Consider the following 72,089-nt stretch of genomic DNA (forward strand, 5'->3'; position numbering starts at 1 on the left):
ATAGTTTCAATACCTTGGGACTACCATCCCGTATAAGATATAGATTGAAATCATGGGATTATTATCCTGTACTTGATATGAGTTAAAGACCCTGGGACTACCATCCCGCATTAGATATAAGGTCAATAGACAGAAAACCGTGGGATTATCATCCCGTACTAGATATGGAAACTATAGATAGAAGGTAGTTATGGAATTGAAACATAGTCAAACCGAACCCAAAGCGATACTATAAATAAACTTATATTAATACGTATTGTGAGTCGTGTAACCATGCTGATACAACAAAGAGACCTCCTTGACGTTTGTCAGATGTCGGACGATATCCAGAATTTGTCACCCCAAGCGTGCTCGCCTAACTGTAGCTAGCAGTTAAGGTGTGGGATTGTCAGTCCCGAATAGATCTATTCACAAATTCCACGCTCTCCCTCCAGGAGACTCTGGTTACACTTCCGGGGAGGATTTACTGATACTCAAAGGGTAATGATGAAACTCACAAGCTAGTACTAAATTATTCACAGGGTTCTCATACGATATCAAACATACTAGATGTTATGAAACATAATACAGTGAATATAGATACATGCAATGAAATTATATGACAATACATTGTAAATGAAACAGAGCTAAACTGAATCAGACATAGTTTATCTATTAACATTACTAGAAATCCGAATACATAAAAAGAGTACAAAGATCCCCAAATTATTCCCATAATAATTTGATTAGTTTGGTCATTTTCTTTACTAAAATCCATGTAGTTATAATCGATAGAACATCCTTTATGCTCAACATAATACATAAAGGGTAAACATATCTAAAGTTAGCCAGATATTTATAGAAATACATCAGTTCTAGATTTTGAAATCATTTATTTTTTGCTCGTATCTCCCCCCCCCCTCCTGAAAACATTGAAAAACCATTGAAAAAGGGTAGGGGTATGAACTCACCGGACGAGAAATGTGACGATTTCGGATGCTAAACGTTGGTTCGGGGCTTGCAAATGTACGAGATTCCTAGGTATAATGAAAAGATACACATTTGTATCTAATTAGGACTTTGTTTATTTATTTGTTAGGGACAAACACTTCTAGTTGCGGAAACACCTCATTTCAAGTGTTTGGAGGGACCCGGGTGACATCTACGGACGTGTCATGGCACTAGGGACTTGGAATACGAGTTTTGTCCCCAAGAGTAAACTCATACCAGAGTTTTCGGCCCATAACACCCATTCCCCATGAGTTTACAGTCGTAAACTCATGGTGGGGTGTTTTTGGTTGTTAAATGGCTTCATATGACTAGGGAAAATTTGCTAGGATTAAATCTAAGGCATCGGAATGGATTAAACTCACATATGGACCATATAATGGAGTTTACGGCCTAAGAAGATGTTCCTGGGAGGTTTATGGCCGTAAAAATCCATCGGGAAGTGTTGCCATGATTTAAGGTCCTTTACTTGACTGAGGTTGTTTCTAGACTCATTTCTAAGGCTCATGGTGTGTTTAAGTAGCATCTTAACACACAAAAGTGAGTTTAAGGTCTAAGGAGGTGAGTTCACGTCCAAGAATGTTCTTGGGCCATAAACTCAAGCTTGCCCCCTTGAAACAAGTTGTGATGCATTTCTTGAAGGATTTTAGGGTTCTATACACTCATGGAAGCTTATTGGGGGTGTTTAGGGACAAACTAACACCAAAAATTAAGTTTACTCCCTAAGAATAGGTGTTTACGGTTCAAGCATGTGCTTGGGCCGTAAACTCATGTTCATGCCCTAAATCATGAGTTTAAGGTATTATAATTCCATGTATACAAGTCCTTTAGGCATATCTAGGCTCCAAATGAAGTTTGAAAGGGTTTTAAGCCCAAAACCCCACATTTTATGTGTTTACGGCCTAAGGAGGTCCTAGGGCCGTGAAGACATGTTCATGGTTCCAAACCCCCATAATTTTCATGAATTTGAATGCCAAAAAGGTTAAACTAAAAGCTAGGATAGATACCTTAGAGATTTGGAGCTTGATTTGGATGATTTGGCTTGATTTCGATTTCTAGAGAGAGAAAGTTAGAGAGAGAGTAGAGAGAGAGTGGAAAAGCTTCAAATGAGGCTCTCTCTCAACTTTATATATGGTCCAAGTTTAGGACACGGAGGAATTCTACCCGATACTGATGCTATACAATGCTTTTGGCCGCACCCGATAAAGTTGTCGTAATTACGATTTAGACGAAACTAAATATTTTCTAAGTGAAAATAGAACATATTGTAATGAATTAAAATATATCTCAACACTTATGAGATTTAAATGGAAGTCGCAATTGATTAAATTAATCCAAAGTTAACGGAAAATTTTGGGACGACACGGTTTTACTAACGGAACCGGTTTAAAGAGACGAAATAAATTACGGGGTGTTACATTATCTCCCCGTTAGAGAGAATTTTGTCCCGAAATTCAAACATTAGATGCGAATCGCGGATTTGAAAGGAGAACACGGATACTTCCGTTCTTTTCAATCATCACACTACCTAGTGAATTTGGATTCTCTCATGGCATTTCAGGGAACCATTCACTTATCAGAATATGGCTTGTTCATACGTTTAACCTCTTGATCTATGAATTTGATCGATGCTATAATGATGCTCAAATCTTCCTTGATTCTTGTCTCATCAAGGGGATTACCAAGGTTTCATCGGGTAGGTGCTTCTTAAAGACAGAGACGTGAAGTACCAGATAGATGCTACTAAGTTCTGAAGGCGTTCGGAGTTTGAAGGTTACGAAATCGATTCTACGAGGATCTCGAAGGATCTGATGTATTATGAGGGAAGTATTTTGCACTTCCCAAAGCGTATCATGCTTTTCAGGGATAAATCCATCAACAGGACGCACGCTCCAACAGGAAAGCACATCTTCATGCAGCCGAGTAGCTAAGGGTCTGATGGCTTTAGAAAAAATCTATGGGTAGGTCTGCGATATTAGTCGATGGGACCCAAGAATCGACAGGTTTCTATGGGTATTTCCGGTGCCGACTAATTCCTTATCACCTTAGGTGTTGGAAAAGTACACGGTTGCGACTGCTTTTCTTGGCTACATGATCAAAGGAAAATGATTTGACCGAAAAGGTACCACTACTAATTGGTAGTGATCATATCTGTTCTTGGTCACCGTATTGAACACGTCATTCTCACTGAGGTTTGATCATGAGGTAGTTCCAGAGATTAGACCGAAGCAAGACTAGACTAGACATTCGGAAGGAATTCTCGGGAATCCTTCGGAAAGACATTTAGGGACAAGAGCTGTAGACTTCCCATTTCCCGATGATCATAGGAACGAGGAATGCATGGAAATTCTTATCGGGAAAACTTTTTGAGCTTTGGTGCACGAAATGATGCGATGGTTTGATGCCGAAGATCACGAGATTCGAGTCGGGGAAGGATTTAGACGGGCGACCCTTTTGAAACCGAGAATGACAACATGAATGAGACTTGGTCATTTCATGTCAAACATAGCATCAAAGCATTTTGTGAAAAAGTTTTCAATTAAATCGAATGGAACAGAATAATCCTTCGTATTGAGAATACAATCCATAGGTACAAAGTTAGTGTTCTCTATCTTGCTGGTTAGCCGTTTCGACGGTACACATTTTCGATTACCAACAAAAGATTAAGTTTAGACAGGTGTTCAAATAGATAGATAACAGGTTACCCTTCTGGTACTAGAATCGAAAAGAGTTGCAGGTATAAGGGTTGTCAAAGAGGAGTATACCTGCGGCGACAGTAGGATCAACAGTTGTCTCTTCTCGTCCTATTTCTAGGACTCTTCCGGTGTTGTCGGTTGTTGCTGCTTTAGGGCAATTTCTTTTGAAGTGGCCTACTTTGCCACAATTGTAGCAGGCTGGATTGATTCCTGCTCCAGATGATTGGTTTGTTGATTTGGCTGGTTTTCTGCAGGTTCGAGCAAGATGGCCCTTCTTGCCACAGTTGTCACAGATCCTTTCGCAACATGGACCAGGGATACGGTGATGGTAGTTGCACTTACCACACCAACGGAGGGTATCGGTGTATCCACTGGTAGGAGTTTGGGCCGTGGATCCGACAGCTGAAACAGCAACAGGGGTAGTAGCAGCATGGACTGCTACCGTTTGTTGTTTCTTAGAGGAACCTTGTGCACTCTGGGCCTTCCGCTTATTCCCGAATTTCTTTTTACTTCCACCTCCACTTGTGACTTGCTCAGGAGTGGTGTCCTCCTCATCAGAGTTGTCTTCATGATCGATTAGGATTTGTGCAAGACATTTGGCGCTGTCGTAGGTGTCTGGCTTCGCAGCCAAGACATTCCCTTTTATTGGCTGGGTCAATCCCCAGATGAATCTCTCGATCTTTTTACTCTCCGGGGTAACCATTCCCGAACAGAGTAATGCCAGGTCATCGAATCTTGAAGTATAAGCAGCTATGTCGGAACCCTTCATCTTAAGGTTCCAGAGTTCGTGTTCTAGCTTCTGAATTTCGCCCCGAGGGCAATACTCTGCAAGCAGAAGCTCCTTCATTGCTTCCCAACCCATGGAATTTGCTACAGGTAGAGTTAAGGATTTGACTCGGCCGTTCCACCAAGTCAGGGCTTTGTCAAGGAAGGTGCAGGCGGCGAACTTTACTTTGTCAGACTCCGAATAGGCACATATTTCGAAGATTGATTCGATTTTCTCGAACCATCGAGTTAGGGAAATGACACCTCCAGTGCCATCGAACGATGTGGGTTTCGCGTTCATGAAGTCTTTATAGGAACCCCCTTTTCGGTGTCCCTGGCTGTCTTCTGGGTTTTGGGGTCGGGGACCACCTCCTGAGCCACCGGGGTTCATTTGCGACATGGTTGCCACCATTGCGGCAGTTAGAACTTTCTGGAGTGATGCGAGATCAAATTGAGGAGGAGGTGGTGGAGGAGGAGGATTGTCGTTGTTCTTCGAGTTAGGTCTCTTCCTTGGAGGCATCTTGATCTAAAAAGATCAGGAAAGAAAGGATCATAAGTCCTCTTAATTGAATTAGGAGATATGGAATAGGGGATATCTCATCAAGACAGATATAGCATTATATCAAGCGATAAAGCAGGAAAGAGTTATCAAGGCAGAACATTTTATCGCTAGAGGAATGATCAAGTAACAACACGTATACGAGGAATTTCTATAAGGGATTGAATCGAGAAATACTCCCATAGTATTTCCTGTGTCGTTGCAACGACGACTTATTGTTTGTGTATTGGGTAAGTTTTAGGCATGTCGCACACCACAGTCACTCCCAAGCACATGTTGGCCATGTCTCGAATGAATATCGTTGGCCAGGCTATATTGATCCTAGACACGACTACATAACTGCCTAGGTTTAACCGCAACGCACAACATCCATTTACTTATGTTTTGTTTTACTTGTAGTTACGGATCACGACGATTCGGTATACTTGTATACTTTTGAAAATACTTGTAGTTTGAAGATACTTTTAATTCAGAGCACTTTGGACCTTTAGTTTTTATAGTTTTATACCATGTAAGGTTTGGTATACTTCATTCACTATAAACAAGGGCTCTGATACCAATCTGTCACACCCCGAAAACCGAAGGCGGAAACATTTCCGGGGCGGACTCCACGTTGAATATCAAATCCAATGCACATAGTAAGTAAAGTAAACAACCATTACATTACATATAGAAATTTACATTTGTTTCAAAAGTAAAGTTATACAAGTGATATACATATGCATCATATTAACAAAAGTAAAGACGAGGTCTTCAGTACGCTCCATCTTCTCCAAAAGGATTGTTGGGTACCTGTCTATCGCTGACCTGAGAATACAAGCGATTTGAAAATCAGCATAAAGCTGGTGAGTTCATAAGGTGTTTGTTTTCTGAAAATGTACCAGTTTCCTTTAGTTTACCAAAGAGGTTGTTATCCAAGAAAATCCCATATTTTCTTATGTAAAGTTAGTTTAGTTATATCTTGTTACCAATTCGTTTATGGATTAAATTTTACCCCAGGAAAATCCCATATTTTCATAAATGTAAGACCGTTTGTGTATTAGGGAGTATAGTTTAATACGTAAAACTATATATTGAGGATCATGGGATTACCATCCCAAAGTAGATATCAATGAGCTTGAAATGTGCGATCTAAAGATGGAAAGTAGTTTGAAAACCATGGGACTCACATCCCGTACTAAATATAGAACAGTTTGATATACATGAAAATATACTTTGAAAACCATGGGACTACCGTCCCGTACTAGATATGATATGGTTTGATATTTATGGAAACATGGATTGAAAACCATGGGACTACCGTCCCGTACTAGATACAATATAGTTTAGTATTCATGGAAATATAGATTAGAAACCATGGGACTACCACCCCGTACTAGATATAGATTCAAAACCATGAGATTATCATCTCGTATTAGATATAGTTTCAATACCTTGGGACTACCATCCCGTATAAGATATAGATTGAAATCATGGGATTACTATCCCGTACTTGATATGAGTTAAAGACCCTCGGACTACCATCCCGCATTAGATATAATATCAATAGACTGAAAACCATGGGATTATCATCCTGTACTAGATATGGAAACTATAGATAGAAGGTAGCTATGGAATTGAAACATAGTCAAACCAAACCCAAAGCGATACTGTAAATAAACTTATATTAATACATATTGTGAGTCGGGTAACCATGTTGATACAACAAAGAGACCTCCTTGACATTTGTCAGACGTCGGACGATATCCAGAGTTTGTCACCCCAGGTGTGCCCGCCTAACTGTAGCTAGGTTAAGGTGTGGGATTGTCAATCCGGAATAGATCTATTCACAAATTCCACGCTCTCCCTCCAGGAGACTCTGGTTACCTGTCTGGGGAGGATTTACTGATAACCCAAAGGGTAATGACGAAACTCACAAGCTAGTACTAAATTATTCACAGGGTTCTCATACGATATCAAACATACTAGATGTTATGAAACATAATACAGTGAATATAGATACATGCAATGAAATTATATGACAATACATTGTAAATGAAACAGAGATAAACTGAATCAAACATAGTTTATCAATTAACATTAGTAGAAATCCGAATACATAAAATGAGTAAAAAGATCCCCAAATTATTCCCATAATAATTTGATTACTTTGGTTGTTTTCTTTACTGAAATCCATGTACTTATAATCGATAAAACATCCTTTATGCTCAACATAATACATAAAGGGTAAACATATCTAAAGTTTGCCAGATATTTATAGAAATACATCAGTTCTAGATTTTGAAATCATTTATTGTTTGCTTGTATTCCCCCCCCCCCTGAAAACATTGAAAAAACATTGAAAAAGGGTAGGGGTATGAACTCACCGGACGAGAAATGTGACGATTTCGGATGCTAAACGTTGGTTCGGGGCTTGCAAACGTACGAGATTCCTATGTATAATGAAAAGATACACATTTGTATCTAATTAGGACTTAGTTTATTTATTTGTTAGGGACAAACACTTCTAGTTGTGGAAAAACCTCATTTCAAGTGTTTGGAGGGACCCGGGTGACATCTACGGACGTGTAATGGCACTAGGGACTGGAATTTGAGTTTTGTCCCCAAGAGTAAACTCATACAAGAGTTTTCAGCCCATAACATCCATTCCCCCATGAGTTTATGGCCGTAAACTCATGGTGGGGTGTTTTTGGTTGTTAAATGGCTTCATATGACTAGGGAAAATTTTCTAGGATTAAATCTAAGGCATCGGAATGGATTTAACTCACATATGGACCATATAATGGATTTTACGGCCTACGAAGATGTTCTTGGGAGGTTTATGGCCGTAAAAATCCACGGGGTAGTGTTGGCATGATTTAATGTCCTTTACTTGATTGAGGTTGTTTCTAGACTCATTTCTAAGGCTCATGGTGTGTTTAAGTAGCATCTCAACACAAAAAGTGAGTTTAAGGTCTAAGGAGGTGAGTTCACGGTCCAAGAATGTTCTTGGGCTGTAAACTCAAGCTTGCCCCCTTGAAACAAGCTTTGATGCATTTCTTGAAGGATTTTAGGGTTCTATACACTCATGGAAGCTTGTTGGGGGTGTTTAGGGACAAACTAACACCAAAAATTAAGTTTACTCCCTAAGAATAGGTGTTTACGGTCCAAGCATGTGCTTGGGCCGTAAACTCATGTTCATGCCCTAAATCATGATTTTAAGGTATTATAATTCCATGTATGCAAGTCCTTCAGGCATATCTAGGCTCCAAATGAAGTTTGAAAGGGTTTTAAGGCCAAAAACCCCACATTTTATGTGTTTACGGCCTAAGGAGGTCCTAGGGCCGTGAACACATGTTCATGGTTCCAAACCCCCATAATTTTCATGAATTTGAAGGCCAAAAAGGTTAACCTAAAAGCTAGGATAGATACCATAGAGATTTGGAGCTTGATTTGGATGATTTGGCTTGATTTCAATTTCTAGAGAGAGAAAGTTAGAGAGAGAGTAGAGAGAGAGAGAGTGAAAAAGCTTCAAATGAGGCTGTCTTTCAACTTTATATATGCTCCATGTTTAGGACACGGAGGAATTCTACCCGATACTGACGCTATACGATGCTTTTGGCCGCACCCGATAAAGTTGCCGTAATTACGATTTTAGACGAAACTAAATATTTTCTAAATGAAAATAGAAAATATTGTAATGAATTAGAATATATCTCAACACTTATGAGATTTAAATGGAAGTCGCAATTGATTAAATTAATCCAAAGTTAACGGAAAAATTTGGGATGACACGGTTTTACTAATGGAACCGGTTTAAAGCGACGAAATAAATTACAGGGTGTTACATACACAAACTGAAAAAATAAACATGGATGGGTATTTTTGAAAATACTTACTTGACTTCAGCTGATTGCATGCATTCCCCTTCTATTATAAAAACCTAATTGAAAAAAAAATAGTTTCTTTTTACCAACTCATGTGTTTGATTTTAGACACACCCAAGAGCATGCTCAAATCCATACTAAGTATATATATATATATATATATATATATATATATATATATATATATATATATATGTATGTATGTATATATATATATATATATATAGAGAGAGAGAGAGAGAGAGAAAATCAAACCATCATTCATCCATTTAAAAAACAAATCAAGTATGACAATGTAGAAAATAGTTATCAGAGTACAAATCAAAATCATAGAATACAGAACACTGGTGGTTATTGAGTGATCATGTAAATCCCCCCCCCCCCCTTCGAACCAGACGTATCTGAAACCAAAAAAATAAGCTTTAAGCACAAATATTAGTGAGTTCCCCAAAATACCTCATAACATACATACAACGGGCCCCGCCTAGAATTAATCTGGCCCCTCCCGATACAAAATCTCTCAATAATATGTGGTGGGACCCGCCCAACACATTCATAAGGTGTCCCATGGCATCGAGCCCCGTCCGATATAAATACAACACATCCAAGAGTCACACGGAAAACTAGCATCATTTAAACATAAACCAATTGGCTGACATTGGTGCCTTCAACCTACAAAAACTATGAGGAGAGTCACCTAACCGAAATCTAACACACGCAGTTGCTATAAAGATCCTCACACTGAACACATCCAAAACTAGACCTCATTAATAATTTGGGTAATATCTGATAATAAAGGTCTTTTTCTCTCATACTAAGGGTAAAATACCATTTTACCCTTCCATGGCTAAACCCACTTAATCATGGCGCAACATCTAAAATATAGTATTTCTACTTTTGGGAGTATGCCATGCGTACTCCTCAACTAGACCCTCTATACTCCTGACTACGCCCCACGTACTAAGTTTACATAGAAGAGAAAATGGGGCAAAACCCATTGAGCCATGTGTACTCATAGGTTACGCGTCACGTAATCTGCTATTTTCCAAAACCACCTTGTAAGCTCTTAATGCCTAAAGGCTAAATGTACAACTCATGGATTTTAATCTTGGGAAGATCTTAATTGATAAATTCGACAACCTTAAGCTCTTGAATTGCTTAATAGAGTCCAAAACCAAACACTAGGTCCATAACTTCACAAAATGACCAACAATTCATGAATGGGAGGAATGTAACCCTTAGGATCTAATATTGTGACATAAGAACCTCATAAACACCATGAAATGATAATCCTTAGCTCTGGAGTAGCTGTTACTCAAAAGAACAAAAACTATGGGACCAAAATCATGCAAATCTATAAGTTAACCTAGATCTACATGAAAGAATCATAAATGTGACAGCTTTATACCTCCAAAAGTTGGCAAATGAAAAGGAAAACCATGTTCCTATGCCTATTCCAATCTTGTCTAACTTTGCTAACTCCCCCTTCTCAACCCGTATCTTGTTCGTTCTAAAAACACGTCTTCTTATTCCATCTTTTCTAGAATCTCCTTTCACGGAAGAAATAGAAGCTCAAGAAGGAATAAGATAAAAAGAAGAGTTCCTGCCTACGGCTTACATGCCCATTCAGAGCTGTACCTGGAGTCGATCTAACTTCATAAGAAAAGGGAACTTTCCTAAAAATCCTAATAGAAATTAACCGCATTGGAAATGACGAATCACACTCTGAAAGGAGGCACCCTCCCTTATTACGTTACGGTCGAACCTCGACTTTCTTCCTTCCTCTCCCGTTGGTCGAGCGTCTTCAAATGGGTCACATCTTTTCACAATATGAACTTTGAAGGACATGAAGTAGTGATGCAACTTCTGAGTAACAAAGACTAATGTGAGGCAGTGCCCTTCCACAACTTAGTACCTTGTCCCCAGACCTGTGATCACTCGGCTCAAGTAGTATACTGGGAATTCCTGCCTATCGCAATGCCCCACAAGAAGTAGAATTGAGATAAAGCTTCAAGGGATTGGTGATCCAGTTTAGGCAGCTTTCAGTCTCGAGATCGGATACAATGAAGGGTCTCTGCTTAATGTTACATTCCTTTAACGCGGGGATATATTTTGAGCGTCTACTTTGCCGGAGTTTCCTTGCTGTTAGAGCATCGCTCTTATTTAATCCCTCTTTGGTCTTATTAGAGACCTCTAAATGAAAAGATCGAAGTAAGTTCTGTCTTTCTTCTTCATATAGGGTTTGCCTCTCCATCTTTTTAGCCTGTTCCATATAGACTCTGATAGTGACTCAAACTATTTCATCCCCCTCAAAATTTTCTAAAGATTTTAAAAGGACTTTATAGAGCTGAGAATAGACCCATTTTTTAGGAAGCAAATTACCACCCTCCTCGGTCAAGGGGATAGCAGTACCTATTGAAAAAGTTATCTCATCCCCATAAGATCGCAACGTGGTAAATAAAATCCCAAATTTTGTGTAACCTTTGAGGGATGTGTAAGAAAACTGGTGTAAGAGATCCATTATATATAGAGCATGTAGATCCACATCATTAATAGAAGGTTTAGGCTCGCGGAAGCTATGACTAGCTATAATTAACCATCTATGTCGATCCTGCACCCATGTCCTTTCTATACTAGCAAAGAAGCGATTCAAGAACTTGTCAATATATGCGTTGTATGTACAGTATGCCCTCATGCGCATGTTGTTACCAGTGGAAAATATTCTTTCTATTCTGTTAGTAGTCCGTATGTTGTTACCTGTGGAAAACATGGTTTGTATGTTGTTACTTGTTAAATGTTCGGTTATGAGCATTCTACACTCCTAAGTGTACATGCAACCCTAAATACCTTGGATCTATGTTTTCTCTATTATACATGCAAATATGAACATCCAAGGTATTATCCTAATCTAGCATACAAAACTATCAATATAACAAGATAGAATACATACCTCTTTGATGTAGAATGTCTTCATGAAGCTTGAGTGCCTAGTGCCCCAAGTGTGACACCTCAAATGGTTCACACAACACCAAATACACTTGGAATAACTTGAAAGGATTCTACACTTCATAAAATCGGCTAGCCCTCTCTAGAATAATCTAGTGGCCGATTTTCCTCAAGAATAATATCTATATATAGTGTTACAATTAGGGTAAACTCTAATTGTCATGACTTTCCATTTCCTTGGATCCATGGGTTCAAATACACCATGGAGCATCCAAGGAGCATCATATGGGTTTTGGCCCAACTAGATAATCCATGGAGCATTAGCCCACTATACAAGTATGGATGATTTACACAATCAACCCATATATTTAATTAGTCTTCTTTTGATCACTTAATTAATCCTAGATTAATTCTTGATCAATACTAATTAAATAATCTTATTATTCTTATTATTAATATACTAGAACTTATAATATATTAATAACCATAAGTGTCTTACTTCTCTCATTATAGTCTATCCAAGTGCATGATGCCATGCAACCCAAATGGACCATGCCGGGTCGGGTCAAGTCTTACCAATTATAGTTATGGACTTAGATATTAATCCAACAGACTCCCACTTGGATAAGTCTAAAACTATTATTGCGTATGCCTTCAGGAACCAACTGGCAATTGTAGCTCTCAAAAGCTTTTGTCGAACTCTGACCTTGTAGATGAACTCTGATCTTGTCAATGACTTGTCCATTAGATAAGGGATCATATATTCCTCCATTCTAGATATCATATGAACTGAGACATGGATTATAATCATTCTCTCTGTCCATTTGTTGTTTCCCGATTTCCGATTTATGACGACTGACTAATTGAACAAATCAAATCAGTCCTGGCCCGGCCGAGCACTTCCATTTGTCATCATCAAATCATCGAGGGGCCCACAGATATCGCTTTTATCCCGAAGGTAAAAGGAATGGATAAACTTCGACTCATATGGCTTGTTCTACTACTTGTTGAATCGTACACAAAGACACGTTTTATAACATCGAGTTCCCAATGTGTTTCGTGTAATCAATGTACTATCAACTCATAGTGACAACTCATATCTCTAGGTTTGAAGAATATAAGATATTATCGTCTCATGATCACTCGTGATAAAACCCATGAAGTGATTCCAATGAGCGCGGGTTGAATCCAATACTCAGAACTTATGAGCACTCATGAGTGTTGTAGCCATTTGTCCAACAACTTAGACCTCTACAAGCCAACCCATGATAGTCTTAATTCATATCTACTTCTAACATATGACCGACTGTGGATGGTTTGAATAACTTAGTCATTCCGGAAGAATAACCTAGTTTATTCGGGAAGTCAAAACATGCAAAGTGAAACACAATAATAATTGAATCCAATATGGTCTCAGAACTTATGAATATAAATAAAACACCTTTTATTTATCACCATATGATTACACATTATTCATTGTATACTGCTTCAGCTATCAACTTTTATTCTTGAATTTAAAACAATAGTTGTCCCATGCTCCAAGCATGTACACTATGTTTTTCTAAACACTAGTCATGCCATACACCAAGTATGCATACTATGTTTTTCTATGATCTTTACTTTGTGAACTAGATCAATTGAGCATAACTTCAATGATTCTCTTTTCACACTCCCAAATCCTTACTGCAAATGCAAGAATTCCAAATTCATGCCATTTACTGAAATCTATTAGATTCTAAACTTATATGCATTGATCCTCTTGTAATGATTATGCACAAAGTCAGAAAGACTTGGCAACAATCATTACAGAGTATTCCAAAGGAGATCAACTCCTTAGAAACATCCTTCTTGCATTAAGTTTCCTAATCTTAAACAGATTGGAAAAATTCTAACTTTGAAACATTTCCAAATTCCATTTTGACTATCACTTCTGAACAAGAGTTGCCTCCTTACAGATTATGTCAATATGGTCCTTCCAGAATTATCACTATACTTCCAACTGTCCTTGAGCAACCAATCTTTGGTAAACCTTAGATTGTCCTCGACAATTGTTTAATCCTTTTAGTCATATCCAGTTCTAAACCTTTCCCCTTCTTAATGCCCTAGACATTTGGAAAATTTTAGAAAGGATGAATATAGCACAATGAATCGGGTCCTATATCCGAAGCATATGGGACACGATTCATGATGTCTCACATAAAGACTAAACCAGTCTTTTGCTATAACATTTCCATTTCTATTTGCCAAGTTCTCATAATTCAGATTATGAAAAGGGATGCCGTAATCATAATCGAATTTTAGAACGCAAATAATGGAACCATATACAGAATTTCCTTATGTTGAGCCATTCCAACATGAAATTCATATATATCCTTGACTAAATGATTAAAACCTCACCATCTAAGCTTATAGATTTGAGATGAAGTATAATTTCCTCTCCCTTAATTATAGCAAAACAACTTTTTCCCAATTGAAACCTTTTGTTTTCTATAATTAACATTGCTAGCTTGCAATACTTATCGTAATTATCATGCTCCCACTAACATGATGATTATTAGCATAACACTTATGCTCCCACAAACTTTGACATGTACTCAGAAAGCTCGACTTCTAGAAATCAATACTTTATTGACTTTCTGACCAAAGTTCAGATTTCTGATACTAGATTGTTTTGATAAGACTTTATCAAAAACATACACCTTACCTTAGATAGCTCATGGGTGTGTCAAAACAATTTTAAGAACTATGAAAAGGGATGTCGTAATCATAGTCTTGATCGTTTTGACCTTTGCCATTTCTCACAAGTCCAAGTTAGTGTGCCGGTAAACCACACACGCTCCACTAACGACTTTGAGAATGCAAATATCCCAATTGCTATCTAGCTAAAATCTACTTAGTGGAAGTGTTTCCTCACCATCATTTTCATGAATCAGAGAGAAACCTTATGACACTTAGATTTATTGGTGTATGAGTTCCTATCCATGTGAATTGTCAAAACCATAGTCACAAGACAAGGATAATGACAAATCCAAACTCATATGGACTGAACTCAATCTTAATTTCTTGCCACCTGGTAGCTCAAGGGCCTACCATTGCTTCCAAGTTGTTGTGCAACACATTGAGAACTCTAAGAACTCATATGCGAAGCCAACTTTAACTAGAATGGGCACAGAATATGTCAACACGATAGGTTATAAACCTCAAGTCGTGTGCTAGTGAGGAACTTCAGGTTTCATTCTTGATTAGTTCTTGAGACTTTCAAGACCTTTAAGACTCCTACTGTCCTCTTGACCTATAAGACTCCCTTGTCAAACATCCAAGAGATAGTGTGGATTCTAATCAAGACAAACACTTCACACAATTGGCCGAAGTAGGTCTTTGTTTTATCCAAAACATCACAACTTACCAATTTCAAATGTACAAGAGTAGAAAACTTTTACTCTTACATTTGACAAGTGTTTTAAACCTTCTTTGAGACATGTCACTCAAGTTACAATCTTGGAGTATGACTCTAAGACTTGTATTGGAACGAAGTATGACTCATCTTCTTGATTTAACCATTTCAACAATTCAAGATCCCTTCTTCTTAGTCATAAGAATGCACTAAGACTTCCTTAGAGAACTAATTTTGATATGGTTTCTTAATCATTAAGATGATCACAAAACTGATACTAAAGTACTCTCCCATCTTTTCAGATTTGAGAAACTTTTATCCTTCTGCCTAATTTGATTCTTCTTATCCGCTCTGCCATGCATTGGAACCTTTTCCAATGTCTCAGAGTTACACTTAAGCTTGTAAGTATAATCATATTTACTAATCTTTAGTAAACTATGACGAATAGCCTTACATCTTTTGTGGTGGACTTAATCAGTGCACATGACTATGTACTCGATCCCTTAGTCCATTACTTGACTCACACATCCATGTGAATAAGTAATTAGTCTTAATTTTTCCAATACTTGAAAGTTCTCATTCATCATGCTATACAACTTGCATGATTCCAAGTCCCGGTCCAATTGAAACTTGGGTGATGAGAATCCTTCCTTATTTGGTAAATTTAGACATTACCACAAATGAAAGAATCAATTACATATTTCCACTCTTGCTATTAATGGAATCATATAAACAACAATTTTTCCTCAAATGCCATTGTAAGGATATTTTAAAATAACAAAAATCAAAATTTTCTTTTATTTTAAAACATGCGGAAAAACTTATCCTTACAATCCATATGAAAACTTGTTGTTATCTATTCCTAAGCAATACCTCATAACTCCTAAGAAGTAGCTCAAGAATCCGATCTTCAAACTATGCGATAGAAATCCATCTATGCGATCAGATTCAGCATATTCTTTCTTTAAGTTCCTTTACTTTTCTTTGATTCTTAAAACATTACCATGTGACCCAGTCACATCATGTATCAGGAATCTGAAAATAGAAACTTAACAGAGTTAGATTAGTGGACTTTACCTGAAGTAGAGTCAATCTTATTGACTTTAACATCCTTAGGCAAATTAGGCAGCTTCGCAACTAATGACCCTTCCTTTGGCAATAAAAACATATGGACCCTTTGATAATGGTACATGGGACTATCACAAACTTAGCTTTTCTCTTTACCATTTGTTCAACTGAGTTGACTATGGCCGATCCCTTTCCATTGGGAAGAGAATGTTTTTTTTTTCCTGTATTTCCAGTGTCACCATTGTCAATGTCCATAAAGTTTCAGAAAGTTGATCTTAGCAAATAGATAAGATCATTAAGGGTCTTGTCATAGTCTGTTTCATAGGTGTTCCAAATGAACTCACTATGTGACTTAGAAAGTAATTGAGCCACTAACTTTCTCAAGACTTTGACACCCAACTCTCCCGGCTTGTCAATATGTGACTACATCTCCAAGATGTGATCACACCTAGATCTTGCCTTGCCATTAGGGCTTGAGTGACCTTAAACTTTTTAAGAACTTGTGGGGTAGGGAGAATAATTGGAGGAGGAGAAAGAAGTATGATATCCATGGGACATCATCTTCATTAGGAATGCTTGTTTCAAGAGATTTGGGAAGATCATAAATGTCTAAACCATACATGTTATGGGAGATATTCAAGATAGTTGATCTTTGAGTCCTTAATATGACACCCAATATGAAAATATTAAGGCTAGGACCCAACAAACTATTTTATAACTTAGAAGAGGTATGCCGTAATCCAAGCTATAAAACAATTTGAAGGTAGGTGAATGACGATTCACCAATTTCCACCAAGATAAACGAAATGTATTCTTAGGTTTTAATTGGTTTTTGAAACTCCTAGATCTTTTGAGATTCATTGAACTGTTTAATGGCATGTTTCAATCTCGAGTGTGTCCTTCAGGTTTTGTGACTGGGATGCCGAGGATCACAAAACAAGGTGTGAAGTAACCATGCAAATTACTTGGTACCCTTAAGTGTTTACCCCTCAATCGATGTGCCGGTTAACCACACACGCTCCATCGATACTTTGATAAACTTTAAGTTACCCTTTGCCTACCTTGTTAAATACGAGTTAGTGTGCTGGTTAACCACACACGCTCCACTAACCGACTTAAACAAAGTGCAAAGTGTAATTTCATGGATTAGCACCTTATTCACATTTTCCTAAGTAACTAAGATTGGGTATTATTACGAGTTTAGTTACTTAGTATTTATCATTAATACTTTTAATGAAGGGAGAATTATAGTCCTGTCAAACCCGTTCGGCTAACGATCCTCCACCAGTCAAGCAAGCGGTGGGTGAGAGTGGACACCCATTAAGTTGCCATTTTATAGGCAACAACCTTATACCCACCTTATAGACCGGCTTCGTGAATGAGGCGTACTAGCGGTAAGACCGACTTTACTCTTATACATATATATATATATTATTAACTTATAATATTATAAAGTATAAGGGTTGAATTTGAACTTTTAAAATTCTAAGGGCTAACTTGGAATTAAAGTATTCATAAGAGAAAACTTTACAAATTCCAAAACTTGAGGGCAAGTTTTGAAACTATTCAAAACTAATTAATTCCATAACTTATGTGTTTAAAGTAGTTTTAATCCAAAAACTCTTCAAGTTCCATAACTTGAGGACAAATTATGGAAGACTTTAAACTAATAAAGAATTAACTTTTTCTTTATTTTATAACTTATGAAATTAATTAAGGTTACATTTTTTTTATATTTATTTAATGAAGAGACTCTTCATTTTTTTGTAACCTTTGCCAACTTTATGAGTTTTATGAGTCTTTAATGTGACTCTTCATGTAACTTGAGGATAAGTTACACAAACACATTTTGTACTCAACTCTTAGATTAAAATGGATTGAAAACAACTATTTCAATTAACTTTTTCTATTAATCTAAGAAACTCATAAGAACAAGATAATTCAAATCAAACCTTTTCATGTAATTAGTCTAACCTTTAAACTAATACAAAACATGAATCTATTGACAATTATCTTTGAAAAATGGATTAGCATGAACATTACCACATCAAAAAACAAGTTTATAAGTTCAAAACAACTTAGGGTAATGTTCCTAGTCCATTTCTAGCCAAAAACCTCGAAGATATGCTGTTTGGGGTCCAACTCGTCGTGTGCATGAACACAACTTGGCGAGTTGGATGCATTTTGCCTTGGACTCGTCGAGTCCCTTCATGGACTCGGCGAGTCAGCTGGGCTGACAGCATCAAAACTCGATTTTTCAGCTTCTATTGCAGGTATAACAAGAAAACAAGCCTAGGCTCTGATACCACTGTTCGGTTATGAGCATTCTAACACTCCTAAGTGTACATGCAACCCTAAATACCTTGGATCTATGTTTTCTCTATTATACATGCAAATATGAACATCCAAGGTATTATCCTAATCTAGCATACAAAACTATCAATATAACAAGATAGAATACATACCTCTTTGATGTAGAATGTCTTCATGAAGCTTGAGTGCCTAGTGCCCCAAGTGTGACACCTCAAATGGTTCACACAACACCAAATACACTTGGAATAACTTGAAAGGATTCTACACTTCATAAAATCGGCTAGCCCTCTCTAGAATAATCTAGTGGCCGATTTTCCTCAAGAATAATATCTATATATAGTGTTACAATTAGGGTAAACTCTAATTGTCATGACTTTCCATTTCCTTGGATCCATGGGTTCAAATACACCATGGAGCATCCAAGGAGCATCATATGGGTTTTGGCCCAACTAGATAATCCATGGAGCATTAGCCCACTATACAAGTATGGATGATTTACACAATCAACCCATATATTTAATTAGTCGTCTTTTGATCACTTAATTAATCCTAGATTAATTCTTGATCAATACTAATTAAATAATCTTATTATTCTTATTATTAATATACTAGAACTTATAATATATTAATAACCATAAGTGTCTTACTTCTCTCATTATAGTCTATCCAAGTGCATGATGCCATGCAACCCAAATGGACCATGCCGGGTCGGGTCAAGTCTTACCAATTATAGTTATGGACTTAGACATTAATCCAACATTAAATACATTGGCTTTTTTTTTCTTTAATAGTACGTGCTATATAAGGGGAACTCGGACTTTCTCTTCATCATAGAAAGGAAATCCTCATATTTATTTATATGCAAACTACAACCCTCTTTAGTATTTTCATACTCTCTGCATACAAGACGATTATAGGCATTGTAAGAGTTCAAAATAATCTGGATCTTATCATCCCATATTTTCCTCTTAGAAGAAGAAAGGCATACGTCTTCTGGGATATTTTCTTCCAAATAATACAGTAATGAATCTCTTGGGATTACATGATCCATAAGAGAATCTGAGATTTCTCTATCTATATTATCATATATATGTTTCATGACATTCAAATAAATGAACTCATTTATGATTCTTAGAGGACACCCAACACTAATAACAGTATTATTATAAATACCAACAATTTTTTTGCTATGATACGTGAAACTTATAAAGTTATCGTGAACAATATAGATAGGCGCTTTATAATAAAGCATTTGTTCTACCACTTTCATAGCAATATGTACATCCTTCTGATGGATGAATTTAACGAAGGATGAGATCTCTGTCTTCCTGCAATCTCGTGTATCAGTAGCTACTCTCAGAGTTACTTGACATCTTTTCTTATGCAATTTATCATAAACCCAGATATGGATTGGTTCCATCTTCATATAGTCCTGGATTGTTAGAATTTTCTCTATCTCATACAGTACTAAGCGAGCACTAGCTGAGGCAACCCAGCCTATACTACGGATTAAACGGATAAAACATTCCATGTTATGAAACCTATCTTTCCAGAACTCAAAGTACAGTTTCACAATCTGAAAGCACTCCTTTGGTGTTAGGAATCTAGAGAGACTCTCCTTTATATCGTGAGCTGTGCTCATAACCGTCTTCCCATATTTCATAGGCATAAAGATTGATTTCACAATCTTTCTATTTTTGGATTTACAATTTCGAAGCCCAACGATCCATAATGGTGAACTTCTTCTTCTTCCACAATGCACCAAGAACACGCTAATGGTCCAAAACAAGCTCTCAAGGGTTAGGGTTTTAAAATAACATAATTGGCGAGTGGAGGCTGAAGGTAAAGATGGTCTCATGGACTTAAAGTTCTTTTAAATAATGCCCAAACCCTAAAATTTACGGTTTAGGATCAACTTGAGTATGCCCTACGTACTTCTCATGTATACCGAACATACTCAAAAGAGCCCGCCACCTTCTAATGAGTTGGGCTCAGTGTACCCATGGGGTATGCCTCGTGTAAATACCGAAAATGAAAATTTTTATATTTTTAATACAAAAATGAAAATACTTGTGAACACGTGTGTTACATTAATAAATGATATTATTTTAAAAGCTTAACGCAACATGTTGATATTATGTTTCATGAGAAGACTTTTATTCTTCTTTGGCTAGACATGTAAAACTGTATCCTACTTCTTCACTCTCACTTTCTCTTTAGCAAAGTATAGTTTAAATTTACTTGCACCCTCTGTTTAATTTCGTATTTGGTCATGAACTTACAGCTTAAGAACATAAGGGTTTTGGACTGGTATCCCCATCAATTTGAACCATTGTTGGTGGATTTCTAAAGGTGAAGTTCTACTTTCATTCTACATCAACATTCAAGCTTCCCTTTGAGGATTCAAAGGCTACAAAGGTTATATTTGTTATTCTTCCTTCTTTGGTTGATTTTTTTTCTTTCCAAATTTTGCATATACATCCTTGGTGGGTTTAAACTAGTTTTATCTTACTCAAATTTTAATGTCTTCTGTTTCCTAAAATCTTGAGTTTTTGGAAATAATGTTTGAATAAAAACCCAACAATTGGTATCAAAGCCATCCTTTCTAGTTTGATAAGAATTTTTTATTATTTTAGGATAACCTTGATTTTTGCAAAATATGGATAACTTGTTTTTGTAAGAAAATAAGTTCATACATATTTTTTTGTGGAAACTTTATAATTGTTATTTTTTGTCACAAGTTTTCTTGCATAATTTGTCATTAAAGTTTTCTTAGAAAAAAAAAAGTTTTTTTGTATGTTAGATGTATTTTAGAGTTCAAAAACAAGCCATGGACCTTATTTAGGTTGTTATTTTATGTGGACTCTTAAAAACGGTTTGTAATATTCTTTTATTCACAAAGTATGTAATGATAAGTTGTTAGTTTTCCATTTTTGTTATTTTATGTAATAGATTAGTATTAGACCACATTTATATTTTATAAAATCTAATAAGATTAAACAGATGACCATTTTTTGAAGATCAATAGGAAGCCCACATTTTTTGAGATTTTATAAAAGTTTTGTAACTTTTATAAAATCTTGTAAAAGTTGCTACAAAGTTGGTTATCATTACAAGTGGGATCTTGAAGACAAAATGAAGAACAATTTGAAGATTTTGATCCATTTAGTTCCTTGGGAAAGGACTTCACTCTTTTATGTTGGCTCATAAAAATGTCGTTAGATATTGGCTTGTTTAGCAATATTTTCCATACATGTGTTGTTTATTATAATGTTGATTATTATGTGTGGTTGACAAATTAGTTTTTTCACAAATAACTTTTAAACAAAATAAACATCATGTGGAGTTTGGTTTTTAAAATTTATAATTGAACATAAGATGTAACAAGCTAATGTTTAGAAATAAAAACCGATTTTATAAAAATATTAATAATGACAAATTTTGTAACACTAAGATATAAGTCTTAAAATGGTGATTTTTGTAACTTATACAAAATCCAAATATCTAAGTAATAAAATGACGTGTTATTAAAGATATAAAGGTTCTAAATCTCTCAAACTCAAACTTAATTAATACCAGATATTAAATTTGTAACAACCCGAAATTGTTCGTCCCCAAAACCCGTTCTACCCGAAAAGTCGCCGTTATCAAATTCGTTCCGTTTTCTCTTTGGGATAATTATTTGAACTTATATGTTTATTTTAATTTAATGAGTTGTCTAAATCACTCAGGAACCCACGTAATTAGCCCAAAGTAATTATTTTCATAAGTTTTAGAAATGTCTCCGCCAGGTGACGGAAACTTAATCGGGTGCGACCAAAAGCCGCATTTAACGTCGGTATCGGGTAGAATTCCACCGCGTACAAGTTTTAAGACCTTTATAAACGTGTTTTAGCATCCATTTGAATCTTTTTCCTTCTCTCTCTACTCTCTCTCTCTCTAACCTCTCTCCTAAATCCAAGTTTAAGGGTCCAAAACTCAAATTTAAGGCTTCAAATCTCTAAGGTACTTTCCTTAGCTTGTATTGTAACCTTCTTAGCCTTCAAATTCGAGTTAAAAACATGATTTGTGATCACATTCATGAGTTTACGGCCATGGAGCATTCATGGGCCGTAAACTCACAATAAGTGGGTTTTTGAGCCCTTAAACCCCTCCTTGATAACCTTGGGACTTAGATATGGCTAAATGACTTCAAGATATGGACTCTAAACATTTAAAACATGAATTTTGTGAAGTTTGAAGGAGTTTATGGCCAAGGATCATTCTTGGGCCGTAAACTCATATAACTAGGGTTTTCATGCCCTTAAACCCTTCCAAACCACTCATATGTCTTAGTTATGAATTATAGAACATAGATCTTTGCATTTGGACACATGAAACACAATTTTTGGGGGACTTACATGAGTTTACGGCCAAGGCTTGTGCTTGGGCCGTAAACTCCATAAAACATGGTGCAAATCCATTTCTAGGGTGTTTGAAAGCCATCTAACACCACCAAAAGCCTTGGAATAAATCAAAGAACCAACCAAAAATAGTTTTAGGGCTTTACAAACATCAAAATCCCACATTTGAGAGTTTACGGCCATAGAACATGTCTCATGGCCGTAAACTCATAAAAGGATGTCAAATGGTGCCCTAAACTCATTTCTAGGCTTGTGGGAATTTTTAGAATCACATGTGATTAATTTTAACACCTTAAAAACACTAAATCAAGGGGATTTGAGAGTTTACGGCCAAAGATCCAATGCCTAGGCCGTAAACTCCCTTAAGTATCTCAAATGATGTTTTTAATTCAATCCAAGCCTTAAGTAAAATTAATCCAAGCATTTCCAAGTGTCCATATCCATTTATGACCCAAATTTGCACCATAAACCACCCTACCATGAGTTTACGGCCGTAAACTCATGGGGAATGGGTGTTTTGGACCAAAATACCTTGTATAAGTTTATTCATGCGGAGTAAACTCAAGTCCCAAGTCCCTCGCATCATTACATGTCCTTAAACGCCACCCGGGTCCCTCCAAACACTCGTATCGGGGTGTTATCGCGACTAGAAACAATTTTCCCTATCCAACAATCAATCTAAGTCCTAATTAGATACAAATGTGTATCTTTACATCATAATTAGGAACCTCGTGTGTTTACAAGTCCCAGATCAACTCTTAGCATCCAAGTCGTCACATATCTCGTTCGGTGAGTTCATACCCCTACGCCCTTTTTCACTGTTTTCAATGTTTTCAGGGGGGAATACAAGCAAACTATAAATGTTTTCGAATCATAACATTGATATGTTTCAAATTATATCTCACAATCTTATAAACTCTTTTACTCCTTATGTATTATGCTGAGCATAAAGAAAGACTTATCAATTACAACTAAATGGATTTTAGTTAAGGAAATAACAAAACTAATCAAATTATTATGGGAATAATTTGGGGTTCTTTACTATTTCGTTTTATCATGTACTAATATCTATATAAAGTTATTAGATAAACTATGTCTGATTCAGTTTATCTCCGTATCATTTGAATGTATTGTCAGATAATTTCAATGTATGTATCAATATTTACTGTACTATGTTTCATAATCTTCTGTATGTCGATATCGTATGAGAACCCTGTGAATAGTTTAGTACTGGTTTGTGAGATAGTCACTACCCTTTATGGATGATCAGTAAATCCTCCCCGGAAGTGTAACCAGAGTCTCCTGGAGGGAGAGCGCGGAATTTGTGAATAGATCTATTCGGGACTGACAATCCCACACCTTAACTGCTAGCAACAGTTAGGCGGGCACGCCTGGGGTGACAAATTTCTGGATATCGTTTCGACGTCTGACAAACGTCAAGGAGGTCTCGTTGTCATATTAGTATGGTTACCCGACACACAACATGTATTAATATTGTTTATTCACAGTTTGGGTTTTAGATTCTATATCTCTTTCTTGATAGTGATCCCATGGTATTATCAAACTATTTTATATCTTATCCTGGATAGTGATCCCATGGTTTTATACTTACAACTTGTACGGGATGTCTTTCCACATGGTCTTTAACTATATCGTATGCGGGATAGTGATCCCATTGTTTTGTATCTATAACTTGTACGGGATGTTTTCCCCCATGGTCATTAACTATATCTATTACGGGATAGTAATCTCATGAATTCAATCTATATTAAGTACGGGATGATAATCCCATGGTCTAAATCTATATCTTATCCAGGATAGTGATCCCATGGTTTTCAATATATATTTCCATATATATCAAATTATCTCGTGTCTAGTCCGGGATGGTAGTCCCATGATCTTAAATCTGTACTTTCATATGTGTTAAACTATCTTATATCTCTTTCGGGATAGTGATCCCAAGATTTTCATCATATAGTTTTGTGTATTAAACTATACCTTGTGAAATACAACTGATCTTACAATTAGGAAAATATGGGATTTTCCTGGGGTAAAACACAACACGTAATCGAATTGGTAGCAAATGATAACTAAACCAACTTCACATAAGAAAATATGGGATTTTCTTGGATAATAAACCTTTTCGGAAACTAAAAAAACCGATACATTTTCATAAAACAAAACCGCTTATGAACTCACCAGCTTTATGCTGATTTTCAAACCGCTTGTATTCTCAGGTCCAAGTTAGACAGGTACCCGGTGATCTCTTTTGGTGAAGACGGAGTGTGTGGAAGACTCGTCTCAACTTTTGTTAATATGATGCATATGTACAACTTGTATAACTTTACTTTTGAAACAAATGTAAACTTTCTTATATATGTAATGTAATGGTTGTTTACTGTGATTACTATGTACATTGGATTTGATACACAACGTGGTAGTCCACACCGGAAATGTTTCCGCCTTTGATTTTTGGGGTGTGACAAAATTTAAAAATGGGACTAAATCAAATCATATCAAAACTAGCTTTTTATGTGGAACCTTTTAAAGGTGACTTTTTGAAAATTGGCACCATTGGTTATTATATCCATGTAATAACCATGGTATCATATTTTTTAAACTGGCTAGAATTATAAAACATCAAAGGACCCTTATAAACCACAAATCTATGCAATATGTTTTGAAAAACACTACACATCTTTTGATATGCTAATCGGATAAAGGACACCTAACAACTTGGTGTTATCTATTAATGGTAGGAGTGTATTCATGATTTCTATAACAAATTTATAGGCCGATTACACAAGTTTTTCAGTTTGGATGATTTGATCAGCAATCTCTTGCAATAAGGGTCACCTAAGCAAGAGAGATCTAAGGCATAGATGGGATCAAACATCTCTATTAAATCTCTTTATTAGCGATCCCATAAAACTATGAATTATATAGATGAATATAATTGATAATCGATATCTACCTAGTTAGATTCAAATGAAGGGGACAAATGTCGTCTAACCATTTATATGTTTTGTCACTTGGACACTATACTTTCATAATTATTGTTTTTGGAAACTAAAAGGGTATTAATTATTAAAGAGTTAAATATTGAAAATACTAAATGAATTTTGTTAAATATTTGTAGATGGGAACGAAGTCTAATCTCGTCACCATGCATCACTTTGATCTATCTAATCAATGTGGAAATATAACATTCAACGAATACAATTTCTACGACTGGGTTCGTGTCTTGAAAGAGAATCTCGAAAGAGATCATAAATTATTCACTACTAAAGGACTTATTCCTGAACAACCTGATATTAATAGTATAACTGAACATAATGTTTGGTAGTAACATTGCAATGATTCTGAAGATGTTTAAGAAATTATACCATATGTAATTATTCCAAACCTTTGGGAGGAACTGGAAGCCTTAGAATTATTTTACATGTTTCACCAAGTGAAGCAAATACCCCACATAGATAGAGCTACTTGGTTTGAACTAGATCAACGAAGGGAGGAATACAAGGATGAAGAGAGTCTCCTTATGTGCTCTAAGAGGAATTTAGTTCATGGAAAGAACAAATTTAAACCCATAAGTCTTAGAAGGCCTATAAAGACGGATCATGTTTCTTCTATCGAGAAACAGGATGCTGGAAGAGGAACTGTCCCTCTCATTTGAGAAAAAGTTTGGAGAGACTTGTACTTTAGGTATCTACTAGATAGAACTCATATTTTTTCATATAAAACTCAAGTACTTGGTACTTAATGTTAATCTAATGTTTATAAATGGCTTGCAGATATTACTAATGAGTAACCAATTGAGCATAAGAAAGTTGGAACTGCACGCTTCAAGTTTAGTTCATTATTTATGCTTAGAACAGAAGGTACTTGTAATGTAAAACAATGTTTTTTTTTGGAACAATGTATGTTTTAATTTAGCATGTCTAAATAAATTTCTTTGTTAATTTATTATATTTTGATTATTTACTTATCGTTTCTCATAACTATCACTTCATATTCTATAATGATTAACATTTTCTTTATGAGCCTAAATCACTTAATAAGAATTATAAAATAAATATCATTGTTTTATAAATAACAAGTTCTATATGAAAACACTTTTGACTTCAACTTATTTTGAATAAAACTTATCTAAGGAATTGTTATCTTTATTATATAAATGATATTCATATATTCCAGCTTGAAGAAACAGATATTTGAAGGCAACTAATGTAGTTTATTTGATATATGTAACTCTTACCTATATACAAAAGATTCCTAATGATGTTTTCACTAAAGTATAGAGAAAATAATTATTAAGGGAATATACAATGCGACGTATGGCTTCTTTTATAATGAATATCTACGATTTAGCATAAGATTCCAAATCAAGTTTATTAACAACTTTAATACTATTAAATTATATTTTACATGTTAAAACATAGTTATGAAATTTGTGTTGAAGTTTTCAAATATAAAGTTGAGATACAATCTAGTAATACCATTTAAACCCATAGTGATTATAATGGATGAACGAAATCTTACTTGATATGACTTACTTTCCAATTAGTGTAAATTATATTCCTTCATTCTTTGGGATTATTCTCTCATCATAATCATTTTTATTTTGATTGCAAATAACAACTAATAAGTAATTAAAACACTTTATAAGATTTTCTATGGAAAGACTCCATCCATATGTTATTTAATATTTTATGGATATTAATCATATGTTAGACAAAAGCTTCTAAACCCAAATCATTAATTACATATTTGTAGAATAATCTAAAACAGTCTTTAGACTATTATATAAATGACCACCAAGAATACGTTTTCTTATTTTTCTGAAAGTTGAGTTAGTAGAAAGCAAGCTTCTAATGACAAAGCAAGTGAGATGTGCATGGAACTTGAAGCGACTTAAGAACCATAGTCTGATGTAGTAACAATTGGCAGTAGTTTTAACAAGGGATTGTTGAACTTGAATAATAGATATTCATAAACAAGTATTGGTTGTAGAAATGGTAGAAATCATTTTTGACTTGAGAAATATGGAATCTCTTATTGACGAGTTCTTATTGTTGGTTTTTGGAAAATCCATCAACTACCAAACTACTATATCGGATCTTGAATTTGATAAAAGACTTAGAGTTATGAGCAGGAGATGGCATACAAGTATAATATTCAAGTACATTGTTGATTGAATTTCCTCCATATAGCAAGGCTAGAAGGAGTAAGTGATTCTTCTAGAAAGAATACCCTAGTTTTATATCTATACACATTTAAGCTAGGCTTGTTATAAAGGGATTTTCTCATTCACATGACATTCACTATGGTATTTATCATACTCATGTCATCTACTATGATAATACTTTTACACAAGTAGCTATGGTTAGATCAATAAAGATATTATTTACCATGACCACACATTCTTAATATGAGATATAACAAATAGATTTAAAGTAAAATCGCTTTTGTTAATAGACATCTACTTGAAAATATATTTATAGCTTAGCTTGGAATTTTTCTTAATCCATGTTCTCTTAACAAAATACATAAATTTAAAGATCCACTTGTGGATATAAATCAAACATCTCAAGGCTGGAATCATCATTTTAAGATGAAAATACAAGGCAGGCTTTTATATCAAAATAAAGAGAACATATGTATTTATTATGAAATCGTGCGAGGATAGTGATATTTATAATATTGTATGAATGAGACATACTTAATAACGAGAAATTACATTCTGACCATGCCAAGATTTTTCACCTTAAATTAGAATGTATTTCTAAAATGAAAGACTTAGGAATGACATGATACATTCATGAAATATGAAATCTATGGAGACAGGTAAAGGTCAATGTTAAAAGTTATACATTTAAGCATATATTGACAATATCTTGAAAGTGATCAAGATACAAGATTCCTTTGGAAGACTCTTGACATTGTTAAATGGAAGCATTTTGAGTCTGTCTCAAAGGACCTAGCACATAGGTTTGAGCGAGATAAAATGATTTACATTATATTTTCTTAGCAAAAGAATCCATCATTTACGTTATATTATGTACAAGACTAGGTAAATGATTATGTCATGAACATATCATAAGATACCATTTGGATACATGGGTAAGTTATTAGATGACTATAAGAACATTCTAAGAGTATTTAAGAATAACTAGGAGAATGTAGATGATATAATTGGTTTAGAAAAAGATCTTCATGTAAAGAGCTACATAAGATGTTGACTTCAAAAACTAATAGAGATAATTATGAATTATAATTGGATTATATATTCATTATGGATTGAGGAATAAGCTTTGTTGGAGTGAGATCTAAGAAAAACAAAATTGCATAATCTACTACAAAATCCTAATACCCTTCTACAAGTTGTAATCAAATATGATAGGATAAATGAGTTTATTGAGAAACTAAGTTATATCCTTCCATTCTGGGATAACCTAAAAATATTTTGTCACTTTGAGAGTATACTTAATCAAGCAAAGAGACTCTATATCACATTAGTACACCAATCCTATACTCCAAGAAATTCATATATACTTAGAGTATAGTTAAATATGAAGATAGTAGTATTCTCCAAATTCATACAAACTAAATTTAGTCATAACCATTAATAAAGTCCTTCTTTGGAGGTAAGTATGAATTTTCAGACTTCAGCTATAGGGCTTCATTATTCTAGAAAAGGGATTTAGATTTGTACTTAGTATTTAGATATTGGAACATTGTGACAACACCTATTATATAATGTTTTAATATATTCGGCTATGATCATCACATTAATACGTGTTGTGATCTATATTAACATGTTTAATCAATGAATAATCTTATTATTATAAAAGTTGATAGTCAGTTATAATTGTGGGAGAAATTATGAACTAAGATTAATATGAATTGAATTGGTTGACTCTCACAAGATGAAAGTAGGTACTTGTTAGAGAATTAGTATTGAACTATCATACATCAAGATCGTCTGTGGATCGCTGTCATGAGTGATACTTGATAAAAGGCATTATCTTTATATCCTTAATACGTTATATTCATAGTGGGACTTAAGTATAAGGAATTTTATGCTTTAGTATGGTCAAATGTAAATCCTTAATCAGGTAGTTATAAAGCCTATTATCAGGTGTGGTGTGAAATTTGCAAGAGGCTTATGTAATCTAGATCGAATTTGTTCCTCTTATGTGTTCAGAGTTAGATATCTAAGGCGCTTTACCAGAAGTTGAACACCTAATCAGATTAACTGTGATCCGTATCTCACGTTTCAACATGATGCCTATGACAAAGGGATAACCAATAACTTACCTTATCTAGCTGTAGGAGCTTTGAAATATTGCTAGACACTCACCACTTTCTATATTACTCCATAATGATTCTTTTTTAAGTGGGAGATTGAAAGAACTATATACCCAAGAGTCATTATAAAATGATATTATTAGATAACATATAATCCTAAAGGTTCGCATTAACAACAACTTAATACAATTGGTTATTTGTTAGAAATTGATTTTAATAAATATTCAATAAACTCTTATAATTAATTGGAAATTATTTATTTCATGGAAATATTAATTCATTAGCAAGAAAAATTATATATGATAAGGTATGATTTATTAAGTCATGTACAACATTTTGGACTAGAAATAATTTTTTTGTCTTTTACCAAAACGTTAAGGTTTATACTTTATAAAAGGAGTTTATAAAATTTACAAACTTTGTATTCTTTTTCAAACCAAAACCGTATATTCCTCTTTGTTGATCAAGTTAAGGAATTTTGATTATTTTAAACAAAAAAAGGCATGGTTTGAAAATAATAGAAGACATATAAGTGTAGCTCCATAGAGTGCTTAAAAGTGTTAAGGATTTGTGGTTAAAAGAAGAGCTTTATGAAAAGGCTTTTATTCATGCTTGGTTAGACATGAAAAACTATTTACTATCTCTCCACTCTTAATTTCTCTCTAGAAAAGTGTAATTTGAAGTTACGTGCATTTATTTGTTGTGCTTAAGTTCATATTTTGGATATGAACTGAAAGCTTAAGATTATAAGGATTTTAGGCTAGCATTTACATCATGTTCAACAATTTTTAGTGGACTTCTAAAGGTGGATTTCTACATTCACTATACATCAACATTCAATCCTCCCCTTGAGGATTCACAGGCTACAATGGTTCTCTTTCTTATTTTTGCTTCAGTGGTTGACATTTTTCTTTTGAAAATTTGCATGAAGATCATTTGTGAGTTGTATTATGCTATTCAAATTTTAAAGTCTTCCATTAGCTAAAATCTGGAGTTTTTGAAACTAATTTTTAAATAAAAATAGAACAATTTGCCAATATATAAAATGCAGGTAACCATTTTAAATGGTGTTGTGAGCTCCCATATTTTATTTACTAATCCATATTACCTTTTTATTGGAAATTTTATATTTAACATTGACAATCATAATACAAATTTTATTGGCTTATACAATACAGACTGTGTGCATGGGGACGCTACCGTATATGTATGAGACTCTTGAGCAAGACGTTAATGATCTATCTATGATGTTAATTTGGAGGGTTTCGATGGCTTACGGCACGTTTGATAGTTAATGGGAGATAATGGAAAAAAAACTCATTTACTTTTTTCTTTAATGACATTTTGGACTTTATCATGTCATAGTTTCATTATTTACTAAACAGTTATTAACAATACTTTATTATTATTATTATTCAAGTTTATATGTTTTTCTTTATATTAAATTTGTAGCAAAAAATGCAATGTAAATTGTGTATGGATGGATGAGATATTGAATCTCCATACAAAATGAGGAGATAAAGTCTACAAGTAAAGTAACAATTTACAAGCATAATCCTACACGAATGGAGTGTACAACTAACTACAACAAGATTATAAAATAAACAAAAATAGGAAACAAAGTGTGACTAATATCCCCCTGGTGATCTGAGGTGAAGCATATCTCAAAAGAACTCAAATTGATGTCGAGGAAGAATCTTTGTAAAAATATCAGCCACGTGAAGGTTGGTTGGAAAAAACATTGTGTGTAGTTTTCTGAAAGAAAAAAGTTCCCTAATAAAATGATAATCAAGATCACTATGCTAATCTCATTGGTAGGAGATTGTATTTTTAGTGAGAAAGATAGAACTCTTATTATCACATAAGAGAGACGACCGAGAAGGAGGTGAAGCATGAATTTCACATAATAAATTATTTACCAATATGAATTTTGCAATGATGTTAGCCATCGCTTGCTATTCAGATGTACAGTTCGAGCAAGACATTGTGGGTGCTTCTTGGTACTCCATGAGACCAGATTACCCCCCCCCCCCCCCCCCGCCCCATGAAAATAAGGTATCCATATGTAGAGTGTTGCATCTCAAGACATTGATCCCAATCTGTATCAGAGTAGCCAAGAATATTTGTGTATTTCATGTGAGAAAAAGTGGGACTAAAGGACATAGTACCCTTAATATGCTTAAGGATCCGCTTGACCCATTGTTAAGAAGAGATAATCTGGGTATGGAGAAATTATATAACATTCTTAACCACATACGAAATATCAAGACAAGTAATGGTCAGATCCGGAAGAGCACCCACAAGGACCGATAGTACATAGGATCATTGTAAAGTTCATCGTTGGTTGTAAATTTTGTATTCGTGAGCATACTTGAATTGGATAACAATTATTTTTTATAAGATCTTTGATAGCAAAATGATTATGTAACTTGGTTAGAAAGTAGTGAATGCTTGAGCGATATTTCTTGTGATAATTAAGTCATTAACATAGATAAGTAGATATAAGAAGCATAAAACTCGTTAGAAGACAAATAAAGAGGTGTCATCTCAGCTACACACAAAGCCAATAGCAACAACAAATGTACTCCGATAATGAAACCATGACCATGGTGGATGTCTGAGACCATAGAGGGATTTGTTAAGAGATGAAATACATGAATAGGAAAATTTATGATCCTCAAATCATGTTTATTGCTCCACATACACATACTCACCTAAATCACCATAAAGAAAGGCATTATTAACATCAAGTTGGTGAGGATTTCAGTTGTTAAAAATGGACAATTGAAAAACAATACAAATTGTTGAGGCTTTAACAACCGGAATAAATGTTTGTGAGTAATTCAAGCCAAAAGTTTGACCAAAACTAAGCAACAAGATGTGTCTTACGTCTTTCAATGGAGACATCAACATTATATTTTATCTAAAATAACCATTTTCAATGATAATTAGGAGGAGCTACTAACGTTGAAGTATTATTTTGATGGAGGTCATCCATTTCCTTGTGTACAAAACAATCCATCTAGGATGTTTTGTCATACTTTTAAAACCCATCGGGTTGGTGGAAGCAAATAAAGTAGAGAAAAATCCATAAGTGTTAATGAAGGCCCAATTAGCCTAATGTATGGGTTGAAGTATGCTGACCTTGGATATTATCATGATCGTATGTCCAAATGACTAGGCAGAAAGAATAAACCAGTTGATGGTGTTCACATATTAGGAGAGGAATCATAAATGGGCTCATGGTTGTAGTCGAATGATCTGGCAGTGGAACATCGTAATCAATAGTGATGGGCAGGTGCACTACCCGATGGTATGTAATCGGAATTGACTGAGCATCTAGTGAGCAATTAGAATGGAATGGATGTGACAAGTAGTATTTTGACTTCATCACACATCCCACAAGAATATGGGGTGTGGTAAAGGATAGGGATGATATGATGGAGAAGCCAATGGTTCATCCCGCATACAAGGTACATCATCTAAAAATCTTGTTTAGTCCAACCCACCGACTGGAGTTTTAGAAGCATCAACAAAATGTGAAAATAATTGTTCATGAAATTTAGTGTGTTGGGTAATATAGATGCGAGATGACATTGGCTCAAGACATCGGTGCCCATTGTATTGAGAACAATAACAAAGCATAAAACAAAGATCTTGTTAAGCTAAAAGTATCTTCAATATTTTCCCAAAATTATTCCAAATCTACAAGAAAATAAAATAAAATGATTAATGTAAGAACACTCACAAAAATAGATACATATAAAACATGTAAGATTCACATGTGATTTTATCTTTTAAGGTTAACTTGTGATTTTATCTTTAAGATTCAATAGTGAAACTCTAAAAAAAATAGAAATAATTAAAGAAGAAAGCTTACATAAAATGCATATATACACATATACACATGTAATTCAAATGTGAAACTCACAAAAAAATTTAAAAATAATTAAAGAAGAAGGTTCACTTGTGATTTACATGTGTTTCACTTGTGATTTAAATATAAATCACATGTAATTATTATATGATTCACTTGTGATTTAAATGTGAATTACATGTGATTCATATGTGAGTTACATGTGAATACCATGTGATTCATATGTGAATTACATGTGAATCACATGTAATTCATGTGTGATTTACTTGTGAATTAAATGTCATTTACATGTGAATCATATGTACTTCATATGTGAATTACATGGTCAATTACCATATGATGGTTAAAATTACAAGGAATTTGGTTGGATATAAATTTTAGAACAATTCCTAGGCTAAAACTAGAAGTTGTGGAGTTGTATATAGTTTCATACTGGTTCAATATTCCATAAATTTTACCAAAGGTCGAATATGTTTTTCATTTTACAAGTATAATAGTTAGTTTGCAACAAAATCACAAGTACAAGATTGGTGGTGAACATGGAGAATTTATACAAACTCCAAAAAGAAACTTACATATTATGATGCATTTGAAGATGCATTGGTTATAGAGTTGTCTTTTACACCCAAATATGTAAATCTTGTTTCATGCTTACACAACTCCTCATCAAATCTAAACTTCCCGTAAACAATTATTTATAAATAAGCATCAAAAAGTGATATACTTACACATATTAACTCAAAGAGAGGTAAACAAGAACATAGCGTCCTTCACATCATGTTTGACAATGAAATCATACCATCCTCCTGCCCGTATGCTTTCAACATGTGCTTTTGTTTTATCTAAAAGCAATATCCTCTACCTTTCTATTTGTATTTCTTACTACAATCAACCAATCAATCGATTTCAATACTTCATTCAGTAAATATAATTTTAACAAATGAAATCGTATATTGGACTAGCAGTTGGAATGATCGTGATTGTAATTAATTAAATGAAAGTAAAAAAGGAAATATCACCTTGATTATTATATCTCAGGCTTTAAAATTTGACCTGTTGTTGAAGCTTATGTAACTACAAATATCTTGCTAAGATATATTTCCCTACAAACAAGCCATGTATCGCTATTGTTTTTCTAGAAAAGTCATTGATAACACAAGTATACCCTAAAGAAAATTATATGCATTGAGGATAATTACTCAATTCACAGGATGTGTGTGCATGTGTGATGAAAATATGTATCTAACCCGAACGAATATCGGATGACGAGGAATCCATGTACACCAATGGCTTCAAAATCATCATGGAGGAGGAAAAAATTACGGTAGGTGATATCAACAGGTGAGGAGTCAAAAGAGGTTGAATTAACGTGGAGGAGGATCGTATCGGCAAAGGAACTGTGGAACATATCCACGACGACGATTCAATAAAATGGCTCAAAAATCAAAACTTACATTGATCATACATTTATTTTCAACGATGTATATCCACTCATAAGTGATTCCATCGGATGCCACTTTTTCGATTTGGAAGTAAACACCACTAATCGTCGATTCTTTTTAACCATGTCTATAATCGTTGGCCAATCTCCGTCAATTTCAGGTATCCATCTCATCGGAAACATGTATTTAGTGAAAACAAATATCGTCGATGATCTGAAGATTATCAAATATAGATAGTCGGCGGCGAAATTGTCGAGGTGGGAGGAAGGGGTGAAAGAGAGAGAGAGAGAGAGAGAGAGAGAGAGAGAGACGAGATGAAAGGAAATAGTATGAGGATGATCGAAGGAACTAAATTATATTCTCCCTAAAATGCCCTTTGATTCATTTTAATAAGGTATCCCATGTTATTTTTCAAATTATTCACAAAAATGTCACAAATCATCTTGCCCTTCTATTATTTTGATCTAACGGCACTTTTTTGGTTCTCGGGTTTCCGGGAATATATGAGTTCTCAAATGATCATTCCTATACATATATATATATATATATATATATATATATATATATACACACACACACACACACCACAGACACACACAGATATATATATATATATATATATATATATATATATATATATATATATATATATATATATATATATATTAAATGAGAAACCCCTTTGTGAACAGTTTTGTTTCGCCATTGATCCAAAACAAAAAAAAATTAATCTATTCGTCTTTTTCCCTGGGTTTTATGTTTTGAGCCTGGCCATGTGTCCTAGACAGTTTCACCGTTCCTAATACCACCGTCCAATGCTTCTAATCAAATGCAGATAACATATCATCCACTGCCTCAAGACCTCAAAACTCATTTTAATCCACTTCTTAAACCACTTTCCTTCTTCTTTTTGTTACAATCCTCGCCACCATTATGTTCGTTTGATGAAGGATGACAATGCTACTATCTACAACGACGGCTAACAATTCCAATCCTTCTCTGCTTTTTCTTTAGGTCACCATCTTTCCTGGTGGGTTCTCTGTGACAACCCAAGTTGCCCCGTTACACTTCTCCGTTATCGTTAATGGAATTTTCCACTGTTCAAAAGTTCCGTTAATAAGAAGCCATCAAATTTAATAAACATTTCAATTGTGTATGTTTATATGCCGTTAATTCGTGATAAAAGGAAATAAAAATACATAACACATATTTCCATTTACTTGGAAAATATTAGTTTATTATCACGACCACTAAATCGGGTGCGACCAAAAGCCCCGTTTAATGGCAGTATCGGGTAAAATCCCACTGAGCCCCGACTCAAAACCCTAAGTAAGCGTGAGTGGAGTCCATTGGAGACTTTTTACACTCTCTCTCTAGACTCGTTTTAGCCCCGAATCCGCAACCAAACGTTTCCAAATTGTAAGTCTGCTTACCCTAGCTTATTCTAAACATATTGAATCATGTTTATAGCCCAAAAATCGGACTTAGAAGCTATGAAAAATGATTTTACGTCCTAAGAACCTCCTTAGGCCGTAAACACTCAAAACAAGGTCAAAATGACCCAAACTTGTCCCAAATGGCTTGGAAATAAATAGAAGAATTAGCCTAGGAGTGTTTGCACATTTAAAACAATCATTTTGTGGCATAAAAGAGAGTTTACGGCCCAAGCACATGCTTAGGCCGTAAACACCTCAAAATCATGTTAAAAAGCCCCAAAAACTCTCCCAAACCACACTAGGGCTTAACACATAAATTAAGGGCCTGTTCCTTTGGGTTTAGATCACTTAAACACATCAAAATGAAGGATGAAAATGAGTTTACGCCCCAAGCACATGCTTAGGCCGTAAACTCCCCAAACATGCCCAAAATGTTGGTTTTTGTCCCCCAAATGGCCTTAGACTATTTCTATAAAATGCTAGGAAGGATTTAAGGACTTAAACACAATGAAATGAGGCTTGACTTGGAGTTTACGGCCCAAGCATATATCTAGGCCATAAAGTCCCCAAAACCCACTCAAATGATGGTTTTAATCCTCCAAAATAGCATCATACTTCATTAGAAATCACTAGAAAGGCATTAAGGGCTTTAAACTTCCCAAAACTCTAAGGATTAGAGTTTACAGCCGTAAACTCCTTTAGGAGTGGTTCCTTGGCCGTAAACTCATAGTTCATGCCCTTAGAGGCCTCAAACCCACTCATGCCTTTTGGGAAATGTGCTTAGAATAAATCAATGAACAAACTAGAAGCATCAAACACCCAAGAATATGACCTTGGGAGTTTACGGCCGTAAACTCCCTTGTGTTAGGCTGTAAACTCCAAAATGGTCTATGTTAATTCTTTAAACCCATTCACATACTTGATATTTGAGTTTAGCAAAGTTCCACAACTGATAGGAGACCCGTAGCACCCTTAAACGCTACCTGGGACCCCAAACACTTAACCAAAAGTGTTTTCCGCTCCTTTGAGTGCGTATATTTGTGTAACTAGCATTAAATATACTAATTGTATGTGAACATATGTTATCATATGTTAAATAGGTCATTGAGTGTGTTCGAGTCCTTACGTGGCACCGAACGCCCAAACATCACTCTCGTCGGACCTACTTACACCAGGTGAGTTCATACCCCTGAATGAACCTTTTAATGTTTTTAAATGTTTTATAGGGGGGAATACAAGTTAAACATGCCAGTTATCATGTCAATCACATGTGATTGATAACCCGCATGCACAAGATTTTACCACTTTACACTGTTTTACCGAGTGGGACACTATAATGACTTTTACTTATTTCATAACTTTTACTTATACTGATTTATCCAAATTCATTTTAAATTGGTTTATGAAAGATCCTCTAAGGTTTTTAAACATATGTTACAAAAGAATACAATTTGTGAATATCTCTGTACATAAAGGCTTTTCATTAAAGGTTTCCCTTTTTGACGTATACTTTTACTTGTTAAATACTGCTGCTTCGCATATACTTGTTTTATACTCTGACTCGGTAATACTTGCACTTATACCTATAATCGCTTATACTTGATGACGCTTATACTTATTCACGCTCTTACTTAGTAATATCGACTCTACTTCACTTATACTGGATATCTACTCTACTTCGCTTATACTTGATACGCTCTCGCTTCACTTATTATCACCTCTACTTCGTGATACGCTTATACTTGTTCGACACTTCTACTTCACTTGCGACCGCTCCTACTTCACTCGTTAGACACTCCTAGTTCACAAGAATCACTTATACTTGATACACTTATACTTTACGATTCTGTTATTCCACATTGTATGAATCCACACTACGATGATATGTCTTCAATTATTACACACTCAGCCATAGTTAGATGTATGTCTGTGCTTATATAGATACATATAAGTAACGATTGAAAGACTTAGGAAGGCTCATCTACCCTATTTCCTTTTCTTCGTTGAGATGTGGTCTGGTGGGATCGGGTGGCCGTCCGAAAGTCATTTGGTTCATTAGTTATATACTATGTATATGAGTATGGACATACAGGAAATTCTCTAGTCAAGTCAGTTGAGAGTCTCTACCTCTATTCCACACTTACTTTAGAAACACACTACCCACTGTTTAGAAGTCTCTATCTCTAATACGTCACTTGCATCAGAAATCCACTCCCTCCTAGTAACACATTATCCTCTATTTGGGATGCATCTTCGGGATGCGGCCTTCTCCGTCGTCTAGTTGGTAACCAGAGTCTCCTGTAGGGAGAGCGGACATTGTGTGTATAGGCCTATACGGGATTGACAACCCTGCACCCTGACTGCTAGCTACAGTCCACGACCTACCAAGCCAAGGGGTGACAAATGTCACATTATATAGATGCTTGTAGGGCGTCTAGAACTCTAGTCAGTATGGTTACAAGTATCCTGGGTTGCCTTATAATTCATGGCTTTAAGGTAACGGTATTTCATCAGCGATTTACACTGTATGCTGATGTCACCTTTTTTAGAGTCACAATGTTTGACCTTGCTAGGTGTGTCTCTCATGTGATACTGTCTACGGTCTGTAGTCTCTGTTTTGGCCTTGCGAGATGTACCTTCCATTTGGTATCGTCTGCGGTCTGTCTTCACTATTATGACCTTGTAAGATGTACCTTTCATTTGGTATCATCTTCGGTCTGCGTTCACTGTATTAGACCTTACCAGCTGTACCTTTCATTTGGTACCTTCTGGGGTCTGTGTCTCCGTTTGTGAGACTGAACCAGGTGTGACGTTAGTTCGATACTCCCCTGGAGTCTATGGTTCTATGCCTTAGTCAGTAGTCCTCACTGCTGAGGCATATGATATTCCCTGATGTCCTTGCTTTCCTCAATAATCAAATTCAGTATTTTGATAATGATAGAATTTAGGGAAAACTACTTTTACCTTACATCACTGACTAGTCTTGGTAGAAGGCTGCTTTTATTAAAGAAAATATAGGATTTTCTGGAAAGGACTCTAATACACTGAAATCTCTTAAACTATTTATTTCTTAAGTTATTTGAATGAATTGTCACTAAATGCTTATGAACTCACCAGCATTTGCAAAAATGCTGATACTCGCTTTTCAAATAACTTGTATTCTCAGGTTAGCATTAGATAGGTACATCCCCGGAGCTGCTGATGAAGATAGCTTTGTACCATGCTGTATTTATTCTATTACTTGTATTACTTTAATTGTTGTGATGTAACCTTGTAAAACTATTACTATTAATGCAATGTTTTGTTGTACTTTGATTACTATAATGCATGTGTTGTGATACTTGACATGACGTCATCCACCCCAGAATGTTTCCGCCGTTCCGGTTTTGGGGTGTGACAGATTGGTATCAGAGCATTGTTTATAGTGAGATAAGTATATCAATTCATAAAAGATATACAGCCTATAAATACAAAAGGGATAAAACACTCTGACCAAGAATTATACTTTAAAATATAACCATATTTTACCAAAGTATAATAACATCCGGAATCTAAGCACTCGAACACAAGTATCACAAGAAGAACAAGAATAAAAGTCTTCGGATGTTGTGCACTACAGACAAATTTGGGCAGTTATGTAATCGTACGCTGGAATAAATGTAACCTGATCAACTACCTTTATTCGAGATGCGATGAACGTGTGCTTGGGAGTGATTGTGGTGTGCAACAGGTCTGAAACTTACCAACTAGGATTTGTTAGAGCCAAACATAAAGTTAAAATACTAAGGGAGTATTTTAGAACGCTAAAAGATTCACACTAAAACCAGAATCATAACTCAAAGACGAGAACCAAACAAGAATTAAAATACCATAGGGGTATTTAGAATACATAGATAACCTGGTGTGAGAACTAAAAGATCCTTATTGATATACCTACAACTACAGAGGGTGTACTTCTAAGGTTATATATAATAAGGATCCCATAGGCTAAGAATGTGTGGTTTCGCTCTATTTCCTTTTCCTCGTTGGGATGTGGTCCTAGAGTAGTATCACGTATTCGAAGGCCTATCGGATCTGAGCTATATATGATTTGTATAACCTGTGTAATCGTAATAGGACTCGATGTGGATCATCCAGCGAAATGTTAATAATCTGTTAGGATTCTTTAGACATTTCCATTCTCGCACGAACCCTGTAGAAAACCCTACCCACTTCAGTGCATAACAGAAGAGTTGATTCCGACCCCGAAGAGATTCATTTAGAAGATTTCCTGTTCGGAAATAAATAAACTGGGTCGAGACTATTGGATGCACCAAGTGCCCATATTCTTTTAGGGACATCGGTGGGGAATTCGCCTAAACTTCGGAGATTCCCAGTCATCCATCATGAAGTGATGACACCCATAGTCGGAGTCAGAAGGAAGGCGGAGTAGAAATTCAATATATCCATACGCGAAGAGAATCTTAGGTAACTACCCAAAGGAAACCAACGCCAATTCGAGTCAAAAATACAAGGCAGACCGAAGGAGCCAGTACGTGGAACCCCGAGAAGTATCTTTTCCTCGTGTTCGTCACTCTAATACACCCATAAAATAATACAATTTAGTGAGTTAGTGGTTACACTGCTCACTCTACGTGTTAGGTAAATCGCCTTGTTCCCATTGCCAGTAATGCGCTTAGAGCGGACCCCCACACCTCTGTGAGGTTGTTTAGCCATAAGCTCTCATGAGCCTCTCTTTCCACAGCTTCGTTCCGAACTGTTCTTAAATCTCTCCAGGCTGGAGAGTGAAACCTTTCTCAGTATAAAGGTAACTTAGTAGGAACGACCCGCATCTTATGGCCTTTTTCTGATATTCATACACCCACCTCGATTTCCAAGACTACATCATAGGGATGTAGGTCGACGTTCAAACAACCAATACTTAAGGCACGGGAAAATTTATGCCTAATGCGACCAGGACAGAAATGTCCAGGTTTAACCATCGTCTCTCATTGCCTTGTATTCCTTTTCGTGTAGTAAAACCATGCCACTGAAGAAGCGTAACAAATCCACAAGCAAGAAACCTACTCTCTTATTCGATGAAGCTACGTTCCAAGCTGCAGTCTCCGCAGCCGTAGCAGCTGTCATGGCTCACCTAAATGCTAACAACGCCAATGTTAGCAAGGTGCCCATCGAAAATTCCAATCCTGACAATGGACAGCATCAACCCACACTTCCATACTCAGTCACCCAAGAACCTCAACCGAACCCACTAAAGAGAAAACTCAAGATAGAGGAGGGAAGTACCTCGGCTCAAGGACCTTCTAAAGGGCAACGAGCTGAGGCAGTATGTACCCCTGTCAACCCTTCCCTCCCGATCTCAACGAGACCGTACCTAGGAGACCTCCCCCACTACAGCAAGTGCAGCTACCATCATCATGGTGCTTGCCGGGAACTCTATTGTGCTAGGTGCCACATTTAGGGGGCATACTGCTTGTGTATGCAGAACTCCGGTGGAACGTATTGCATCAATCGCCAATGCGGCGGCCACACAGGTTTGCCGCCTATGTGGCGAGTTTGGACACTTCAAGAAGGACTACCCAACCGAAGGGAAAGCCAAAGACATAGAAGGAGCCTGACACTACTGCTTAGGGAGAAACGTCAAGGAACTCGGTAGATTTTTGGTACGACTCTCGATCTCAGATAACTAAGTTAAGAACAATAAAAGACTGATTCAAATGCAAATTCTTTCCAGTAAGGCGAAAGTCGCAGCACTGTTATAAAACTTAAAATTCATTAGGTAAAACTATAATGGCTAAACGTATACGTTACGGCCATGTATAATTAACATGGACAGAGCTAGAGTGAGCGAATGCCGCCTCATTTCCTGTTCCTCGTTTGGTTGTGGATTTGGGGCGGGGTCGCTTAGTCGACAGTCCTCCCCACCTTAAATGTACATGACTAGTATATGGGAGCCAACTATAGAAATGCCTCGTGAGAACCCGTTCATGAAAAGATACTCTATTCGGAAACACTTAGAACTCTCTATAGTTCCGCGTCGACTCTATCGGTCCAAGTATCCGCAGTAGTGATACGTAGGACGAAACCCGAGACGCCTCGAACTGGTGTGCCTGTTCGGCACATGACTCTATCGATCTTCACTTTATATCATGTCGGAGTGTGCCAACTTCGACGACTCTATTGATCATGGTTTGATTTCGTGCAACCGTGTGTAAATCCTTAAGTGTTGTGTAAAAAGAACTTTCTTCATAGCCATATCGGCAAATAAAGGTCTTCCGAACCTGAACCTAACACAAATAAACCAACCTAATACGATCCGTCAATCATCCCTCTTATCTCAAACCTTTCGAAGTACCCAAGGGAGGGTACCATACACTGTTGACCGACCCCTCGTAGTCAGATGAACACCGAAGTGAAACACACTACAAGATACTCCAGAAGACAACAACCAACCGAATCATACTCCGAAGATTCCCTCGGAAAACCCTTCGCACCTCGCACATCAGGTTCGTGAACCCAGAAGATAGAACTCATGAGACTGACCGCTATAACCAGGTATATGCATAAGGGTGGCATATAATTGAGATCAAAAAGATTTAAGGTGTGTGTTTCCTCCCTATTCCCTGTTCCTCGTTGGGTTGTGGGTTTGGGGTGGAGTCGCACAGCTGAACATCCCTCTCGCATACATCCGGTATTTGTGGTTAGGCTAGGCATGAGCCCCACCACGGACCTCTTCGCAAAACACTTTCACCCTATTCCATAAATAAGGAACCCGAGTCAAGAAAATCACTACGGGTTGAACTCTTAAGAGTTCCGAGTGAGGAGATTCTATACTCACTAGGTTCGACCTAGACCATGAAAACCTAGAACCTTTGGATGAGTAGTTGCAGTATATGCCCGCACTACTTAGGCACTTCGTCCACCTCGTTATAGACAAGTAGTGCCTATCATCCTCCACCCTATTGCACGGAGGAAATCGTCGTCACCCTGTAGACGATGAAATACATTCCCTAAAATGACCACTAGGATACTGAGAACCACAGGATAATCTTCGCAACCAAGAATATTTGGTCAAGTGTGAAAGTAGCTGCGTTAAATCCCATGACCTGGATCCCAAAGAGATCATAGGCTTGACACCAGCCTTGGTGTTAGTCGAAGGGTTATGCAGGAAGATACACCTTCCACGCTAGGATAAACCACAGTCTTAGAGATTCAATGGACTATTAGTTGTTCCACAAATACTATCTCACGCAAAGATAATAGAACTACCTCCCGAGATAGTCCAACACTCGTTAGGTGAAACCCTATCTCCTCGACCCTCAGGGTTTCTGTATCTCAATCTTCGTTAGTGCAGGTTCATTTTACACAAGCGCAAGATAAACACTCTATAGCAAACCAATAACCATAGTCACGCAACCCACTCGGCAATCTAGAAAGTCTCTATTAGCCAGTTGAAAGAAAACACGAAACCGAAGACCACCTGAGCTTCCTAAGGACTAACCTGAAGGACTACACATCCAGTACAAGTGAGAACGTTAGGAACTTCGTAATGGCGATCACACCAGTGTTGATCTTGCCATAGAAGTATACTATGTTCTTAGTACTGAAAAGCTCTACACCTTTCCGAGAGCTTAGGACCATCCGAGAATCCTCATGGAGACATGGTCCGACCCTTTTCAGGCCGCTACTACTTTCGGATATACCACAAAGTTCACATTCGATCGACTCACTTCTTAGACTTGATACGTGAATTCCCGACAACACTCTTTGTGCCTCACTCATCTTGATAGAATCCATCGAGAACCCTAACCTTGTAGATAAACCAGTTGGAAACCACTAGCTACGCAAGACGAAATCCGCATCCCGTACGCGAGGGTCTGTTGAAATGACAAACACATACCAGAGATCACTTGGGAATGCGAGGACAACCACATATGAAGTACTCTCTTACCTCTACTTGGCCATTCATACCTACTTCCTTGCCTAGATCTGAATTTCGGGACGAAATTCCCTCTAACGGGGGGATGATGTGACAACCCAAGTTGCCCCGTTACACTTCTCCGTTACCGTAACGGAATTTTCCACTGTTCAAAAGTTCCGTTAATAATAAGCCGTCAAATTTAATAAACATTTCGATTGTGTATGTTTATATGTCGTTAATTCGTGATAAAAGGAAATAAAAATACATAACACATATTTCCATTTACTTGGAAAATATTAGTTTATTATCACGACCACTAAATCGGGTGCGACCAAAATCCCTGTTTAACGGTAGTATCGGGTAAAATCCCACTGAGCCCCGACTCAAAACCCTATGTAAGGGTGAGTGGAGTCCATTGGAGACTTTTTACACTCTCTCTCTAGACCCGTTTTAGCCCCGAATCCGCAACCAAACGTTTCCAAATTTTAAGTCCGCTTACCCTAGCTTATTCTAAACGTATTGAATCATGTTTATAGCCCAAAAATCGGACTTAGAAGCTATGAAAAAGGAGTTTACGTCCTAAGAACCTCCTTAGGCCGTAAACACTCAAAACAAGGTCAAAATGACCCAAACTTGTCCCAAATGGCTTACAAATAAATAGAAGAATTAGCCTAGGAGTGTTTGCACATTTAAAACAATCATTTTGTGGCATAAAAGAGATTTTACGGCCCAAGCACATGCTTAGGCCGTAAACACCTCAAAATCATGTTAAAAGGCCCCAAAAACACTCCTAAACCACACTAGGGCTTAACACATAAATTAAGGGCTTATTCCGTTGGGTTTAGATCACTTAAACACATCAAAATGAAGGATGAAAACGAGTTTATAGCCCAAGCACATGCTTAGGCCGTAAACTCCCCAAACATGCCCAAAATGTTGGTTTTTGTCCCCCAAATGGCCTTAGACTATTTCTATAAAATGCTAGGAAGGATTTAAGGACTTAAACACAATGAAATGAGGCTTGACTTGGAGTTTACGACCCAAGCATATATCTAGGCCGTAAACTCCCCAAAACCTACTCAAATGATGGTTTTAATCCTCCAAAATAGCATCATACTTCATTAGAAATCACTAGAAAGGCATTAAGGGCTTTAAACTTCCCAAAACTCTAAGGATTAGAGTTTACAGCCGTAAACTCCTTTAGGAGTGGTTCCTTGGCCGTAAACTCATAGTTCATGCCCTTAGAGGCCTCAAACCGACTCATGCCTTTTGGGAAAAGTGCTTAGAATAAATCAATGAACAAACTAGAAGCATCAAACACCCAAGAATATGACCTTGGGAGTTTACGGCCGTAAACTCCCTTGTGTTAGGCCGTAAACTCCAAAATGGTCTATGTTAATGCTTTAAACCCATTCACACACTTGATATTTGAGTTTAGCAAAGTTCCACAACTGATAGGAGACCCGTAGCACCCTTAAACGCTACCCGGGACCCCAAACACTTAACCAAAAGTGTTTTCTGCTCCTTTGAGCGCGTATAATTGTGTAACTAGAATTAAATATACTAATTGTATGTGAGCATATGTTATCATATGTTAAATAGGTCATTGAGTGTGTTCGAGTCCTTACGTGGCACCGAACGCCCAAACAGCACTCTCGTCGGACCTACTTACACCAGCTCAGTTCATACCCCTGAATGAACCTTTTAATGTTTTTAACTGTTTTATAGGGGGGGAATACAATTTAAACATGCCATTTATCATGTCAATCACATGTGATTGATAACCCGCATGCACAAGATTTTACCACTTTACACTGTTTTACCGAGTGGGACACTATAATGACTTTTACTTATTTCATAACTTTTACTTATACTGATTTATCCAAATTCATTTTAAATTGGTTTATCAAAGATCCTCTAACGTTTTTAAACATATGTTACAAAAGAATACAATTTGTGAATTTCTCTGTACATAAAGGCTTTTCATTAAAGATTTCCCTTTTTGATGTATACTTTTACTTGTTAAATACTGCTGCTTCGCTTATACTTGTTTTATACTCTAACACAGTAATACTTGCACTTATACCTATAGTCGCTTATTCTTGATGACGCTTATACTTATTCACGCTCTTACTTAGTAATATCAACTCTACTTCACTTATACTGGATATCCACTCTACTTCGCTTATACTTGATATGCTCTCGCTACACTTATTATCGCCTCTACTTCGTGATGCACTTATACATGTTCGACACTTCTACTTCACTTTCGACTGCTCCTACTTCACTCGTTAGACACTCCTACTTCACAAGAATCACTAATACTTGATACACTTATACTTTACGATTCTGTTATTCCACACTGTATGAATCCACACTACGATGATATGTCTTCAGTTATTACACACTCAGCCGTAGTTAGATGTACGTCTGTGCTTATATAGATACATATAAGTAACCATTGAAAGACTTAGGAAGGCTCATCCGCCCTATTTCCTTTTCTTCGTTGAGATGTGGTCTGGTGGGATCGGGTGGCCGTCCGAAAGTCGTTTGGTTCATTGGTTATATACTAAGTATATGAGTATGGACTACAGGAAATTCTCTAGTCAAATCAGTTGAGAGTCTCTACCTCTATTCCACACTTACTTTAGAAACACACTACCCACTGTTTAGAAGTCTCTATCTCTAATACGTCACTTGCATCAGAAATCCACTCCCTCCTAGTAACACACTATCCTCTATATGGGATGCATCTTCGGGACGCGGCCTTCTCCGTCGTCTAGTTGGTAACCAGAGTCTCCTGTAGGGAGAGCGGACATTGTGTGTATAGGCCTATACGGGATTGACAACCCCGCACCCTAACTGCTAGCTACAGTCCACGGCCTACCAAGCCAAGGGGTGACAAATGTCACATTATATAGATGCTTGTAGGGCGTCTAGAAATCTAGTTAGTATGGTTACAAGTATCCTGGGTTGCCTTATAATTCATGGCTTTAAGGTAACGGTATTTCATCAACGATTTACACTGTATGCTGATGTCACCTTTTTCAGAGTCACACTGTTTGACCTTGCTAGGTGTGTCTCTCATGTGATACTGTCGGCGGTTTGTAGTCTCTGTTTTGACCTTGCGAGATGTACCTTCCATTTGGTATCTTCTGCGGTCTGTCTTCACTGTTATGACCTTGTAAGATGTACCTTTCATTTGGTATCATCTTCGGTCTGCGTTCACTGTTTTATACCTTACCAGTTGTACCTTTCATTTGGTACCTTCTGGGGTCTGTGTCTCCGTTTGTGAGATTGAACCAGGCGTGACGTTAGTTCGATACTCCCCTGGAGTCTATGGTTCTCTGCCTTAGTCAGCAGTCCTCACTGCTGAGGCATATGATATTCCCTGATGTCCTTGCTTTCCTCAATAATCAAATTCAGTATTTTGATAATGATAGCAATTTAGGGAAAACTACATTTACCTTACATCAATGAACAGTCTTGGTAGAAGGCTGCTTTTATTAAAGAAAATATAGGATTTTCTGGAAAGGACTCTAATACACTGAAATCTCTTAAACTATTTATTTCTTAAGTTATTTGAATGAATTGTCACTAAATGCTTATGAACTCACCAGGATTTGCAAAAATGCTGATACTCGCTTTTCAAATAACTTGTATTCTCAGGTTAGCATTAGACAGGTACATCCCCGGAGCTGTTGATGAAAATAGCTTTGTACCATGCTGTATTTATTCTATTACTTGTATTACTTTAATTATTGTAATGTAACCTTGTAAAACTATTACTATTAATGCAATGTTTTGTTGTAATTTGATTACTATAATGCATGTGTTGTGATACTTGACATGACGTCATCCACCCCAGAATGTTTCCGCCGTTCCGGTTTTGGGGTGTGACATTCTCTCAATTGCTTTAGTTTTTGGTGCTGATATTGGTTGTTTGATATTAGGAATTGCTAATCTGATGGATTTTTGGTGTAAGGAAAACTGGTACTCAACCACCGTCCATATTATTTGTTGACTTTCTCTTCATCACCTTCTTCAGACGTTTCGTAGTCGTGTTCCTACTACAAATCGTTTCACCTATCGTGCTAGGGATTCTTTTTCGTATTCCAACCCTCGACCACCTCCACTGCATCTAATATCCCGATTTCTACATGCTTCTCCTACCACCATTGCATCAGCCTCCTTGACCAACATTCACCACGGCATGTACATCGTTATAGCACCTTAAAAGATTTTGTTCATCTTCATCTTATCTATTCCATGTGCAACGTAGTCTTCAATTTCTTCCCCTCACTTTTTGATTCCTGAAGTGTGATCGGGGATGTTAAACTCATATATCTATATTCCACCATTCGATTTCTAACTCTTAACTTTGTATCAATTTCTTTTTTTATTTTATATTGATTTGTCTATGATGAGATAAAAACTTTTATGATCGAATAGATCTTGAAACAGGTATGTAAAGAATGTAAAGCAATACTCAAGAATGGATTTGAATCTGTCGAATGATTAAACTTTCAATCCTCAGTAGAGCTCGATGAAGAACTTCCGTTGTAGAGGATTCTGGGGTTACAAAAAGATAACTTCTATAATTACACCGTAAAACCCTAATCAATCTGTTACGTAAAAGATGCATGCAAGCATCTATAAATACACAAACCCTAGAAAATAAGATACGGATGGACAGGCCCATACCGCACAAAGAATGGACTATGAAGCGAGCCCAAGACGCAACATCAATAACCCAACAATCTCCCCCTTTGCGTCAATAGAGGCAAGACTTCACTCCATCTTGCTTGCCCCCGCAGCACTGGCTTTCTTGACTGTCTTGAACAGGCAGGGGATGATGGCAAGAAGTGTTTGACGGAAGTGAATGTACCAGTTTATCATATCATTGAAGTACTTTTTGTCACTATCCGTGTTCTGCTTGCAACGATTGATTATACCCAGAACATGCTCTAGACAAGAGGTCGTGTAAAGATGTTTGTCAGCCAAAGCAAACAGGCATTTCTGGCCTTCTGCTCTAGTGAACATGACTGAGTTCTGTTTCGGGTCAATCTTTCCCATCTTCATTCGGTTTATGTCGCTAGCAGAACCCACTGGCGTGATGATGGGCTTCTTCCTTAGGATATTAGCAATCTCTTGATCAAGCTTAGCCACCTCCAAAATATAGCAAACCAACATTCTCTTGAAATGGTCTATAACCGGACCATATTCAGCTTCATTGACAAGAAGAATGTTGTGCAGAACAATCCAATCGTGAGGGTTGAGGTTGGGAAGATCAGCCAGAGAGATAGAGTGCTCAGATTTTTCAGATCCCCTCAAGACCTTGAATCTGACATTAATAAAATTACCTTCACGAACAGGCTTGAGTACCCGAACGTTGGTTATCTTCTATGCGCTCCAAGTTTGGTACTGAGGTTGAGTAGTCCTCAGGTAATAGTCTATAAGCTCCTTGTCCACCTTCGGGTGAGGATGGGGAACTTCAGCTATATGAGCGAACGCATGGAAGATGAAGGCCTTTCGGGTCAGGGACATGTCGAACCGGGAATCAATGGAGTTGACACGGTCTAATGAGATGACCGGTTCTAGCCAAAGAGTGAAAGGAGACTCAAGGGCTTCTTTGATTAGCACCTCGAGGGTCCAAGGAGGAAACAGAGTTTTCTTGCTTTCAAGGAGATCATGAACCTCCTTCATCTTCCTCTCCTTGGCCTCGGCTTCCCTGACTATTCGAGCATTTTCATCCAGCTCTCTCTCTCTGGACTGCTTCCTGACCAAGTTGACAATTGGCTCTTGGTCATCACTCTCATCACTGTCGTTAGCAATTTGTTTAGCTTTAGCTTGAGCACTCAGACCTGATAAAGGACCAGATGATGGTTTGGGTGGTTTTGGAAGGACAGGAGATGAAAGTGGAATAGATTGTGGTAGAGAACTTGGAGGGGGTTTCTGTTGAGCTGTGGACTTCTTCTTTTCTCCCCCTTGTTTCGGATGGTCCTCCTGCTCAGGAATGCCTTCAATACGGCTAAGAAGGGCAAGAGCAGGAGCGAGCTTCTCTGCAAGACTTCGCCTCACCGAATAGTTGAGAATCAGATCATGGGCTTCAAGGATATTGGACAAAGCTCCGTGGACATCTGAAACACAACTCCTGACCACAGCTTTCTCGGACCGAAGAGAATCGATTTCCTTCTCGGCCTGGGAGAGCTGATGAGTTGCCAAGGTAAGCTGGGAAGACTTTTGGGTAAGCTCTTCCTTTGAGGTAGATTCGGCGGCTAGAGTGGCTTGGAATGAGAGAAGACGATCCGCAACCGAAGACACAAATAATTGGTTGTCTTCTTTGAGTTTTTGGCGGAAGCTGGCAAATTGATCTTTTTCGGTCTCGAAGGAGTGGACCAGCTTCTCCACAACGGTGCGGATCTTCTTAGTGTTTAACTCTGAAGCCGCCTGTAAGGACTCCGGCCAGATCTGGGCGTCCTGAAATAGTTTTTCGACTTTTTCGGTCGCAACCGCACTGGCCTGCGTGGATTTATCAATGGCAGCAGCAGCTGTGCTGATAGAGGCTTCATGAGCTTTTGTAAGTGACTCCACCATATTCTGAATAGCAGCCTCTGAAAAGTGAGATGTTGAGGAGGAGGAAGAAGCCACAAGATTGTCAATCTTCTCATGGAGATCCTTGATGTGCTTTTTGGTGACCGGAGCATCATCATCATCATCACTCTGAAGTTGATAAGGGCTATAATAGATGGAGTCAAAAACGGTATCCTCCCCTCCTAAAAAGGTTTCGGTTTCAGCAGATGGAGTGGGAGATAAGGATGCAGGGGGGGGTTCGGTGGTGATAGTGGGTTCGGGTGCAGATGTAGGTTCGGTGATTATAGTGGGTTCGGGTGCAGAAGAAGGTTCGAGTTGTGAAGTAGAAACCCCCGTATCATATACGTTGGTTAGAACCTCACGGGTGGTAGTGGTGGTGGCTTCTGTAAAAAGTGGTGGGGGAAGGGTGGTTGATGTGGTTTGAAGAGGAGTAGTTATGGGGGGAATGGAAATAGGGTCAGATATGGAGGGAATGGAAATGGAGGAGGTTATGATGGGAATGGAAGAGGTGGGTATAGGAGAAGGTGAAGGAGGTTTTGATGAAAGATGTACCTCATGATCAGGGGAGAGAGGTGGGATTTCGCCTCGAGCTGACTCATCGGAGTCAGAGTGGTTCTCTTTCGAGTCGCTGGAAGAAGAGGAGAGAATGAGTTTTCTCTTAGGTTGGACTCTCTTCTTCTTTGCTGGTGGAGAAAGATCTGGTTTTGAGGGTTTCCGCTTCCAAGGAGAAGGACCCTTTGCCCCCTTTGCTACTTTCTTTATCTTTCCTTGCTCGGGTTTCTTTCCGCGAGCAACAGGTTTATCTGCATCATTAATGGACTGAACCATTTCAGCAGAAAGCTCTCTTGGGACCGAAGGACGAAATTCCTTGTAGGCTTTCATGATGATGCTCTCCTTTGACACCCCAGCGGACATAGAGTCCGGAATGGATCCGACGAAGGAAAATTTTGTCGGATCGGTGACAACTATTTTGGTGGTGTGGAAAACGCTGATGTGGGAGAGAAGAGAACCTGCAACAGTAGGAACATGGAGTTTATCCATGGCCCACTTGGTGATGAGCGTCCAAAACGTGGCATAGGATACCTCAGTGTGGCGAGAGGAAGAGGCAAGGCTCTGAATGAGTTGCTGCCATAGAACCGAGCCATAGTCTAGGTTAAGGCCATGATAAAGACCATAGAGAATGGTCATAAACATTTTGTTGGCCCCATCAGAACCAGAACTACGCTCGGAGAGCCCTTTGAAGAGAATGGTGAAGAAACCATTCCATGGGGGAGGGAGACACGATTTCTTGAATTTTGTAACTGTTGTGAGAATCTCCGTGTACCCCATATTGTAGAACATCGAAAATAATTGGTCGATGGTAATAGTGTCGGGATTAACCCCAGATTCATCGGCTTCAAAGCCTAGGAGCCAACAGAATCGTTGCTTAGAGATGGAGGTCTTGTGAACAAGAAGATCAAAGTAGATGCGATCCATTGATCTGTCATAATGGGCTGTTGAGAAGACCTGGGAGAGGCATTCCATTGGTACAAGCTCAACTTTGGAAAGAGCGAGCACCAACGGAGAGTATTTGAGGCACTCCACCATGGGATACATGTAAGTTTCGTATGCCTTAGGGTTGAGATTAATCACCAGACTTTGTTGCGCACGGATTGGAAGAATGTTTGTGCGGGAAGAGGTTTCCTGTACTGATGAAGAATCCGCCATGGTTGAAGGAAGAAGATGATAAACAGTAGCTGAGAAGTCGTCCGATTTTGCTCTTTTCATTTTTGAATGTTGTAAATCGGGAATGAAGCAGATGAATTCCTTTTATACTGGGTAGAAGAGAGAGAAAGATCATCCCCAAATCTTCTTGATACAATAAAACGGTTTCGGATTTGACTGAAGCGCGACGGTTGGCACCCCCGATGATTACGCAGGAGAGAGAAGAACTGTTCCGTTTTGCACGCTTGCCCATCACCTCACTATTGAGGCCGTTACACTGTCGGCTGAGTTAGCATCTTATTTGTTTAATAGCTGTCATCCAAACTTAAGATTATAAAGAAACCGAACGAGAATGGTGGAAAATCAAAGATTTTCGTGCATAGAGTGTGAAAGATAAGGAAATAAAGCAAGATATCTATGGGAAGTAGTGATATCAAGATTGACACAAAACAGTTGATCCCGGGCACGAATCACTTTCTTCAAGGTCAAGAGAGATCGTAAAGTGTTTGTATGGATTCCCGTTGAATTAAGATCAATCACTTTCTAAGAAGTATTGAAAGGTATCTTGTGGATAGGCATAATAGGGTGGCTTTCGCTTCAATGTAGAAACCCGGACCTTGACATAAGACCGAGACTACATGAAGTACTTGTGAGACCGATGTGGTCTGTTGAACAAGTAGGCAGGATAACATATATAGAGACTTGGAGAAGATATATGATGGTGAAATCTCAAAAAAAAATTAAACTGGATTCTAGGGGAAGAAATGTTATGGTAAATAACAAATTCATAAGAATCGCATAAACAAAGAGAGATTTCATGTTAACCATCAATTCATGATAGGTATTGAATGTTGGGTTTCACTGAGCACGTAGTGACATGTGGCTTAGATCATAAACACAGATATTGTGCAACCATAAACCTCAGTGGTTAATTCTGAGAGTCTCAAGGGTTACGATATGGGACCGAAATATGATGGAGAAGATAAGGTGGTAAAGAAAAGCGATAGTACCTCTGCTGAAAATAGTGACCAAGCAGTAAACTCTCAACTCATATGAGAAAAGAGTAAGGTAGCTCAGGATTAGAATAAATGGAACAGCCTTTTTGGGAAGACAAGGTTTGTATATACCTAGTCATGAAGGCTTTTATTCAAAATCAGTTGAGGCTTTTGGACAACATGCAGGAGCATGCTTCTAGGGACACTAAACTAAGTAAAATAAGGAATGAGACAAAAATTTAGACAAACCAAACAGAATAAAAAAAAACCGAACCCGAAATGGACCGAACGCTCGGTTCATTTCGGTTCAAAAAAAAATTTTGGATTTTTGGAAAGCAGCTTTACAAATGGGAAAACCCAGTACAGAATAATTAATAATAATAATTAATAAATAATATATAAAAAAAATTTGAACCGAACCCGAAATGGACCGAACACTCGGTTCATTTCGGTTCCTAAAAAAAAATTTGGATTTTTAGAAAGACAGCTTTACAAAAGGATACAACCATAGACAACACCGTATTGAGATTTGAGCGAGAAATTTGTTATGGGACCGAACCCGAAATAGACCGAACGATCGGTTCATTTCGGTTCCCATGTGAACCGAACCCGAAATGGACCGAACGCTCGGTTCATTTCGGTTCATGTCGCTCCTTACTTTTTAACTTTGGGATGAAGTCTTTGGAACTGATTCAGATTCCATCATTCCTAGACCATGAAGGATTTTATTGAAACTGGCTTCAGGTAGAGCTTTGGTGAAGATATCCGCCAGTTGATCGGTGGTTCGTACAAAGTGAATTTTGACATTACCATCCTCCACATGATCCTTAATGAAGTGATACCTCAGTGCTATATGCTTGGTCTTAGAGTGTTGCACTGGGTTGTGACAGATCCTAATTGCACTTTCTGAGTCGCAATATAGTGGGATCTTTTTCATGTTAAGCCCATAATCCCGGAGCTGGCTTTGGATCCATATTACTTGAGATGTGCAAGAGGCGGCTGCAATGTACTCTGCTTCGGCTATAGAAAGGGAAACGCATGTTTGCTTCTTTGACTGCCAGCTGACCAATTTCCCATCAAGAAATTGGCAACCACCTGTGGTGCTTTTCCTGTCTAAACCACATCCTCCAAGGTCAGCATTAGAGAAGGCTTGAACGAAGAAGCCTGAGTTGGATGGATACCAGAGACCGAGAGAGGTAGTTTGTTTCAGATACCTAAGTATGTTCTTCACTGCAATCAAATGAGGTTCTCGTGGGTTTGCCTGAAACCTAGCACAATAACATACGGAAAACATGATGTCAGGCCTGCTAGCAGTAAGATACATCAAATATCCAATCATCTGGCGGTATAGCGTAATGTCAACTGCTGGTTTCTCCAGTGAAGGGGTAAGTTTGGTTCCGAAAGCCATTGGAACTTTGACCTTTGAATCTCCATTCATACCAAATTTGGCAAGAAGAGTTTAGGTGTATGCCTCCTGGTTGATAAAAATGCCTTCGGATCCCTGTCTAATATTTAAGCCAAGAAAAAAATTAATCGGACCCATGGAGCTCATTTCAAATTTAGTCTCCATCAGCTTTCTGAATTCAGCTGTTAAGCTAGGATTCGTTGAGCCAAAGATGATATCATCGACGTAAATTTGTACAATCATAAGGTGGTTACCTTCCTTTTTACGAAAGAAGGTTGGGTCAACCGAACCTTGTTTGAATTTAGACATCTTTAAAAACCTTGTTAGCATTTCATACCAGGCCCTAGGAGCTTGTTTCAGACCATAAACTGCCTTGTCCAGAATATAGCAGTGATTTGGGAACTTGTCATTGACGAAGCCGGGAGGTTGCTCCACGAAGACTATTTCTTCGAGTTCTCCATTCAGAAAGGCACATTTGACATCCATTTGGTATACCTCGAAGTTTTTGTGTGCTGCATAAGCCAGAAAAATGCGAACAGATTCCAGCCTTGCAACTGGAGCGAAAGTCTCTTCATAGTCAATCCCTTCCTCCTGACAGTATCCTTTCACGACCAGACGTGCTTTGTTTCTAATCACATTCCCTTCCTTGTCCATTTTGTTCCTGAAAACCCATTTGAGACCTACAACTGATGCATTTTGAGGAGTTGGAATGAGGCGCCAAACTTTGTTCCTTTCGAATTCGTTCAATTCGTCTTGCATAGCTTGAACCCAATCGGAGTGATCAAGAGAAGTGTTAACTATCTTGGGTTCAACTTTTGAAACGAAAGAATTAAACATACAGAATTCTACTTTGGAAAATAGGGAAGTTTGTTTTTCTTTAAGTTGCGATCTGGTCAGAACCTTTTCAGAAACATCACCTAAAACTTGAGAGACTGGATGATTTCTGGTCCATTTGATGAGAGGAGGATAATTGGGATCATAGGAAGGATCCAATTCAGCGTTTACCATCTCTTCTGGTTCGGATTGACTTTCATCGTCAAAGAGCATATTAGCATTCTCCCCCTCGAGTGAATAGCTTTCTGAAACAGTCGGGCTTTCGGGTATATTGAAGAGTATGGGTGCTCCTGTGCCTTCAGATGCTGTGGAGTGATCAGATGGTACAGTACCTTCGGGTGATGCATTACCTTCAGGAGCTGTTGTGCCTTTTGGTGTTGAGGAGCTTTCGGGTGCTACAGTACTTTCGGGTGCTACAGTACCTTCGGGTGCTGCAGTACCTTCGGGTGCTACAGTACTTTCGGGTGCTACAGTACCTTCGGGTGCTGCAGTATCGGCGTGCTCCCCCTCGACTGATCGTGGACACTCCCCCTCGACTGATGCATTGTGTTGGGGTGAGTCTTGTGAACCTGATTCTTCTTCATTCATTCTTCTTGCGGCATCGTCGATAAGTTGCTTCAAGTGTTCTACCCTGTTATCTGCTGCACTGGCCTCAGAAAGAGTGGCCTTCTCTGGTTCATCAAAAAGCTCCATGAATTTCTCGAATAGATTAGCGATCGAGGCTGTGACTTGGCCAATTTGACGAAAGATTTCTTCAGTTGTGTCTGTGTTAGCCTTTAGCTTTTTAACATAGCTATCATCAAAAGTCACGTAGTAGGTTTCTTCTATTTTCCTTGAACGCTTGTTTAATACCCTGTACGCTTTGGAAGTAAGTGAATAACCCAGAAATATCCCTTCGTTGGCTTTAACATCAAACTTGCTGCGGTGTTCTTTGGAATTGAAAATGAAACACCTGGAACTAAACACATGGAAAAACTTCACGTTCGGCTTCCTGTTGTTGATGATCTCATAAGGAGTGAGAGTGAAGCGCTTGTTAAGATAAGACCTGTTCTGTGTAAAACAAGCAGCAGAAATAGCATCAGCCCAAAAGTATAAAAGTAAGGAAGCAAAACTTAGCATTGTTCGGGCAGCTTCACATAAGGATCGGTTTCCTCTCTCGACAATCCCGTTCTGTTGAGGTGTGTAGGGAGTTGAGAAGTTATGACTGATTCCCTTTTCTTCCAGGAATTCTTCAAATTCTTTATTTTTGAACTCCAACCCATTGTCGCTTCTGATATTTCGAACTACTTTCTTCAGTTGCACTTCCACCTGTTTGATGAACATCTTTAGTTTATGAGTCGCTTCAGATTTAAGCTTTAGAAAGAATACCCATGTAAAACGCGAAAAGTCATCAACAATAACAAGAATGTACTTGCTACCACCGATACTTTCAATTGATGAGGGACCACACAAGTCAATGTGAAGTAACTCTAGTGGTTCAACAACTTTTGTGTTTATAATTGATGGATGACTTTGATGACTCTGCTTCCCCATTTCACAAGCCGCACACAAATGTTCTCTATCGAACTTGAGCAATGGAAGACCAGGAACATGACCTCCGGCGACAAGTTTGTTGATGTCCTTGAAGTTGAGATGAGAAAGCCTTCGGTGCCACAACCAGCTTTCATCAGAATGTGCTTTTGATAATAAGCAGATTGCTGGATTCCCTTTGATTGGTTTGAGATTTAGGGGAAACATTTCACCTTTGCGCTCTGATTTGAGAATAACTTTGTTCGTCTTCTTGTCAATAATTTCCGAACCCTCATCATCGAACGAGACCTTGAGACTGGTCCCTCCAACAAGTTGAGATACACTGATGAGATTATGTTGTAGACCCTCTACATATGCAACTTTCCTGATTGAGAAATCACCGTTTGTAATCATCCCGTAGCCTTTGATGGTGCCGAAGGAGTTGTTTCCAAATTTGACGTTTCCACCATTTGAAAGAGATCTGAATTCCCTTAGCTCTTCCTTCCTTCCTGTCATGTGACGCGAGCAGCCACTATCAATGTACCATTCTTCGTCAAACTGCTCGTCACTGATAACCTGCACAAATTAAACGGATTTAGGAACCCAAATTTTCTTGGGTCCACGTGAGCCTTTCACAGGAACAGGAGCAAAAAAAGAGATGTCAACAAAAAATGTTCTTTTTATCAAAGTTGTTTCATTTTTCTTTTTGATGGTGTAAACCTTAATCTTTGTGGGATCTAGAACTTTTGGTTTAGTCCCTGATTTAACTGACGAAACCTTTGATATTTCTTTCATGTCAGTTGGAGATTTAGGTTTTTGAGTTTGAATAGAATTGGGTTTAGAATGGGGTTGAGAAGAAGAATGATTGGAAGAATTAGAAGAGTTAGAATGAGAGAATTTAGACTGAGATGATTTCTTGACTTGATATTCTAGGTGACTCTTTCGGTTTTGATTATCAGTGGGACCGAACCTAGAATTTTGGTCTCTTTTGCTCTCTGAAGCGAACTCCTCCTTTCGGTTGTTACTATGCTCTGAACCGAACTTCTACTTTCGGTTGTTACTGTGCTCTGAACCGAACTTCTGCTTTCGGTTCTTACTGTGCTCTTGAGATCCAACAGTATTTTTCTCTGAATTCAAATTTCTTTCACGAAATGAGAAATAGGCATTTTGAGATTTCCAAAACTGTTTTCTTTCAGAAAGATTCTTCTTGTATCTCTGATTCCTTTGTCGTTTTTGATTTCTCATCTGTTTCGGCTGATGATGGATGTTTGCCTTTTGATTTTGACTGGTGTCAAAAGGTCCACGTTGAACCGATGTTGATTCTCTTGAATCTGCCTTATCTATAGGAACTTCTTTTGTACCACTGGAACTCGGCACGTCAAAATTATCAGGTTTGTTGAGTGGCTCAGGAATGTATCTTCCTTTTGCTTTCCAGGAAGTTTGCTCTGATAGACCAACAGTTTCATCAGCATTGTCAATAGGAGCCGACCAGAAGAATTCATCACAACCATCAGCACTGTCTTCGTTTACAATGGCTGTGAGTTCGGTTGTCTGATGTTCGGTTACACCTGTGACTTTGTACACCTAATTTGGTGTTGTCCTTACCTTTTGATAAACAACAGCTTTTTCTTTAAGTTTCGGGGACTTTTGTTGGGACAACCGAGCGAACTCCACAGAATTTTCTGAAATAAGATTTTTGTGGTTCTCGGGTTCATTCTTGACAAATTCTGAACAATCAACAGTGTCCTCTACAGAAATTTCACTCATATTATTGTCCTCATTAAGCTCAGATGCATTTTCAACATTAATCTTATTTTCTGAGCTCAACTTGGCATTCAATGAGTCAAATTTTTGTATGGTTTCGGTCCTTAGATTCAGTTTGTCATTTTCATCCAAAAGGTTTTTCAGCATGTCCTTATGGTCTTTGGACTTAATGAAGGATTCAATTTTGTCTAGACCATACAAATACGTTGGATTAACATCCTCATATGAAATAATACTCTCACAATTATAAGCATCAGCATCAATTTCATCTTCTTTAAACTCAAGAAAGGGTAAAATCATGCGATCAATCTTTTGCCCTATTTCACAATTCAAATGAAGCTGAGTAATATTAGTATAAAGACGTTTGGCAATCAGACAAAAAACATTTCGCTGTTTCAAAAGCTTTAAATTGTCTCTTTGCAAATAAATGTTTTCATCTTTTATTTTGATTAACTCTGACTCCTTCAGTTCGATCCACATTCGCCGTTCCTCACTCTTCGAAGATGCCCTGCTTAATTGGTCAGTTAGGTTAGAATTGGTAACCCGAGTTTGAGTTAAACTACTATCTAGATGAGAGATTCTTGAATTAACACTTTTTAATTCCTTTTCATATGAGCATTGTGGGACTTTAAATGAAACAAAAACTGATTGTACCTTCTTGATCAGTTCATCGAGTTCGCTAAACTGCACGCTGAGTGGTTTGGCAGTAAAGCACAGATTCTGTTGTTCCTTGTCATCATTCCCACCATCAGTGTTGTATCCCCTCATCTGAGAAACGTCGGATACCATCAAGCATCTTCCTCCACTGCTCTCTTCTTTCGCTACATAAGCCTTTCCATGTGAAGGCTTCCTCACTTCATCATCTTCGGAGTCGGTTGACCAGACCTCCACGCCACCGAACTCATCATTAGCTACCGAACCCTGCACAATTAAAGCATTCATAGAAGGGTTAGTAGCAGATTTCTTCTTCCTTAACTCATCGAGCTTTTTCTTCAACACAGCTTCTTCATCATTTTCTTCGTCCTTTTCTGCCATCTTTTTGAGGACGCAGTCTTTTGCATAATGGTTCTTTCCTCCACAATAAAAGCAGCTTACTCCAGAATCTCCTTCCGCCTTCAGTTCCTTCTTTGATTCTTCAGCTTTTCTGTTCATTTTTGACCTTTTCAGCGCTATAGCTTCCTTGCCAATTTCGGTTCTTGTTGGTGGGGAATCTCTTCTTGATGAATCTCTTAGGGTTTGACACCATCATAGCGTAGTCTTCAGACGTGAGATCATAATCATCCAAGTTGAGATCTTCGTCCTCTATCACCGCTTTGCTTTTCGACAGGAGGGCCAATGAACCAAGACCTGAAACCACGTTTTTCTCCTGTAATACGATCTTCTCTTGAGACTTCAGTATACCCACCAGTTTCGCTAGAGAATAAGATTTGAATTGCTCATGTGCTTTAACTGTGGACACAACAGCTCTCTACTCAGATCTGAGGCCGTTGAGAAACGTGACTTTCTGCTCAATCAACTTCCTTTCAATATCATGTTTAATCATCTTGCTAAGAAGATGATTGAAGCGATCGTACGTTTGAGTCACATTTTCTTCGACTTTCTGCTTGAATTCACCAAACTCGGATAAGAGTAAGGTTTGAATGGAGTGTTCAAGATCTTCGTCCGTAGAATACAATTCACGAAGCCGATCCCATATTTCTTTGGCAGTAGTGCACGAACTCACCAGCCTAAAAGTGTCAGATTGAAGAGCGAATCTGATTAATCTCAATGCTTTAATATTGCACTGAAATTTATCTTTTTCATCTTGGGCAACATCTTTAACATCTTTCAAAATATCATTATACTCTTATTGAGTTTTAATAATCCTTGAAGTTGCAGAATGAGCAAAGGGTCCCGAAACGATTGCTTCCCAGATAAGGTATCCATTGTCCTCAGATCCTATAACATAGTCTTCAAAGTGATTTGCCCAGACTTCATAATCTTGGGTGTAAAGGATGGGAATCTTGGTTGTTGATCCAATGTTGTTCGAAATATTAATGGGATTAGATGGAGACTCGTCCATGCTTGATCGAATAACCTGTTTGATAGATCAGACTTGTAATATATAATATTAGGGCAAAACGAACAAGTAATGAGATACATCAATTATGGGGTGACGGCTCAATAAATATTAGTTAATGCGGAACAAACCCTAATAGCTACTTTCACAGAAGAGATGTGTATGAACTACACAGCCTCCCGCTCTGATACCAATTGATGAGATAATAACTTTTATGATCGAATAGATCTTGAAAAAGGTATGTAAAGAATGTAAAGCAATACTCAAGAATGGATTTGAATCTGTCGAATGATTAAACTTTCAATCATCAGCAGAGCTCAATGAAGAACTTCCGCTGTAGAGGATTCTGGGGTTACAAAAAGATAACTTCTATAATTACACCGTAAAACCCTAATCAATCTGTTACGTAAAAGATGCATGCAAGCATCTATAAATACACAAACCCTAGAAAATAAGATACGGATGGACAGGCCCATACCGCACAAAGAATGGACTATGAAGCGAGCCCAAGACGCAACATCAATAACCCAACAGTCTAATTTTTTTGTTTATGTTGTTTGCAGTGTCTTTTGGTAGATTCTAACGATGAAGATGAAGATGTAGAGTTGCTGCCTTTTTGCTTGGTCTAATGGACCTCTGTCATGGAAACAACGACTTGGTTGGGATGTTTGCCTCATGCGACTAAGGTAACATATATGGTTCCTTTTTGGTTCATCCGTGATCACTTTTTTGGTCTTACTTTCTTTAATTTAACTTTATTCAACCTTTATTTTTACCCGTTAAGATATACTTTTTGTTTTATTGACGTTCCATTTCATTTTCACTGGTTGTTTGAAAACCTCAGGCATGTTTCCAGAGCTTACACCGGCTATAGATTTAGACATTTCTAATTTCGACTTCTAAATAATTTTTAATATGTTAAAGTTGTTGACTTTACATTTATTGTTGTTACATTAGATACCAAAGATTAGAAGGTTTGCAAATGATGTTCCAATTTTATATTTATAACTTTTATCTTTATGTTTTAGATTTCTGAACCATATTAAATTTCTTAGAATTGTTTCATTTTTTTTACTTTTAATGTTTTTACATGATTTTCTGGCATCGTATAACCCTTTTAATGAAGAATCTTGATTGTAGAAACTATTTTGAATCAACTTCCATGCCAATTTATATTTCTATTTATTATTGTTTAAAGATGTGGGTGGTACCGATGTCAACCATTTCAGTTTCCTACCACACGTACATGGACACTTTAGTTGTAGCCCTTAAATGAAGGTTGGTAGTATAACATTTTACGATAAGAAATAGCAATGTACTTTTCTTCTTTTACCAATATAGACAATGTATTATATTTTCTTTTTATCTATAATAGCAACCAAAATTCTCCATTATCTACATTTGTTGCAAAATGTAAGTACTAATGAACACCAAGTATATTGCTATTTTTTGTAAAAAGAATACAACTACAAAAGTGTAAGTGATTTACTATGCATTTCTCATATTTAACATCACAATTTTTGTATCAACATAACCGATTTTGTATTTTAATAAAAAAAATTGGTTTAAACTATGTTGATCTATCAATTGTATTAAGTTTTTTTTATAAATGGTTATCACATAAAATAAAATACTATTTTAACTATAGTGGTTGTTTTAACTATTTGGTCATTTTAGTTAAGTATTTGGTAATTACAGAAAATGATTACATTTTTTTTTAACTATTTGCTTATTCATACAAGGACAAAATGGTGATTACAGATAAAGATTAAAATTGTTATAATCCTATATGGGTTTTAATGACCTTCTATTTTGTTACAACAAACTATATTTTGTAGATAGACTTTCATTTGCTATAATTAAAAAAATGTTCCAATGTACAATCCTGTCTAATAAATGATTTTTTTTCTACTTGTCACACTCTTATTCAATTTGCCAAATATCATTTTATGGTTATTTTGAATTACTTTTTTTTCCACGTGTCATTTTATGAGTTTCTTTATGTTATTAAACTAGACGAATTATCGTGCGTTGTGCGCCACAGGTTAAAAATATATTGTTAGAATATAGTTTTCAGACACCTTTTAGTTAATTCGATTCACCAGTTTAGGTTCTTTTATTATTATTATATATAATGTTTTCCTTTTAACTATATTAAAAAAATATATATTGATTTTTTTTAAACATTATTTGATATTTTACTTTAGATTTTAAATTCTACACTAAATTTTTAAGCTTATTTGATATATTAATGTAGGTTATTTATTTAACTATATATTAAAGTTTACAAATTAAGTATATATTGGATGATATCTTTGCTCAATGAAGAAGAATTATAATAACAATGATTAAATACAAGATTACATGGGCCCCATGGGCTAGGTAACTATTGGGCTAAATACAAATACACACTATCTAAATGTACAATACAATAATACATTAATACGCCCCCGCAGTTTGAGCGGGAGATCTAGAGCAAACACTTAAACTGGTCCGAAAATCTGTAAACAAAGAAGATGGAAGTCCTTTGGTGAAGATATCTGCATATTGAAGGCTCGAAGGAACATGTAGAACTCTAACTTGACCAGTTGCAACCTTCTCACACACAAAATGAATATCCATCTCTATGTGTTTAGTGCGTTGATATTGAACAGGATTTTTAGACAAATAAACAGCACTGACATTATCAAAATAAACAACGGTTTCCTTAGAAAGAGAAGTGTGTAGCTCACGAAGAAGATTTCGTAACCAGCAGGTTTTGGCTATTGCATTGGCCACGCCACGGTATTCGGCTTCTGCACTTGAACGTGAAACGGTCTGTTGGCGTTTAGAGGACCAAGACAAAATATTATCTCCCAAAAATATATAGTAGTTGCTGGTGGATCGACGTGTGTCAGGGCACCCCCCCCCCCCCCCAATCAGCATCAGAATAGGTTATCAGATTTTTGGTGGGAGAGTGATGAAGTTGAAGCCTGTAGTCTAACGTCCCACGAACATATCTTAAGATATGTTTAAGGGCATGAAAGTGAGGTTCGCGAGGATCGTGCATGAATAGACAAATCTGTTGCACGGCATATCATAAGTCTGCGCGAGTAAAGGTGAGATACTGGAGACCACCTACGAGGCTTCGGTATAGGGTCGGATTAGTAACAGGATCTCCTGAAGAATCTAGTTTGGATTGGGAAAGTAATATACCATTAGAATCCCGTGTAATAGCAATGCCCAGGAAATAACATAGATCACCAAGATCCTTCATAGCAAATTCTAATGCTAGAAGTGAGATGATACGCTGTAGGAGATCCGTAGAGGAGGCTGTCAAAATGATGTCATCAACATAGAACAATAAATAAGACATCTCCGTACCCATGCAAAATATAAACAGTGAAGAATCACGACTATGTGTAAAACCGATCCTGATGATATATGATGCAAATCGCTGAAACCAAGTGCAAGGAGCTTGTTTTAGCCCATATAGAGATTTCTGCAATAAGCAGACATGGTCAGGATGTGTGATGTCTCTAAACCCAGGTGGTTGGTACATGTAATCCGTTTCATTCATTTGACCATGTAAGAATGCAGTTTTTACGTCTAACTGATGAATCGGCCATTTTTGAGAGGTGGCAACACTGAGAACCGTACGAATTGTAGCCGGTTTGACAACCAGACTAAATGTCTCATCACAGTCGATGCTGAGGCGTTGGCTTTTTCCATTCGCTACTAAGCGAGCTTTGTATCGCTCAAGTGTACCATCTGCATTAAATTTCTTTCTAAATAACCACATAGAGCGCACAATGTTAGCATCTGTAGGTCTCATAACAAGGACCCACGTACCGTTAGAAATAAGAGCACGATATTCATCCTTCATGGCAATGGTCCAATTGGGATCCCGAAGTGATTAAAGGTGAGACTTAGGAAGAGGAGACTCAGTGGTTGTGTGTAGATTGAGACGAGAGATAGGTTTGAATATTCCTGCACGACCACGGGTGACCATAGGGTGAGTTGGTTGAGGAGATGGTGGAGAGTTAGTGGGTGGTGTTAAATGGTTGTGAGAAAAAGAAAAAGGTGGCGTGAGACGGCTATCGACAACCGAGTCAGCCGAGTGGTTGTTGTTGGCAGAAATATGGCTGCCAGACTAAGTGCCAGTTTCGGTGGTGGTTGTGGTGGGAAATTCAGACAATCGAAAGGCCCTGGATGTGGGATTTATGTCACATTATTCGTCAAGAAAAGAATAAGAAGGTGGTTTGTTGGGTGTCATGGATTTATATGGAAAGACGTTTTCTTGAAAAACAACGTGACGTGAGATGATTATTTTTCCAGTTTCAAGGTCAAAACAACGAAAGCCTCGAAGTTGGTTCGGATAACCAAGAAAGATACATGGTCTAGATCTTGGGGCAAGTTTGTGAGGGGTGTGAAGGTGAGGATAACATAGGCATCCAAATACACGAAGATAGAGGAAGGATGGTGGTTTGTTATATAGTTTGGAGAAAGGTATGTCGTTGTTTATTGATGATGAGGATGTGATGTTAATGAGATGGGCTGCCATATGATGAGCTTCAACCTAAAAAGTGGGTGGAATATGGGCTTGAAAAAGAAGAGTATGAATAACATTATTTATAGAGCGGATCATACGTTCAGACTTTCCATTTTGTTGGGAAGTGCGGGGACACAAGAAACCGAATTGGATACCGTGTTGGTCAAAAATATTGTGAAACTTTTTGTTGTTAAATTCGCCACCATGATCACATTGGAATTGTTTAATTTCGGTTTGAAATTGATTATTGACAAAAGCACGAAAGTGAAGAAACTTGGAAAAAACATCAGACTTTTTTTCGTAATGGGTAGTCCCAAAGAAAGTGAGAGAAATGGTCAAGGAAAATAATGTAGTTTTAATACCACTATAGCTAGTAATAGGGGATTCCCACAAATCTGAATGAACGATATCAAAGAAACTAGAAACAATGGAATTAGAACTATAAAAAGAAAGTTTCACATGTTTTCCAAGTTGACATGCTTGACAATTATCCGAACTAGAAGTTTTATTACAAGAAATAAATCGACGAGAAATTATATGATTAAAAACACGAGCGTCAGGATGTCCGAGACGTTGATGCCACAAGCTAGAGCTACCGGAAACAAGAGCAACTGATGAGTGGAATGAGAATGGTGCGGGATAGAGATCACCCGAGCTGTCACACCTAAGTAGGACCTAAAGAGTTTCCAGATCCTTCATAGTAAAACCAAAGGGGTCAAATTCAATAGACACTTGATTGTCAGTTGTAAAACGATGCACAAATATAAGATTTTTGATAATATTAGGGGTGACAAGAATGCTATGAAGATGAAAAGGACGATTAACAGAAAAAAGTTTAAAGTGACCGGTATGAGTATCGAGAATAGATGAACCATTGCCAACAAGAACAGATTTAATGTCTCTCTTATTGCTAAAAGATGTGAGTATACCTGTATCGGAGGCAAGGTGTGATGTGGCTCCGGTGTCCATATACTAATTAGCATCTGCACCGCCAGTAACATTCAAGTAGTTGAAGGCTTGAGCGAGGTGGTTAGGCTGATCTTGAGATATTGAAGGGAACCACTGCGATGGAGGCCGAAGAGTCGGAGTGGTGGTGGTGTGATACGCAGCTACACTAGCGGAAGATGGGGCACCAAGAATACCCTGTTGAATTGACTGGGCTAGTGAGTTGGGCCTACGTTGTTGGGCTGCTGAATTGGTTCTGTAGCCAGGCCAAGAAGGTGGATACCCCCAAGGAAAAGTTTGCAAAAGTAAGGTGAATGGGTTCTAAGGATCGCTTGGGGATGCTGCATATGACCAGACCTAGAAGTATTTAAGCGACACGAGTCAGAGTTGCCGCCTCCACGGCGGTTCTGATTAGGACGACGACCACTGCGGTTAGAGGAAGACGGTGCATGGCTACTGTTGGCGGCATACAAGACCGAAGTTGAAGAGGAGTGATCCGAGTGTGAAGGTGGTGTTGGGCGAATCGATTTTAGTCTACTTTCTTCAACCAGAAGCTTGGAGCGGACCAGATTATAGGTTGGAAACGGGTCCCTATGGCGAAGAAGCATGGATATGTTTTAAAACTGTGGGGATAAGGCATTCAATAGATGTGCAATAAACGACTTTTTCAGGGATAGGGTTCTCGATATTGGCCAAGAGATCATTGATGGCCTTCATTTTTTGACAATACTGGGCAATTGAAAGTTCACCTTGTGTCATGAATCGTAGTTTGTTTTCAAGTTCAATGGCCTGGGTATCTATATTTTCACGAAACAAATCTTCAACTGTAACAACCCGAAGTTGTTCATCGCCAAAACCCGTTCTACCCGAAAAATTCGCCGTTATCAAATTCGTTCCGTGTTCACTTTGGGTTAAATTATTTAAATTTATATGTTTATTATAATTTAATGAGTGTCCAAACCCCTTTGGAATTCATGAAATTAACCCAAAAGTGTTTATTTTAAAAAAGTTAGAAACGTTCCCGCCGGGTTACGGTAACTTAATCGGGTGCAACCTAAAGCCCCGTTTAATGTCAGTATCAGGTAGAATTCCACTGTGTCCAAGTTTTACGACCTATATAAACGTGTTTTAGCACCCATTTGAAGCTTTTTCTTCCTCTCTCTACTCTCTCTCTCTAACCTCTCTCCTAAATCCAAGTTTAAAGGTCCAAAACTCAAATTTAAGGCCTCAAATCTCTAAGGTACTTTCCCTAGCTTGTTATGTAACCTCCCTAGCCTTCAAATTCGAGTTCAACACATGGATTTGGACAACATTCATGATTTGAAGGCCATGGAATCACCTTGGGCCGTAAAATCATATAATATGGGTTTTGGAGCACAAAAACCCTTCCTAAACACAATTGGACCTTAGATATGGCTAGATGACTTCATGGAATGGACTTATAACATTTAAAACATGGATTTTGAGATATTTGAAGTGCTTGGGACGTAAACTCATGTATAAGGGGTTTTCATGACCTTAAACCCTTCCAAAACCTCAACAAGACCTGGATATGACTTCTAGAATAAGTGTTTTAGCCTTAGAACACTTTAAACATGATTTTTGGGGGACTTATATGAGTTTATGGCCAAGACTTCTGCTTGGGCCATAAACTCCATGAATCATGGTGCAAATTCATTTTTAAGGTGTTAGAAAGCCATCCAACACCACCAAAAGCCTTGGAATAAATCATAGGACCAACCAAAAATAGTTTAAGGGCCTTAAAAACATCAAAAACCCTTCATTTAAGAGTTTACGGAAATAGAAGGTGCCCCATCGCCGTAAACTCCAAAAACACCTCATAGGTCCCATAAAAATTCAAGAAAGGCCTTGAAACAATTTTAGCAATCACATGTGATTAGTTTAGAAGCCAAAAACACAACTTTTCATTGGTTTATAGGAGTTTACGGCCATGAGACCATGCTAGGCCGTAAACTCCCTAAAATGTGTCATTTTGGTGTTTAAAATTTATTCCAAACCCTTAAACCAAACCTAGAAATTGTCCCCTAAGTGTTTGAAGTCCAAATTGCACCATAAACCACCCACCATGAGTTTACGGCCGTAAACTCATGGGGAATGGGTGTTTAGGCCGTAAACTCCATTTAGAAGTTTACTCTTGGGAAGTAAACTCATTTCCTAAGTCCCTTGCATCATTACATGTCCTTAAACGCCACCCGGGTCCCTCCAAACACTTGTATCGGAGTGTTTTCGCCACTAGAAGTAATTGTCCCTAACAAATAATCAATCTAAGTCCTAATTAGATACAAATGTGTATCTTTACATTATACTTAGGAACCTCATGCGTTTGCAAGCCCCGGACCAAAGTTTAGCACCCAAAATCGTCACATTTCTCGTCCGGTGAGTTCATACCCCTACGCCCTTTTCCGTGTTTTTCAATGTTTTCAGGGGGGGGGGGGGGAATACAAGCAAACTATAACTGTTTTCAAATCATAATATTGATATGTTTCAAATATATCTGACAAACTTATAAACTCTTTTACTCCTTATGTATTATGTTGAGCATAAGGAATGATTTATCAATTACAATTAAATGTATTTTAGTTAAGAAAATAACAAAACTAATCAAATTATTATGGGAATAATTTGGGTTTCTTTACTATTCGTTTTATCATGTACTGATATCTATATAAAGTTATTAGAGAAACTATGTCCGATTCAGTTTATCTCCGTATCATTTGAATGTATTGTCAGATAGTTTCATTGTATGTATCTATATTCGCTGTATTACATTTCATAAATCTTCTGTATGTTGATATCGTATGAGAACCATGTGAATAGCTTAGTACTAGTTTGTGAGATAGTCACTACCCTTTATGGATGATCAGTAAATCCTCCCCGGAAGTGTAACCAGAGTCTCCTGGAGGGAGAGCGAGGAATTTGTGAATAGATCTATTCGGGACTGACAATCCCACACCTTAACTGCTAGCTACAGTTAGGCGGGCACGCCTGGGGTGACAAATTTCTGGATATCGTTTCGACGTCTGACAAACGTCAAGGAGGTCTCGTTGTCGTATTAGCATGGTTACCCGACTCACAACATGTATTAATATAAGTTTATTCACAGTATCGTTTTGACTTTGTTTCGATTCCGTATCTACTTTTTATATGGTATCTATAACTTGTACGGGATGTTTGCCCCATGATTTTTAACTACATCTTATAAGGGATAGTAATCCCATGGTTTTGAATCTATAACTATTACGGGATAGTAATCCCATGGTCTAAATCTATATCTTGTCCGGGATAGTGATCCCATGGTTTTCAATCTATATTTATTTCGGGATAGTAATCCCATGAATTTCAATCTATATCAAGTACGGGATGATAATCCCATGGTCTAAATCTATATTTTGTCCGGGATAATAATCCCATGGTTCCCAGTCTATATTTTCATATATATCAAATTATCTTGTGTCTAGTCCGGGATGGTAGTCCCATGATCTTAAATCTATATTTTCATATGTGTCAAACTATCTTATACCTCTTTCGGGATAGTGATCCCAAGATTTTCAATATATAGTTCTGTGTATTAAACTATACTTTGTGATATACAACTGGTCTTACAATTAGGAAAATATGGGATTTTCCTGGGGTAAAATACAACACGTAATCGAATTGGTAACAAATGATAACTAAACAAACTTTACATAAGAAAATATGGGATTTTCTTGGATAACAAACCTTTTCGGAAAACTAAAGGAAACCGATACATTTTCATAAAACAAAACCGCTTATGAACTCACCGGCTTTATGCTGATTTTCAAACCGCTTGTATTCTCAGGTCCAAGTTAGACAGGTACCCGGTGATATCTTTTGGTGAAGACGGAGTGCTCAGAAGACTCGTCTCAACTTTTGTTAATATGATGCATATGTATATCTTGTATAACTTTACTTTTGAAACAAATGTAAACTTTCATATATATATATATATATATATATATATATATATATATATATATATATATATATATATATATATATATATATATATATATATATATATATGTATATAATGTAATGGTTGTTTACTGTGATTACTATGTACATTGGATTTGATACACAACGTGGAGTCCACCCCGGAAATGTTTTCGCCTTTGATTTTCGGGGAGTGACAGATTGGTATCAGAGCCCTTGTTTATAGTGAACGGAGTATACCAAACGTTACATGGTAAAAAACTATAAACACTAAAGGGCCTCAATGCTCTGAATTAAAAGTATCTTCAAAACTATAAGTATTTTCAAAAGTATACAAGTATACCGAACCGTCGAAATCCGTAACTACGAGTAGAACAAAACATAAGTAAATGGGTGTTGTACACTGCGGTTAAACCTGGGCAGTTATGTAGTCGTGTCTAGGATCAATATAGCCTGGCCAACTATATTCATTCGAGACACGGCCAACATGTGCTTGGGAGTGACTATGGTTCGCAGCATGCCTAAAACTTACCCAATATCCCAAACAACGAGTCGTCGCTGCAGCGAACCATGAAATACTATGGGAGTATTTCTCGAGCCAATCCTTCGTAGAAAATCCTCGTATACGCAATGTTACTTGACCATTCATCTAGCGATAAAATGTTCTATCTTGATAACTCTTTCCTGCTTTATCGCTTAGTATAATGATATATCTGTCTTGATGAGAGATCCCCTGTTCCATATCTCTTGATTCAATTCAGAGGACTTATGATCCTCTCTTTCCTGATCT

The sequence above is a fragment of the Lactuca saligna genome, chromosome 8 (assembly GCF_052625555.1).
Source record: "Lactuca saligna cultivar CGN05327 chromosome 8, ASM5262555v1, whole genome shotgun sequence".
In the NCBI taxonomy this organism is placed as follows: Eukaryota; Viridiplantae; Streptophyta; class Magnoliopsida; order Asterales; family Asteraceae; genus Lactuca; species Lactuca saligna.